General features: G+C 35.1%; 2 protein-coding genes across 3 annotated transcripts; one reads left to right on the forward strand and one right to left on the reverse strand.

Annotated features, from left to right (window-relative positions):
- Nucleotides 1-6,782: 6,782 nt before the first annotated feature.
- LOC123553048 (uncharacterized) lies at nucleotides 6,783-7,436 on the forward strand. Its single transcript, XM_045342801.2, has one exon. The coding sequence runs from the start codon at nucleotides 6,783-6,785 to the stop codon at nucleotides 7,434-7,436; it is 654 nt and encodes a 217-aa protein (XP_045198736.2).
- Nucleotides 7,437-32,804: 25,368 nt separating this feature from the next.
- Nucleotides 32,805-51,248, reverse strand: LOC123552360 (thymidine phosphorylase-like). 2 transcript variants are annotated; one of them, XM_045341972.2, is made up of 8 exons: nucleotides 50,851-51,248; nucleotides 39,959-40,161; nucleotides 38,981-39,209; nucleotides 38,445-38,563; nucleotides 38,015-38,177; nucleotides 37,499-37,726; nucleotides 36,784-36,924; nucleotides 32,805-36,525 (listed from the first exon to the last, which is right to left on the reverse strand). In XM_045341972.2, exons 1-8 carry the CDS (start codon nucleotides 51,008-51,010, stop codon nucleotides 36,383-36,385), a joined length of 1,386 nt encoding a protein of 461 aa, XP_045197907.1. In that variant the 5' UTR covers nucleotides 51,011-51,248; the 3' UTR covers nucleotides 32,805-36,382. The 2 variants fall into 2 exon arrangements, with proteins under 2 accessions (XP_045197907.1, XP_045197906.2); XM_045341971.2 differs by lacking the exon at nucleotides 50,851-51,248 and adding an exon at nucleotides 44,957-45,210.
- Between the last annotated feature and the right edge of the window lie 20,841 nt (nucleotides 51,249-72,089).

Genomic DNA, 72,089 nt, shown 5'->3' on the forward strand with positions numbered 1-72,089 from the left:
GTGAAAATGTCACAAAGCTGATGTAACGTCTTATTTCCTCGACGTTACAGTATTGTATGTAGCGTTTTTTTCTCTATAGCTTATGATTATGTATTCATTCATATACGTAGAATAGTTTCAGGAAACTGATCCCATGTATTTTGTCAAATATTGACATTGCTTTCTTTTCACTTAAATGCTATATTTTATAATAATACACTGCATAATACTGCATTATTTAACTTTTGCTTTAGGAAAGTTATTATGAATTCAACAGAAAGTGCCAGAATTTGTATGCATGACAAGACAGCAATTAAAGACATATATGTTTCTTAATTATCTTAATAAATACTGTCATTTACATTTTTGTTTCTATTACGATAACGTTTTTGCATAACCTTTAGGAACGTCATTTTTGACGTCAGATTTTGACGTTTCCGACGTTACCATTCGGTATACCAACATCGTGCGTAACGTCAGTCTACATCTTATAGGAGCACCATTCTTCCATGAGCCATATGTATACAATATTGATCCAGTTATTATTGTCTTTCAATTAAGAAATAATAAATATGCCCCTATATGTTATCAGTTAATAAAAATGGGCAGGAGTTCGGATGCGTAATAATTAAATCACGAGTGCGTAGCACGAGTGATTTAATATTCGCATCGAAGCGGCAAGAGAGATCACTGCGTTGGAGTTTGGCCAGAACATTGCGGCATATAAACACGTTGTCCTGAATTGGCGCGCTTTAACGTAACGTTAACGTCAACGTCACATCCTTGCAATGTTCTGTATGTAACGTCATTATTAAAAAGGTATCGAACCTAGAACAGCGTCGTTATTGCTATATTCCACTATATCTAAGATATTGGTGCCGTGACCAAAGAAAATCAACAGAAATGAAGCAGAAACTACTCCAGATACGAGAGGCACAGAAAGCCGTCGTTAATGCCCAGCTGAAAAAGATTGAAGATGTAAAAAGTAGCGATGTTGACATGGTGGAATTCGACACGATTCTTGAGGCAGTAGAGGCCAAGTTGAAGTCACTGGAAGGTACTTATGAAAAGATACTAGCGCAAACTGATGGCGAAGATTTACTAACTGAGATGACGGAGACCGATGATTACATGCTGAGCGTAAAAGTTCAGATCAGAAGTCTTCAAACTTTTAAGAACAACCGCAAATCTTCCACACCATCTATCCAAGCCGCAACTACCGCCAGTATTGATGTCCAGCCTACCAGGTCCAGTATCCAACCTACAGGGCCCAGTTTCCATCCTTCAGAGTTCCGTGTCCAGTCTGCGGAGCGTATCCGGTCTACAGAGTTGTATCCCACTGACCTCTGCCCTGGAGAACCATTCAGCAACGCAAGCGCCCAGTAACAGAGTATAGCCACAGACAGAGTACAGTATACATGCCAACCTGTAAGTAATGCTTCTCTAGATGATATAGTCCTAATACTTCTTTTGTTTGCAGATGATATGGCCATTATTGGTAAAACACCAGAAGAAACACAAGAACTTTTAGGTCTTCTTTATTTATACTGTAATAACAGGGGTCTTAAAGTAAACACGTCGAAAACGAAAATTATGGTATTTCGTAAAAGAGGTGGACTTTTAGCCACTGAGTATTGGACCTATAATGGCCAAGTAATCGAAGTAGTTAATGATTTTAATTATCTTGGTACTATATTTAATTACACGGGTAAATTTATATTAAATCAAGAACATTTGATCGGTAAAGCTTTAAAGGCCATGAATGTACTTTTGTATAAATGTAAGGAATTTGATCTCAGTCCCAAAACATTATGTCAGCTATTTGATGCTTTTGTATCATCTATATTGAATTATTCATGTGAAATTTGGGGCTATACTAAGTCCAAAGAAATTGAAAGAATACATCTAAAATTTTGCAAAAAGTTACTGAAAGTGAGACCAAATACATGTAATGCCAGTGTCTATGGTGAACTGGGAAGATATCCTTTATATGTACATAGATATGTAAGAATAATAAAGTATTGGTTGAAAATTGTTGATACTGATAATATAATATTAAAAACAGTGTATAATTTAGCATTAGATGATAGCAATAATGGTCTTAAAAACTGGGTTTCAAACGTCAAAAAGCTTTTGAACGATTATGGATTTTCATATATGTTTGATAATTCTAGCGGTATAAATAAGAATATGTTTTTGCGCGAATTTAAATGTCGCATCATTGACTCTGTTAAAAAAGAATGGTATGCTAATTTGGAAAACAGCTCTGTTTTGTATATGTATAAAAATGTTAAATGTTCTTTTGAATATGAACGTTATTTAGATATTCTGCCAAGATGTTTTAGATTTTATTTCTGTAGACTTAGGATGAGTGGTCTGCCCCTCAGAATACAGACTGGCAGATATAATAGAAATCGAATTCCTCGTGAGGAAAGACACTGCTTATGTTGTAATACTTTGGATATTGAGGATGAATACCACTTTGTTTGTATATGTAGATGTTACGCTGATATTAGAAAGAAATATTTAAAAGCTTTTTATTAGAGTCATCCATCAGTATATAAATTTATACAACTTTTAAATACAACTAATAAAGCAGAACTTATTCACCTATCCAGATATGTTAAAGAAGCTCTTACTATTAGAAATGCACTTTTAAATGTTGAAGCCTAAATTTTCATGTTCATTCTCCATCAGATTATCATTATATTTGTTTATTATATTTATTTTGTATCTATTGTTTGTAACTTGTCCTTTATTTCATGTTTATTTTCACGTTGACAGTATATATGTGAACTATGTGAATTAGACGATGTACTACGTACAAGTCTGAATAAAATATCTGTTCTGTTTTTCTGTTCTGTTCTGTTCTATTAATTCTACAAACTCGTCCATTTTCCATAGACTGCCGAAACTTACGCTCCCTTCTTTCAACGGGGATATTTTACGTAGGCAAACGTTCTGGGACTCATTCGAATCCACCATACATCTAAATTATAATCTAACTGATGTGCAAAAGTTCAGCTACTTGCAATCTCAGCTTGAATCTGAAGCAGCTAATACTATTGAAGGTTTTACGCTGACCAATGCCAATTATGCTCGAGCGATAGATTTACTGAAAGAAAGGTATGGTCGCCGACAAAAAAATACCCACGCCACTATGCAAGCCCTTCTTCAGCTTCCAGCCCCGACAAATAGTATCCATAGCTTGCGCAGTTTCTACGATAAGATGGAATCTTATATCCGTAGTCTAGAGTCCAATGGTCAGTATCAGGACACGTACGGCAACTTACTAGTTCCCATAATATTAGATAAGTTACCAGGAGAAGTACGACGTAACCTAGCCCGAGAGCACGGCGACGGTGACTGGCAGTTACTAGATCTACGCAAGGTAATATCCAGGGAAATAAACATATTAGATGCAGGCGGTCCTATAAGTCATCGGCAGGAAGTACACATGTATGGGTCAACAGCTTCGTTTTATACTGGTACAAAGACGAAACGAACTGCGCCAGTTTCTTCCAACCCCATGATTCCCCCTAAAAGATCACATAAAAACCCAGCCATCGCCCCATATGTTCCAGAGAAAACCATTCTTTAGACGCTACTATCCTATTTGATGAAGGATCACAACGATCGTACATAACACAGTCGTTAGCGCAAGAATTACAACTGCCAAGGGAGACAACCGAGACAATTTGTTTGTCTGCATTTGGAGGGAGGAGTGACGGAGTTCAGCACCTTGATACCACTACGGTCTACCTGAAAACAGATTCTAAGCAAAAGATCCCTATCAAAACTATTATTGTCCCGACCATAGCAAATCCCATTACTAATCACCTGAAAGATTCCACGGTTAATTTACCATACTTACGTGGTCTTAAGTTAGCCCATCTAGTGAGCAGTGACAGTTGTTTTAACATATCCGTACTCATCGGCGCTGATTTCTACTGGGATGTTGTTGAAGATGAGGTACGACGTGGAGATGGTCCCACGGCAGTAAAGTCCAAGATTGGCTACCTATTATCCGGACGCTTACCTGATTCGACCTCCAGAGATTCTACCCAGCATGCACTGAACGTTATCACTTCCTGTGCAGATGAAATCCACAGCCTAGAGAAATTCTGGAAGCTAGATAGCATGGTGATCGCCGATTGTACCGATGACGAGAAGATCACAGACTACCTTGAGAATTATCAGCAGAATGCCATTCAGTATAGTAATGGGAGGTACACTGCCCAGTTACCATGGAAACAAGACCATCCTCCACCTCCCACAAACTACCAGACTACCAAACGCAGAACCGAGAACACTATCAGGCGACTAAGTGCAGAGCCAGAGATACTGCAGACTATGGCGAGATCATCGCAGAACAGGAAAGAAGAGGCTTTATAGAGAAAGTTGACGAAGATTCCCAGACAACAAGAGTGCACTACATACCCCATCACCCAGTGAAAAAGGATTCCTCTACCACCCCCATCAGAATTGTGTATGATTGCAACTGCCGAAAATCCCGTGATGAGCCGTCCTTGAATGATTGCCTAGAATCAACCCCGCCCATCCTGAACGATTTGACTTCCCTTCTAACCCGATTCCGGTACAACAGATACGCAGTTACCACAGACATTGAAAAGGCATTTCTTCATGTGGGCCTGCACGAGAGTGACAGAGATGTTACGAGATTCCTATGGCTACAGAACACTAACGATCCCTGCAGTTCCTTGATTACCTATCGCTTTAAAGTTGTGCTATTCGGCGCTACATGTTCGCCATTCATGCTGAATGCGACCCTCCTCAAGCATCTACGTTTGAACCCGAGCCTCAAAGCAGCTACCATTATAGAGCGAGACCTCTACGTAGATAACGTAGTATCTAGCTTTACAAATGAATTAGACCTCTTGAACTACTTCTGGGAATCCAGAACACTTATGTCCAACGCCGGTATGAATCTACGTTCCTGGACCTCTAACAGCGACAATTTACGTCATACCGCAAGTACCGTCGGCGTACTCGATAGTGATGAGTTTACCAAGGTCCTAGGCTTACATTGGAATCCCACTAGTGACATGCTGTCATTTCCCCCAAGAGTTTTTCCCCAACTTGACAAAGTGACAAAGTGACAAAGACAGCAGTCTTGAAGTATACATCCAGAATTTATGATCCACTAGGCCTACTTAGCCCTGTAACCATCAGAACCAAGATTCTACTACAAGATCTATGGAAGAAGAGTTATGACTGGGATGTCCCGTTACCAGAAGATATACAGCACATATGGCATACCCTTAGCCTCGATTTGAATTCCGCACAAACCATGACCTTCCCCAGATTACTACCGCTAGTTCCGGCGTTGACAAGACCTCAGGGCAGTTACACGTGTTTGTAAACGCCAGTATGGCATCATATGGAGCCGCAGCGTACATCTGCAATAGTACCGACGCACGACTTGTCATGGCGAAGAATCGAGTGGCACCCCTAAAGAAACTCACACTACCACAACTAGAATTGATGGCTGCCTTGATTGGTGCAAGACTAGGTTCGCATCTACAGAAGTCGCTCATGGTCACAGACATTACATATTGGTCCGACAGCCAGATCGTCCTACACTGTTTGAAGTCATCGAAACCTACCAAGAGATTTATTACCAACCGAGTATCCGAGATATCTAACTTAACCCCAGGGTCGTCATGGAGATATTGCCCAACAGATAGTAACCCAGCGGATCTACTTACCCGAGGCATCACTGCAGATAAGTTCCTGAGTAGCAGTCTATGGAGTACCGGTCCCTCCTGGTTATGTGACACTAGTACGTGGCCTACTTGGGATTCTACACAGACATTAATGCAGACGATCAATGAAGAGCAGACGACAATTGTTGATAATTCTAACATACCCGCCAACCAGCAGACGACGTCTAGCCAAGACATTAGCATACTCCAGTTGATTGACATAACCAGATTCAGCAAATACAGCAAGCTCCTTCGTGTTACGGCCTACATACGACGATTCGTATAGAATTGTCGAACTACTCAACATATAATGTTAGGTGTTCTGTCTACACAAGAACTACAAGATGCTGAGCAAATGTTATTGCGAGATTGCCCGGAAACCGCTTATCCAGATGAAGTTACCTACCTGAAGTCCCTACGTCCCGCATACCTCGTCCAACGCTTGTGAATCAACTACAGTTGTTTCAAGACGGTAATGGCCTACTTCGATGTGGCGGGAGAATCCAGAATGCCCCTGTTGCTGAATCAACGAAGTTTCCTTACTTATTGCCTAAGAAACACCTATTTACCCGCCTAATTGTACAGCACGCCCATGAGAAATACCTGCATGCCGGAACGAACGCTACAGTAACCAACATTCGTCATAAGTAATGGATACCGACCATTAGACAGTGTGTAAACGCCATAACCCGTAAGTGCGTGACATGCAGACGAGTCATCGGGAGACCCTACAGTGCCCCTGATCCACCACCGTTGCCAAAGATACGAGTTGAAAATGCAGCTCCATTCACAGTCACAGGTGTTGACTTTACCGGAGCCATCCAAACTAAGAACAATACAGGAACCACATCAAAGGCATACATATGTCTCTTCACATGCGCAGCTACACGAGCCATACATTTAGAAGTTGTCACCGACCTATCGGAATCCACATTTATGCAAGCCTTTAGAAGGTTTGTCAGCAGAAAATCCCTTCCTTAAGTCATGGTATCAGACAACGCTACGACTTACCAGTCTGCTGCTACCAGTCTCGGAAAACTGTTCTAGTCTGCATCTATTAGAACATCACTGAGTAAAATGGGTACAGAATGGCGATTTATACCTAAGAGAGCTCCCTGGTACGGAGGATTCTGGGAAAGACTCATTGGCCTGACGAAGGTGACCCTTAAGAAGATTATTGGACGAGCGTATGTTACCCTGGAAACCCTTCAAACCATCACTACAGAGGCAGAGTGCATGATTAACAATCGACCGCTGACGCACGTTCCATCCAGTCCAGATTATCCTAGACCACTGACCCCAGCACACCTGTTGTATGGCCGCCAGACGACATCATTACCATATTCCAACGGCATTGATGCCACTAACTGTGATGTAACGTCAGATCACACATCACTTACCAAGCGAGCCCGGATGCAGCAGACGCTAATAGACCACTTTCGGCGCAGATGGATGTCCGAGTACCTGACGGCTCTTCGTGAACACCACCAGAAAACAGGATGTAACGCCCAAACGATAAAAGTGGATGACGTTGTACTAATCCATGACGACTCTCCGAGAATACGATGGAAACTTGGCCTGGTAGACGAGTTACTCACTGGTATGGACGGGTTAACACGAGCAGTCAAACTTAGAACTACTACAGGTGTGACGTCACAACCAATCGTGAAGCTATACCCACTAGAGGTAGGAAGTGTACCCACCACAGACGACATCACTGACGATGTGTGAACTATAAACTAATGAACTTTCATATGTGATAGCAATATTCATGAACTTTTAAGTATTAATTCTGATACACGCGATTTATTGTGATTAAGTAATTTTCTTTAATGTGTAAAGTATCATTTCGTGGCCCCGAGTATGTCGGGAATTGGCGCGCTTTAACGTAACGTAAACGTCAACGTCACATCCTTGCAATGTTTTGTATGTAACGTCATTATTAAAAAGGTATCGAACCTGGAACAGCGTCGTTATTGCTATATTCCACTATATCTAAGATACACGTAAACACTTGAGTCTGGAAGATTGGAACATGAATTATAATTTATTTACTGTCAAAGTAGAATCTAGTTGACATTTGTGGTGCCTACAACGCAGAAATTGTAAACTACGCACACAAGATATATTTGCACCGGTGTTGAAGTTGAAATTTACCGGGCTGAAACATTTTCTTACGGTAAAAATATAAACAAATAAATTCATCAGTAAGAAATTGCTTGTTTCAGAAAAGTTGATGTACTTACTATTACGACTACTTAGCACTGAAAAAGTCGAGTATTTAGTCGGCATATAACGGAAGCAGAGTAGAATCTCACAGTCATGTTACAACCGAAGGGTGGAATGGAACAGCTATATTTTATCATAGATTCATGTATAGGCGATTTCGCTATAGGTTTATATAGCAACTGCTGCATCTTGGGCTGCATTCAAATACAAATTGTCATTTTATATACTTTTAGAATATATCAGAAAATATAACTATTGGGTACAGTGTAACCACAAATACGGTAGCTGTCAGACACGGAATCATCTTGTTACATTTTGCGTCACGTACGGTTAAAACTCCATTGGATCAAGTTTGAGTTAGCCGACATTTTGAGGTAAGCAAGTTCGAGGTATCGGGTTTCAACTGTATTTATAACAGGGTAAAAGGAACTGAGCCGTGCCATGAGGAAAAAAAACAACATAGTAGGTTTGCGATCAGCATGGATCCAGACCAGCCTGCGCATCTGCGCAGTCTGGTCAGGATCCATGCTGTTCGCTGTTAAAGTCTGTTCCACCTATTACGTTTACCTCGTTTCTGAATTATCAGTATCGATAAAATCGTCCAAAAAACATATTTATATACCATACATCAATATCTCTAGACCTTTTTTTCATTTTTTCAATAAAGTGTATTTTAAAGATATAATCTTGGATTTTTCTTTTTTCCCCATAGGCCGTAATGCTATATGACGTTACGTCGACTTTCCAATATGGCGGCGTCCGTAGCGCAACAAACTAGGGGTCAACTCAAAATTAAAACGCCCGAGTTAATATTTGAAAATACTGTGTTTGTTATCGTATTATGCTAATTCTTGGGGAATTCATGTCAGGCCACCTCAACATGAATAAATAAATAAATAAATAAATAAGAAAATAGAAAGAAACAAACACAAAAATCAATGGCATTCTAAAAACAAATGTGCGTGCGAGCGTCTCGATATTTTAATAACACATGGGTATTCTTCTTATATTATGTTTTCTGTTGTTAGACCGGAAAATTATAATATAACTTGACTTCTGTGGATGTGACCTAGATAGATATTACCTCCCGGAAGTATTTTTATGGATTTAATTAATAAAAGTGGAAACTAAACTTCGCAGTCCGTCAGGATATTCCCTTTCAATCACGTCACGTTAATCTGAACGGACAGGACAAGGAAAAAAAATGTTTTAAACATAAAATGGTTAGATGTCTTCTACTCGAAATATTTGCGTTGAAATACGTTCATAGTTACAAAAACTATCTTGACCGTTTAGAAATACAAATATTGGGTTTTCCTAAATAATTTTGTTAACATTTCTGTATTTTTTAGTTATATTTAGGACCCAGATCTAATTTATAAAGAAATATCAGTTTATGTAAATGTTCCACTGAAAGGCCAAATTTTTAAATTGGACCAGTGACGGAAAACATACAGAAAAGTAATAAAGTAAACAAATTTTTTCTTTAAGACTCCATATTTATGTTGCATGTAAACTCCTTTAGTCACCACTGTGGATAAAAAATGTAGAACGGACAATGGCCTCTTTTTCAAAGGTAACAATTTAACGTTTTACTGACAGGGTGTAAAATTCCACTCGCCCGCTCGCATTGGTGAGTTAAAGTCTGAGTAGGACGAGTGGACCTCGCTGTATACTCGACCGATCGGGCGAGTGGTCTTTTACGTCCTTACTTTACCAAAATTCAGAAATTACAACTCCAAAACCTCAACAAACTTTGAGATGGTTCAGTCGCTACCTGGATTGACTGGAATTTACCCGCGAATCGTAAAGATATCAAAACGTCATTCCGGTAATTTTCCATTCCACAAGCACGTGCGACCTGTCGTATTAAATATCTAATTTACATCGACACGTACACAAAAACCGTGCGTAGTGCATTCATTTTTTAACATTTTCGCTTCAAGTTTTCAACACCTCTTGAGAAATAATACCATTTGAATTCTATAATGATTTTAATAAGATATCGACAGAAATGTAGGCAAAATTCTATAAAAACAGTCGAATTTTCATATAATCATTTGTAAAAATTCAAACAGCGCGATCTTAGTTACTTATTTCTTTCGAAAAGTAAATAAATGATGAATACTCTGGGCATAAAATTCAGACTTTTGACCAGAAAGAACAAAAAACAGAATAAAAAAATCTTAAATAATGAAAAAGCGGCAGCAATTACAATACATAGAGTAAAACGATTTTTGGCAAACAGATTTCTGTTAGTGCGGCAGAATAGGTTACGTGACCTCGTGAACGTAAATAGAAATGCGATTTTAAAATAAAGCAATGTGATGTCATTGCGGTTTTTATTAAGTTTTAAATGAATCTTTGTACATGTATTTTTTTACCAACAATTTAAAAGTTTTTTTTTTGTCAAACAATAATGTAAATTCCTTGAGGGCAAATAGGTCACAGAGGTAGGATATCCGCTATAGTAACTATCGTTTGAGACATTTACCTTTTATACGGGATATAGCACATTCGCTTTTGATAACAAATTAAAGAAGAAACTTTTTATTGATTTCTATTTCTCAGCAATTTTAAAGGTGGTTAATCAGATTTTGGTCAACTTTCAGATTTTTTAAAAACTTTACCAACTGATAATTTACACTTATTTGTGTTTATCAAGTTCTTAATACACATCAGATTTTCACTGGAAGAATTTTTAAACTATGATTTTCCTATCCTGGTTGCCCAACCAACATACATTGCCTAAGGAATGTTATGAATATAAGCACTACTGTATTAGAGTTGTAAAAGATTTGCATTGACAAAAACATATCTTGCCAAATTCATTAGAAATACAAGTTTATAAAATTATTATTACCTCCCTTTGTCTATCTTGGTTGCGCAACCCAGATAGATTTAAATAAATCAATTCCAAAGCTACACTTTGTTTCAAAACTTGCCTTTTGTTTCAGATAGTTGTAATATTCCAATATATATCAAATGCAAATGTAAAACTAGAAATTATATTGAAATTAAAAGAAATAATCCACGTTTTAAACGCTTTTGTATTAAAGGGAGATAATTACAAAATTTCTTAAGAAGTAATAAATCATACATTTCCAATAGGTATCTAACTTTATGTAATGGGTCTTTTCGTTCCTTAAATAAATCTCTAACAGAATATATAAATACTGAAAAATGTGAAAAATGTCAGAAAATGTTCCTCAAAATTAATGTGATTGACTACTTTTAAGAACCGATGCGGTACGATCAGACAGTGATGTGTCACATGGCGCGAAAAAACATGACGTAATGCCATGACAATCTCGAGCAAAAATACCACTCTGATCTCCACTTCAGATGTCAAGATACTCAGTTTCAGTTTCAGTTTATTGGCAAATCGGCAAATACATTTGCCTTTGGCCATCTAACAAATAGCAAAGTGAATATGGCCAAGACATATATAACATATATAACACAATCATAAATCATAAATGCGACAACTCAAAATATATACAAATGCATATTAAGAAACAGTCAAATCTCTTAGGGTATCAGAACGCTTAACAAAAGCTTCTTTCAGATATTTAGAAACTCTCAACAAAAGACCTTTCTTATGTGTAGACATTAAATTAACAAACTTTTGCATATTTGGCCAGGGCACTGGCCCAAGATACATACGACGCAAGTTGGAATACAATGTACAGCACATGAGAAAATGATACTCTGATTCGATATTATTTTGATTGCAACATTTACATAATCGATTTTCTCTACTGATATTATTATATCTACCAGATTCAATTTCAAGTGTATGAGAACTTAACCTAAAGCATGTAAATTGTTTACGTAATGTATCATTTTTTAAAACATCTAGATAAGTTTCATAACAAAATTCAGTTTTGTATTTCACATAATAGTCAAGTTTTGGCTTACTACTTACAGATACATGCCAGTTTTGTATGTACTGATCTCGTAGACGTCTTTTTAGACTATTAAAGTAATTAATATTTTCATCAAAATCAGTTAAAAGGTATGAATATCCTAAATTTTCTAACAAAGAGTTCATACAATATCCCCAACTTTTTCTATCCGTGTTGTTACATTGTTCAGTGTACATAGTGTTAATAGTTGTACCAGCATTCTTTTTTACTTTTAACCAGAATTTAATTGCTCTTTCCTTAGCTAAAACCGACAGTGGAAATCTACCAAGTTCACCGTAAACTGCTTCGTTTGGTGTTTGTTTTCGTACTCCTAATATTTGCTTACAGAATCTAATATGTAATTTATCTACTTCCTTATAATTGTATGCCCCCCAAACTTCTGCTCCGTATAATATAATTGGTACAACCATACAGTCAAATAGGTACAATTTTGTTTTAATATCTAAAGGAACTCTATCGAACAACGCCAAAAGATTATGATACGCTTTTAAAGCTTGGTCTGACAATGCTGTTACGGTACTAGCCATGTTACCAGTATATGTAAATTTTACTCCCAAATATGTAAAGCTATCAACTTGTTCAATTTTTTCACCGTTTATACATATATCAATATTGTTTACCTGCTTTCGTTTCTCGAATACACAAAGTTTAGTCTTACTGATATTTATTTTAAGTCCCCATTTAACAGAATATTGATACAAATTATCTAACTGTTCTTGTAAACTAGAAGGATCAGTAGTAAATAGAACAATATCGTCGGCATACAGGATTACATACATAGAAAGTAGCCGGAGGTCATTCTCATTTAATGTGTCAAAATTAATGTGTTTTACAATATCATTGATGAAAAGGATAAATAACAAGGGAGATAACGGTTCTCCCTGTTTTACACAAGAGTTACGTCAAAAAATTGTGACATAGACATATCTGCACCTATTTTTACACAAGATTTAACATTACTATAAACCGCTTTAATCATAGTTATCATTTTACAGCTAATTCCCGATCTTACTAATTTCACCCATAATGCGTCTCTAATCACAGTATCAAAGCTTTTTCGTAGTCAATAAATATACACCATAATTTAGACTTATTAGCTAATACTTTTTGAATAGTAGAATGTAGTAAGAAGATGGCATCAGATGTAGAACAACCATCCCGGAAACCAAACTGAGCGTCGCTAAATACATTTTCTGATTCACACCATTTATTTACCCTATTTCTTAACAGTAATGAAAATATTTTCGACATAACATTAACTAGAGTAATTCCTCTATAATTAGCAGGATTATGCGTATCTCCTTTTTTGTAAATGGGAACAATGGCACCTTTAGTCCATGCCTCCGGATATATACCTGTATCGTATATTTTATTAAAAATTGTACATAAGTAAGGACTTATAAATTGCTTTGCATCAATAAAAAAATCTGCCACGTTGTTATCTAAATCACAGCTTTTGTGTTTCTTTAAAGAAGAAATAGTTTTACAAATTTCATCAACTGTAAAAGGCAGATCCAACTGGTCGATATATAGTGTTTCATCCCGAGACTCAGTGAACGTATCTGCAACAAACTGATTATCTGCAGATGTAGACATGTTAGCAAAATGATTCTTAAAATCTTCAATGTCGACATCAGTATTTACATTCTTTCTTTTACTTTTGAATTTTTTAATATAACTCCAAAATTTTCTTGGCGAATGTCGACCCATATTAGATAATTTACATTTTTCTTTATCAAAATAAGCACTTCTAGCTTTACGCTTTGTTTTGGCAAAAACATTCCGGCTAGATAAAAAGGACAGTTTATTATTTTCAGATGGATTTAATTTGAAATTAGTCTTGTTTCGTAGGAAGTTGTTTTTTGCAGTACGACAATCTTCATTAAACCATGCACATTTCCTTTGGGTAGATTTATCAGTTGCGGAGAAAGTTTTGCCAAAACAGCGAAAAGAAATACTATGTATAGCATTTGACATATCATTTATACATGTATTAATATTATTTTCGCCAGTGTCAAGTTTTAAAATAATATCATCAAAAATATGCTTATCAGAATTCAATATATCGTGAAAAGTAGTCAAGTCAGATGAATTCCATATTATCTTATCAACTTTAGAAGATCGACAACTATGAACAATATTACTGACACACTTCTTTTAGCTCTTTGAGGGGGTGTAAATTGATCATGAAAACAAGGGCAATTACTTAGTTTATCAACTGAATAATTACCGATAATCTTTAACGTTTTTTTTCATCTCTTTCAACACGGGTGGATGGACGATGGTTATTGTGTCCAAATTTTTTTAGACACTTTTCAAAATAAATATTTTTCGGGAAATAATACTATTGTACATAATACTCCTTTTTATAAAAGTGACAGTATTAAAAGTGTCAATTATTAGGGCGAGTGGCTGTTCACTAAGGGCGAGTAGATATTACTGGCTATTAGTCCTGCAGGGCGAGTGATGTGAAAATTTTTTTTACACCCCTGAATTTAGTCTAAATTCTTATATAAATGCTCTCTCAAATGGGCTTTTTCTGTTAATTCTAGGAAAAAAAACTCTTGTTTTAATTAAAAGTGCGGGAAACGATGGGGGGGGGGGGGGGGGGGGGGGCAAAATACATGCTGTACACCGGGTGTCCTTCAGGTCCCGCTGCTCCTACGCCTATGTTACACTTTTTGCTTATCATTTTGATCATTCTATCATATTTTCTTCGATCGCGCGCCTCGTCACGTGCCAAATGTTACACGTGTGAGCACCGACCGAAAAGAAAAGAATTATCAATCTGTCTCCGTGGACCTTATTAACAAGACTTTGTGCCAGAGACAATAATTAATCTGTGCTCGTTAAATCCAGAAAAAAAATCTGAAGTTACGTAACACTTGCGACGATTGCGCTCTTACCTTTGTGGAATTTAAAAGCATACTCCAGACTGCAAATTCAACAGGAATATAGGATATATAAAAATAATGATTAGAAACAAAAAGAAAATATCAAACCTTTGTTAAAAAAACCCTGACTGGAGTAATGTAAGACTAAAGCAAAACTTTAACGGAAAGAAAACAAGTTTCAGCTTGCATTAGCGTCAATTATTCATGAATGATTTGAAAATAGTTTGTAGGCCTAAATGTTTAAATCTGTTTCTGGACATCGTACCTCTGATGGACAATAAAAGTTGATAAATGATAGTTCGGGGATATTTTTTATAATTGAAATCGGCGGTTATGAATAACAATATTTTACGTTCTATGACTGCTCTCTGGACTTTTTACCAGTTATTTAAGTCAAATGTAAATCTGGCATAATAAAGGTAATAATAATAATTTAATAAAAACAGAGAATGGGTTCACGATCCGATTTCGCTTTCACCATCGCCTTAAAATATCTTTATTTCCCCGACAAAAACCGTATTTTTTTCACAGTTATTCAGATCATATGCGATAGATACTTGACATGGATATAGTTAAGGTATGATCTTACACATTTAATACTAAACCTTTTCAAATCTTCAGTGATGTAGACAATATGTATAATATAAAATGGTCTGAGGATCACAAAGATGAATTTAGGCGTGGCCTAATAGGGAATTTATCAACATTTAATAGAATTGTATATGACACTGTTGTACATGACACTGTGGATGTAGACAATTTGATTTTGAATTTTTCAAAAGTTATTTGTGAAGTAGCAGATCCACTTTTTAAACGTTGTAATAATTCTAAACGAAATCAATTTTTCAATAACTCCTGGTTTGATGCCGACTGTACCACGGCTAAACGCAAATACAAACAGGCAATGTTTGTTTTTAATCAAAATAAATCACAGGAAGATAGAAATAGTTTATGTAATGCAAAAAAGGAATACAAATGTATTATTAAATTTAAGAAACGAGCACACAAAATCCAAAAATCTAAGGAGTTGGCCGAACTAAAGAAAAGTAAACCTAAGGACTTTTGGAAACACTTCAAAAAGAAAACTTCAGTGTCTGGTGCTGATATAAAAGTAAATGAATTTCATGAGTATTTTTCTAAAATGTTTGATGATATAAGGACAACTGTAGTCAATGAAGCAGAAGATTTTAATTCTAAAGATGATTGTAATGTAAATGACCCTATTTTTGATGAGTTAAACATTCCTATTACCTCTGTTGAAGTAAGAGATGCTGTAAAACGCCTAAACAGAAATAAGGCATCATGTCCTATTGATAATTTACTGAACGAATATTTTATTGTTTCTATTGACATATTAGTTGGCCATTTAACAGATATGTTTAATATAGTTCTAGATTTGGGACATTTTCCCGAATCATGGTCATATGGTTATATTGTACCGATATACAAAAAAGGAGATGTCAGAGCTCCAGACAATTACAGGGCATAACCCTACTAAGTAATTTTGGTAAATTATTTACTAGTATATTGACGCATAGAGTGGAGAGATGGTTTGATAGGTACAATATTTTGTCAGACGCCCAGTTTGGTTTCCGCAAAGGCTGTAGTACAGTAGATGCGACTTTTGTCTTACATAGTATAGTTGAACATGTTTTGTCACAAAAATTAAGGTTACCTTGTGCATTTATTGACCTGAAAAAGGCATTTGATTCAGTTTACCGTAATGGTCTGTGGTATAAACTTTTCAAATTAGCATTGATGGCAAACTGCTGAGGATTTTTAAAGCCATGTATCATGTTGTCAAATCTTGTGTAAGACATTGTAATAGTTTATCTGATTTTTTTAACATATCAGTGGGCTTACGTCAAGGTCAAAATAACTCTCCAGCTCTGTTTGCTCTATTTTTAGAAGATTTGGAACTGTATTTACAGAACGATATAAATTCTGGATTATCTTTATATGAAATTTGTGTTATTTTACTATTATTGCGGATGACATGGTAATATTGGGCCATTCCCAAGAAGATTTGCAAACTAGTCTTAATAGTTTTATATGAATACTGTCAATTATGAGGACTTGAAGTCAATACTACAAAGACCAAAATAGTTGTTTTTCGCAAAAGGGTAATATCTATCCCCATGAAACTTGGTTTTATAATAATGAACAAATTGAAGTTGTTGATGACTTCAATTATTTAGGTGTTGTTTTTAACTATACAGGTTCTTTTGTACTTAATAACCAGTACGTCTGTGGGAAAGCCTTAAAGGCTATGAATGTTTTGTCATATAATGTAAATAAGTACGAATTATCACCACATGTTGTATTGCAATTGTTTGACTCATTTGTTGGGTCTATTTTAAATTATGCTTGTCCTGTTTGGGGATTTACCAAAAGTAAGGATCTAGAAAGGATCCACTTAAAATTCTGTAAATCTACTTTGGGTGTTAAACTTAGTACCAGTAATGCGGCAGTTTATGGCGAATGGGAAGATACCCTTTATACATAAATAGATATGTTCAAATAATCAAGTACTGGTTTAAATTATTGCATACAAACAATATTTTACTAAATGTAGTGTATGACAATGCTTTAAATGAATGTAAGAAAGGTGTTAAAAATTGGGTTTCCAAAGTAAAATGTTTGCTTGAAGAATATGGTTTTTCAGATATATGGAATAACCCACTTGCTTATCAGTCAAATGTGTTTTTACTAACATTTAAAGAAAGGGCTATAGATTGTTTTAAGCAAAAGTGGTTTTCTGATATTGCAAACAACAATGTATTAAATACTTGTATATGTATATTAAACCTGTATTTGGTATGGAAAGTTATCTAGAAAAAATTGTTTGTAAAAAAACTAGGCAATATTTAACCCGTATTAGGGTATCTGCACATAGTTTGCGCATAGAAACTGGAAGATATGGTAGAGATAGATTGGAGAGAAATCAAAGAACCTGTCAACTCTGTAATGTCCACGATATTGAGGACGAGTTTCATTTTATTTTGAAATGTAACTTTATAATGAATATCGTAGCAAATGTATACAAAGGTACTACTATGAAAGACCAAATATGCATAAATTTGTCGAACTATTGCAGTGTACTAAAAAATCTGTTCAGTTAGGGTTATGTAGATATATCAGATTGGCAAGCGATAAAAAGGGAATACTATGTTACTTAGATAATAAGGCAACATGTTCATTATGTCTCCCACCACACAGTGGTGTGGGAGACATATTGATTTACTCCGGTCTGTGTGTGTGTGTCTGTCTGTCACAAAGATTGTCCGCACTTAAGTCAAACATTTCTCAATCGATCTTCACTAAACTTGAAAAAATATGTGTGACCATAAGACCTTGGCCATGTTCGATAATTAGCTAAACCGGTCCAGGCATATTGGAGTTACTTTGGAGTAACGGCCATTGATTTACCGAAAAGTCGGCCTTGTTGCTCTTGTCGGCAATTTAAGCCAAACATTTCTTATCCGATTTTCACCAAACTTGAACAAAATGTGTTTGACCATAAAGGGCCAAGTTGGAGTTACGGCCCTTGAATTACCGAAAAATCAGCTCTTTTGCTGTTGTCCGCACTCCAAGTTGAACATTTACAACACGATCTTCGCCAAATTTGTACAAATGTGTTTGACTGTAAGACCTCTGACAAGTTCAATAATGAGCCAAAGCGGAGTTTGGGCCCGTGAATTGTTGTGAGTGATATGTATATAAAGGCTTAACTTGCAATTTAGATGATTAGGCAGTTGGGGGAGGCATTCCCTTTCTTAAAAGCAGCTCTATTTGTAGTGTTGTTATGATTGTTTCATATATTTTGTATACGAAATTATTATCTGTGCTCATCCCACATTGCATAAAAGCATTGTCAATTATAACTGCATGGAAACATTAATACCAGCAGGACTAACAACTAGTTATTTTTTTGTCATAGTGAATTATACATAGTTCATTCTTCCAGATAGTTTATGTAACTATATCAATATTGAATAGTAACCACTGATGTTGTTATTGTAACGTTTTTTGTGTTCCTTCGCAACATCATCATCTTTATTTTAAGACCGTTACGATTCGCGGGTCTTTTTGCCCCGGGACGTCCCAGTTTACATTTTTAGGTTTGTCGCAACAATTGAAAGGGAAATAACTGCTACATCTTCATTTACAGTTAAGTGGTTCTGGGTTGTTCCCTTGAGTTATCATTGTTATATAGTTACCCAATTACAGTATCAAACAAGTGATTATTTTGATGCTGGGTGTCATGGTGGTTGCTGTGTTTTGGGGTTCTGGGGTGTCTTGGGGTAAAAAGACCTGCCCGTTACGGCTTGTTACGATCCGTTCTCCATTTAAAGTTTAAATTTTCAACAACTTTGCCACATGATCATATCTTATATGTCAATGTATATCATGTAATGAGGTACTGTATGTACAAATTACTGAATAAACTTCTGTTCTGTTCTTCTGTTCCTTTTCAAATCTTCAGTAAAATACGGAATAATTACCTGTCATAGGTGTGAATTTCCTGTTCACCAACATGTACATTAATCACACGAGGGCGGTATCGCTCACACGAGTAGGTACCCGAATAACCAGTGTGTAGCATAACACACGTCAAGATTTCTATCTTCTATCGGCTGATTGTACACCTATGTAAATTTTCCCTTGTGCGCCTCATATAAATCTGCATAGTGCCAGCAATACTACGTCATTTATCTCATACGTCATAAGTTTCTTTCAAAGAAAAAGAAGCATACACAACCGGGACTCGATAGGGTGAATATTGTGTTCATTGTGAAAGAAATTGGATATGTGGCGGACTGTAAATACTTCATTAAGGATGCTAAAATACAGGTTATCTTTGAACCATGCGTTTGGAAATGATGTTAAATTGAACAAGTCATCGTTTCACGGGCATGGTGCGATTGATGCCTGAATTTCATCGATGTGTAAAAGAGCTTGTTTGTTTACAACTGATTCATTGAGGATTGGATAGAGCTATTGAAGACTTGGAAGAATTTTGGAGTGTTTACAACTTTGATAGGTTAAAAGTGAGTCAATTTACATTTTTTCTAGATCTAAATAACATGTTTTTTTAAACACAAAAAAATTTCATTTCACTCATGCATTCACTTGTAGGGAATTGTGAACGAAATGAGTTTTGAGTCGCTCCCGATAAAATTCACGAGAATTTCCCCTCAATACTTCAAATTTAGAGAGCAAACTCCAATGGCGACAAGAAATTACAATGGGAGACTGCCGTTGAAAATATAAATTTGTCATTTATTTGGATATTTGGCAAAGCAGAAAAAAATCGTTAAATTTCTCGAGGGTGACTTTTTTTTAGTTTATCAAACCATGTTTACTTTGCCGGTAATTGTCGTAGTTTTGTCATATGACTCCAAAGTTGGGGTAAACCTTTGGAATGGAACAGACTTTAGTTTCTCTAATTCCATTAGGCTTTGAAAGCGAACAGCATGGATCCTGACCAGACTGCGCGGATGCGCAGGCTGGTCTGGATCCATTCTGGTCGCAAAGCCACTATGTTGGTTTTCTCACGGCACGGCTCAACTGGTTTTTGAAACCGTTGTTAAACTTATCTTTAAAAAATATCATCTCTTTAATTGTCATTATGTTACATGTATTTTACCTTTCTTTCGATATCTGAAATAAAAATTTATTAACCAAATATCTGACAATATTGTTTGATGAATGGTGGCTGAAAAACTCCCTTTAAGACGTGATACATTTTGCCCGCAGTAAGAAGAATTATATGGGTCATTCATTGATGTTGTCAAACTCATATCTGACTGATTAGAGCAGTAGTGAATTAAGATCTGGTAGTAGCTTTATAGTAGGTCAACAAGATAAAATAATTTTTCGACAAACTAATATAGTGAAACTTCCAAATGGAACCTAGCCAAATGACGTAGATATTAAATCGACCTTGATATTTAATATTCTTCCATATATGGTCATAGCACTGACCATAATTGAACTAACAACACAATTTATTGTTCTGCAGTTAGGTCATGTAGATAAGTTTCATATAAATATACAATTATAAACGGTTGCACATTAAATTCATCATTTTAGGAACCAGCATAACATCCTAAAATTTGTACTTTAGTTATACTGAAGTCATTGACAAATCTATCTTACTATGCATATGTTCAACTTATTGCTTTCTTTAAATGTATTGCGTGACATAATGTTTAGGACAATTCAGCTGCAGTTAACTATGTTGATTTTTTGTTGCGTTTTTGTCTATCGCATATTTCATGTAGATGATTTGAGCCGTGACATGAGAAAACCAACATAGTGGGTTTGCGACCAGCATGGATCCAGACCAGCCTGCGCATCCGCGCAGTCTGGTCAGGCTCCATGCTGTTCGCTTTTAAAGCGTATTGGAATTGGAGAAACTGTTAGCGAACAGCATGGATCCTGACCAGACTGCGCGGATGCGCAGGCTGGTCTGGATCCATGCTGGTCGCAAACTCACTATGTTGATTTTCTCATGGCACGGCTCATTTGGTATTTTTACCATTGAGCCTCGAATGCCTCCCAGATGTTCATTTTAAATTTCTGCTTGGCTCACATCTTCCTTACCTTTTGTATCAGTACAAGGGCGAGTTGAGACATAAATGGTATTTCGATTGGCAATCATTCGTTAAAAATCATATGATGTGAAGGAAAGTGTTATGTTTTCACATATTGTCTAATTTTGTTTTGGCAGTGGGATATTATTATACTCGTAAATTGGTGTAGTACACAATTTCTGTAGGCGCCATCTTTAGAAACAAAGGAAATGTGAAAATATTAATAAACGAAATAAATAACTGAATATTTATGATTTTAACAATTATTGTTTAAAAATTTCAAAACCCGTGTAGTCGTTACCTTAACACCACACGCTGCGACACCAGGTGCAAGCAGTAAGCTACCGCCACTTGTACTGTGTTTGTCAATAATAGAAGCCTTCCCACTTACCAGGCCATGAGGTAGACTTTTTAAGAAAACACGAAAGGCGTTTTCTAAATATTAAAACATCTCTCCTAAGTAATCCGTATTGATCGTAAATTGCAAAACCACCCCAGCGCCGCAGACCTCACAAGCTTTACCATTTACATTTATAATTGCTGAACTATTATGTTGAGATATACAGCAATGAACATATTTCAATTCTGAAATAACATAGGGTTTAGGATAGGTGGTATTCTCAAAATGATGTAATACATAGAAAGTCGTGGAAAAGAAAAAATGAACATTACCATTTATAGTTCTGACTACACTGGGTTCTGTGCTATTACGAGTGTAAAAGTTTGCTTTGACAGTCAAACTTTCATATAAAAATGAAGGTATTATCATTGATGCAATACTTTCCTTCAAATTCTAGCACTTTTGATGTCGATCCTGTCAACCCACATAGATAATAAGGTTTCACTTAGAAAGGGATCTACTTTCCAGATTTTATTTACCTTTCACCTCTATGACTTTTGTTATTATTTACCCTTTCATTCGCCACAATATTGTTTTATAGAAAAGGCCAACCCAATACAAGACAAATATTGTTATTTTTCAAAGCCCTATCTGTCATGGTAGTAAACTCCAGGCCAAAAATCATTTTCTCGGTTACCTTTTTTTATTTTTGTTTTCACCAGTTAATTTGAAATGTAGAAAATGAAAATACAATGCTTGAAACGGAAAGAAAATAAACAAAATTGGAAATTCACTTAATGTATTGCTTTGAAATGTTTAATGTCAATAAGTAACAAACAATATAGGATACTGAGGTCTATATGCAAGATGAATCAAAGTAAGATAAAAAAAAAATGTTATATGAACCGAAGCAGAGCTGTGGTTTATGTCGCATCTTCTGTTTTACTGGCAAGTCCGTATGTCCATACTGAGCGGCGTTTCATTTATTATATGTTATATTCTAACATGTTCTGATTTCTCGTTTAGTTAATAAAAACAAAGAAGGAAAACAATAGTGAGACAATCTGCAATAAACATCGATTGACGCGGACGTCAATTTAATGCACAGCGTCCGTTTCATTACTACTTCAAGTTGGATAAATGGAGTCCACAGTAAGTTTTATTACAATTTTTCAATGAAAATGATTGGATGAAAATTCAGAAAGCCTTCTCATGGTTTACCGTCTGATTTACCACGGCCCATCTTTCGGATGCTTGGATATTTCTCCACGTGGACTAACGCCCTTGAACGCCGTGGTTCATTTCCTTCGCGGCCGACCTCTAAACTGTGATAATTTAGACGATACAAGTTAGACGATAAACCACAGGAAGGCTTGATTATTTGACAATAATACCAAAAAGTGAGAGCTGTAATATTTGTAAATAGCAATGGTGTATTTTAAAAACATAATGTCTTGCAAAGAACAACGAACCGTACAACTCGCGCCTTGGGCAATTTAATTTGGCGTCGGTCATCCCTTTCTTATAAATGGACCGTATGACATCTGCCGTGGGAAATGTAGAAATGTGGTATAATTTTTAACTTGAACGTCCCTACTACTGGCCGCATTTTGTAAAACGTTCCAAACCATTAAATATCGACGTCGGCACTTTGGACACTATTTGTTACTGATATTTTTAAAAAATAGTAGCGTGTGTGAGGTAACTGCTTGAGAAACAAATGATCTACTTTAATGGTTAGGTCTAGATTAGCCTCTCAGGTGACCTCGCGTTCTAATAGCCAACAATATCATATCTAACACTCTGAGTGAGATATCTTTAACTTTTAAGCACGCGGTTTGTGTATCTTTTATAACCACCATTGAAGCGGACTTTTAAAATGCCAGTGTTGTAAATATTTATTTAGGCTAAGATACGGAGGATATGAACATAAATCATTATTCATTGAAATAACCTACAAATGTCTACAAAGGTCAAAAACAGAAGACAATATAACGACGTGATACAAAAAAGCGTCAATGTCTGACATGCGCAATGTGAGACGACCGTCACGATAATATATTATATCGTTTTTATCATGACTCATGTATGTTTCAAAGCTTAGTAGACGAAATTAATCTAGTTGCAACACTTGAACAAATATTTGCGATTTTGAACTTTAAAGATATGTAGAAGCTAATACATTACACTGTGCACTAGTACAATAGAAAAAGTGGAAACTCCACAGGTCGCTCAACACCACAAAAGCGAAAATGTTAAAATACCAGACGTTGGTTGTCATTGGCCCTCATATAATTTGAAATGACGAAAGGCTTTTGCTACATTCGCCGACAATGTCTTTTTCAGACAACCTGACTAAATTAAAACTTATCCAAGTCATGTTAATTTCATTCAAATGTTTGATATCATGTCGTTATGTCATTTGCTTTTATCTATCGCTACCCATCCATCCGGTCTGTCAATGTTCATATAGATCTACGCCCCTTCTGCACTTAAATGCTTGCTCACATGAATTGCCCCAAATATAAGACATATTAGGCAATTTGAATTGTTCCAAATATGAAACATATAAAAGTCATGAACCTAAGCATGTGACTCGATTAAGAATTTATATCACCCTTTATAAAATACCTAATCAGTTCCTTCAACATACTACTTTTCTGTACTTAACTGATAACTGAATTCCTTTCTCACAATTTGTCATTCATTCTGCACTCTCAAAGTCAGAACATGCCCTGGTTTTGAACAAGGATAATGTAATTCTAAGTGTTGGTTTATGAATAGATATTTTACAAATGCTACTAGACCAGATGACGTTCAAATACTGATCAATAACATTCTAAAAAATCGGTCAATGTTGATTATTCACGCATCCGTACATGGTGTACTAGTTTTGTTTTGTTTGTTGTGGCAAATCGCCAAGTTTTGTCATTTATTCCTTAAGGTTTAGGAGTAAATCACCAAAACACAGAAATATTTTATAAACGAATAACATCGTTACCAATATTTTACTTAACCATTACATGTTCTGCCGTACTGTCCCGTACTGAAAATATTCTGAACAAGTTGTCCCCCTTTGAAAATGAATGCCATTTGTAAAGAAATAAAAATAGACAATTGCTGAAAACTGTGTTCCACTTAATTATGTGAAATTTCAACACTCGCATGCGATTGCAAATGAATCAAAACTAACATGTGTAACAGTTCTTTGAAAATGGTGAATTTTTGAAGGCGTTTGATTGCCCGAAAGTGGGTCCCATTTAGGCAATCTTTTTTTCAGAATTCAATGTTTATATTAGTATACTGACACTTGTTTTGTTGTTTTTGTAATGATAGCGTGTATATTACTTATATTACTCTACAAAACAAGTGTCAGTATACTGATATAAGCATTGAATTCGGAAAAAGGAACTGTTTAAACAGACCCCACTTCCAGACAGTCAAGCGCTTTTGAAAACTCACCATTTTCAAGTAACTGTTACACATGTTTGTTTTGATGCATTTGTAATAGCGTGCGAGTGTTGAAATTTCACATAACTAGGTGGAACACAGTTTTCAGCGATTGTTTATTTTTATTTCTTTACAAATGGCATTCATTTTCAAAGGGGGACAACTTTTTCAGAATATTTTCAGTACGGGACAGTACGGCAGAGCATGTAATGGTCAGGTAAAATATTGGTAACGATGTTGTTCGTTTATGAAATATTTCTGTGTTTTGGTGATGTACTCCTAAACCTTAAAATCAACCTAAATAACAATGGGTTACTGGGTCAGCAAAAGAATCAATATAACCACGTGATCTTTTAATTTTAATGTACATTCCTGTCAAAACCTACATAAACATCTTCTAATGAAATTAGCTAAAATCAGTTCAATGAAGGAATTACAGTAATGCCGTATATTATAAAGGGTCAAATTATCAAATCATATTTCTTATTGATTGTCACACATGTTCACGGACTGCTTCACTTTAAAAAAAACCTGGTGCCTGTTTCACAAAACTGCGTACGAAGTTTTTTTCTCGTACGAACTTCGTACGCATTTCGTACGATGAAAAAGCTGTTTCACAAAAGTTCGCAAATTTGCGACATTTAGACACATACGGCAGTTTCTTGTATGAGAGATGCGGCAAAAATTTTCCAATGATAGAATTTGTTCAAACTTTGCATATGAACACAGGTTCGTGTTAGAAACAGTAAAATGCTAAAACAATAATTTGTCGCCGTTCTTGTTTAGGAGTTATCTGCCCTTAAAACTGGATTTTTCTTCAATTTTGCATTTTCAAATCTATTTCCACTGTTTGGGATATATTACTTATCTTATCACCAGTATCTATACACGTAAACGCATTTTGTTACTGACAAAATACGTTTGTTTTGAGCGAATGTTTTATTCAATATTACATAAAAACAAGTGTCGAGGAGGTGCAAAACAATATCTTACAACCATATCATCAAAGTTGATATTTTTCTTACTCATAATGTTTAGGCTTAGCACTTTGAGTGTATTGTACATAGTCACTGAATCAATCTATTTTCAGTTTCTAAAAAAAGGAAACATCCACATCGTACAATGTGCCCCCTTTCGAACGCTTCTTACACATACATATCGCCTATATCATACTTTTTAGCAGGTTCGTGAGTACTTCCATGTCGCATATGCTGTTACCTGATAGTTAAAGGTTGTCTGAGCTATATGAATTTAAGCTCTTTAATCTTTTCACAATTATGTAGGAACCTTTATGACAACGATGTGAAGCCGTGTTCTCAACCTCGTCTTCAGAACACATTGAAGAAAACAGTGATGTTTGTTAATATCTAGTTATGTTGGAACTGCTGTAATGACATATGGATATAGTCGGTTGTAAAATCTAATAAGTAACTGTTCTTTATTTGTTGTAGTCTTGTCGACTCAAAATAAATCTTATCTTATTGTTGCGCTCGATATTTCGGCTTAAGATTTAACATCGTGAAACGTGAAGCTGTTTTAATTCCTTTTTTTTCTTTAAAAAAGAGACAACAACTTGTTGAACAGATCATATTTTTAGTTCGTCTTATTTTGAAAGAAAACAACTTACGAGGTACTAATAAACTTTGATACTGTGGCAGTTGAGTCCAATTAGTCCAGTGGTGTTCAAAGATAATCCGTCATAAAATTATCTTTGGGCTATATTGCAAAGTAATTAGTAGATACAGGGCCACTATCTCGAAAACTTATTCGTATCGTAAGTTAAGGTATGATTTACGATAAACCTAAGGTTAGACTAAGGTAGCGTTATTCAGCTATCTCCAAACATCACTTAACACCCTCGTAAAGCGCTTGTAACTTAAGATATTGTTAGTTAGTTACAATATCGTAAGTTATGGGTAATCCAATTAATGACGTCATTCTCGACCAACTGTACGTGTATATAGAAATGCCTATTAGCTTTACGCTCCACTTAAACTCTAAATTTTTGGTCACATATACAAAGTTTTGTAAGGAATGTACGGTATTTTTCTAAGATAATCAAAGAACAAATTTAAGTATAATTCTAGTCAAAGAACCTTCCTACTAAACAACTTTTTAACTGTATCGATTTTGCCTTAAAATTCCCAACATCTGTATGGACACTGTTGGATTTTGCAATAAACAAGGTCAAACTTTTGATGAGAAAGTAGTTTCACGCCTTTTTCTGTGATAAGATTAGTCAGTTAACTGTATTAGTATCCCTAGGTTCCTTACAAGTCTTAAGCTGTTCTCCACAAATGCCTGACAACTCCCCCTGATAAGTCAGAGGTGGAGAATGAATGACCTTAGATATATTGTCTTTAGCCAATCATCACGGAGAACATGAACGCCTCGCCCGGTATTCGAACCTTTGAGATCTTGTGCATTCTACATATGCTAGCTGAGCGGGGATGTGCGTGTATCAAACTGTATGGACGTTTCAGTCTGTTTTTAATCATGTTACTTTCTCAGGTGGCGACTCTTATTGTGAAATATTTACCGTCAAAAAATAAGTTCCTGTAGGTCGGGCAGAAGTGGTTCTTTGTAACTATACTTATATAGTCTTGCACAATGCAATTGCTTTCGTAGTTGGTCAGTCGAGAAAACAGTAATGCAAACAAAATCAGTTTCGCCAGTTATTACAGTTCACGGGCTAAATGTCTAAGATTCCAGTAATTCTATGATAGGAAATTTCAACTATATTTGTGATATAAAGGCAACGTGTTTCGTACTGCTCTAAAGCTTTATAATGTTTTTATAATGTTTTTCCAACATCATTTGATGGATAGCATCCCTTAGTAAATATATACAGCAGTAACTGTGGTAAAAGCCAAGTTTTCATTAATTAATTGTACTAGGCGCTTCACAAGGTGAAAGTGTGCATTTTCGACTCTCTCAGGGTCATAATTCTGGAAATAGGTGGAGGAGCCAGACGAAAAAGTAGGAGGTGCGCCATTTCATATCATGATAAAGACTCCTGCAAGGTTTCATCAATTTATATTAAACTCTTTTTTGAGCGAGGCGGGTCACAAGGTGAACATGTGCATTTTTGACTATTTCAGGGGTCATAACTCTGGAAATAGGGGGCAGAACCAAACGAAAAATAGGAGGTAAGCAAGTTCATATCATGATAAAGACTCTAGCAAGGTTTCATCAATTCATATCAAATATTTTTTGAGCTAGGTGCGTCGCAAAATTCCGACGGACAGACACACGGACGGACGGACGGACAAACACGGACAAGACCAAATCTATATGCCCCTCCAACTCTGTTGTGGGGGCACAAAAACCTCTGCGTTTTCATCCATAACAACAGACTAAAAGCACTAAATTTATCCATCTAGATCTATATGAAATAAATTCATGAAGTTCGTTGACACGATCGGACGGAATGACAACTTCAATAAATATATTTCCGCCAGTTTCAGCGTGATACAATAAGAAATAAATGGATTCATCTTCAGATATGTCGAAAAAAGTATGTTTTTATACGCTACGATAACGCTAAGGGGTGGACTTTTCAGCCTCAACTTACGAGGACATGTACGAAGTGTCGTAAATAACGAGGCTTCCGAGATAGAGGAAATATATGGGCGGCGGTTACCGCCAAAATTAGTAAATATACAATCCATCCATAAACAAGTCAGTCAGTGCAGTGCATTTCAATGCCGTCTAGTCTAAGACTCCATCCCGTCCAATATATTTATACTCATTGCATTGTTTTTTGAAACCATTTAATACAAAACTTCATTCCATCCATTTAAACATGGAACGATGAATTGAAAACCTTGTTGCGATGCACCGTAATATGAAATCATCCAACAAAACATGATACCATGCAGCTCAATGTGAAGCCGTTTAACACAACGTGAGTACGTGCAGTGTAAGATGAAATGATTCATTACAACTTGATGCTGTCTAATGCATATTGACACCGCTTTATGTAATTGAGAGCGGTGTATTAAAACTTGATGCCATGCAGTCCAATGTGAAGACGTTTAACGCAACATGAGTTCGTGCAGTGTAAAGTGAAACGATTCATTAAAGTTTGGCGCCGTCTAATGCATACTGAAACCATGTTGTATGATTTGGAGCGGCGTATCAAAATTTGATGCCATGCAGCAAAATGTGAAACCGTTTAATGAAACACGAGTTTGACCTGTTATAAATATAAATTATGAATCAGTTTTATATAAAAAAAAACATCTTGAAATTTGTCCTAAAACTAACTTGGTGGTACTATTCTAACATTTAATTTTAAGCAGTTTCTGCGATTTATCTGAATATTAAAAGGGACCTTACTTTCGTGATATTTCGTCTTATGTTAAGTTTTTTTTTTCTTGCTGTTGTTGTTGTTTTGGTTGGACAGGGTCTTTTTCCGCTTTTAAACAATATTTCATTTAAGTTGGAAAGTCAGTTTCCTGGATTTCATACGACCTGTTAGGGGATCCGAGCGAACGTAGCAGATACTTGTGGATATAAAGTTAATACTAGTATGAAATCAAGGAAACTGACTGTCCAACTTAAATGAAGAACTGTTTAAAAACGGCTTAAGATTTTCCGCCGCCACTCCCCTCCCTCTCTTCTCCTCTGACCTGCTCGATAACCTCAATTAGGGTGAGCGCAGATGTACGGATCTTGCAGTTGCGAGTCCGATGCCCGGGCTTGGCTATGTTCTCCGTTACGATTTGATAAAAGACATTGTGTCTCACAGCATTCGTCCTCATATTCATCAAAGACTTATAATATACATTATAGGTCTTTGGATACATGTAGGGAAGTTGGCAGTTGCCTGCTGAGAACAGGTATGTACTGGTACAGAATCCAAGAACACCGGTTAGGTTAACTGCCTGTCGTTACATAAATGAAATACTGCTGAAAAACGGCGTTAAACCAAAAACAATCAAACAACTCACCCCACCCCCCACCATCCCGACCCCGAGAAAAAAAAACAACAAACAAACAAAAGTTATGAAGTACATGTAAGTTTGATATACTGTCTAAAAGCATAAACATGTAAACATAAATTTCATAGGATTAAAAAAATTAACTCAATTTTGTCATTATTTTTTTCTTTTACTGATTCTGTTTCACGAAGCATACTTCTGACGAAGCTTTAACTGATAAGAAAGATGTTTCACGAAATAAGGTCCCTTTAAATATTAAGATAAATCGCAGAAAATGTTTAAAATCAAATGTTAGATTTTTACCACAAGGTCGGTTTTAGGATAAATTTCAATATATTTTATGTGAAAACAAGGAAGAATATCCAACATGAAAAGCCACGTTCCAAAAACACAGCCTCCCCAAAGGCACACACGAACAACGCTCACACACCACACATACAAACAAAATAAACACACAAGGACAAAACAAACAAATACAGGAACACAGTGGGGCACTACGGACAGTTGTAAAACCACCACTGGGGAGTTTAAACCGGTTTATGGTGCACCTAACCTCAGTCTTAGCCCCATGTTCCAAAGTCAAAAGACAGTGTAAATAAAAGTTATACCTAGCTGCCAGGTGAAACCCTAACATACGTTAAGGCAACAGAAAGCACGTAATGTAAAACTGTTCCAGAATCAATATTTATGAAAGATCAAACCTATGAACTGATAGTCTTATTAACCTTTTACAATGCATGTACTGGTGTTTCGTTAAACGATTTCAAAATTGGCTGCATGGCATCAAATTTTGATACGCCGCTCCAAATCACACAACATGGTTTCAGTATGCATTAGACGGCGCCAAACTTTAATGAATCGTTTCACTTTACACTGCACGAACTCATGTTGCGTTTAACGTCTTCACATTGGACTGCATGGCATCAAGCTTTTATACACCGCTCTTAAATCACTCAAAGCGGTGTCAATATGCATTAGACAGCGTCAGGTTGTAATAAATCATTTCATCTTACAATGCACGTACTCACGTTGTGTTAAACGGCTTCACATTGAGCTGCATGGTTTCATGTTTTATTGGATGATTTCATATTACGGTGCATCGCAACAAGTCTTTCACTGCATCGTTCCATGTTTAAATGGATGGAATGAAGTTTTGTATTAAATGGTTTCAAAATACAATGCTATGAGTGTAAATATATTGGACGGGGTGGAGTTTTGAACTAGACGACATTGAAATGTATTGTACTGACTGACTTGTTTATGAATGGATTGTATATTTACTAATTTTGGCGGTAACCGCCGCCCATAGAAATATCTGCTACGAATACCTTACGAACACTTTACGAACATCATAGGACTTCAGGTACCTTGAGATAGTGGCCCTGTATTGGAAAATAAACAGTGTCGATTGTATTGAGGTCAACTGTCACATTATCAAAGTTTACTAATATTATCGTCACTTGAGTGCGGGATGCTCTTTTTTATTATTATTTCTTTTCTGTTTTAAGTTAAACAATACGGAGAATGATTAATTATTTACTCTGAAATAGGAACTTCGGTTCTATTTATAAACATTACTTTAACAGCTATCGTGAAAGGATAACGAACTTTCAGTTTCTTTCATTTATTCTACATCTGTTGTAAAGTATGTCTGATGTTTTATGCTTACTTTAGTCTTTATTACAGATTCCATCATTATACAGGAAATCATTTTCCACATTTGGAGAAATGGGCTTTCTGTAAATAAAGTTCTAACGAAATAATTTTACCAGTATTCGCACTGACTTCTTACGGAAGATTTTTGAAACGGGCGTACGCAAAATCGTACGAATTTCGTACGAAAAAGTTTTGTGAAACAAGCCCCTGGTGTTAAACTAAGTAGTCGCTGGTTGTTTTCCTGACTCTGGTCTACAATAAGGCATAGATCTACCTGACTGTATACATAATTTATTCTCGAAGATCACTTGTGGAATTTTTTTTGTAGTGTACGTATGACGCCACATTGTTATGACGACACGAATGAAGGTCAGTACGTGTGTTAGCGTCGCTAACGAGTCAATAAAAGATTTTAACATTTATCATGTGACTTGTGCTTCGAATAGAAATTCCGACAAATACAGGTTTGATAATAATACCTTTTGTTTATCTCAAACTGACATGTGAGCTTAGAGAGAAAAAAGGATTTTCAAAAGAAAATCAATGTCCCATTGAAGATGAACAATATTACAAACGCCTTCTTCCCAACGTAGATCTACATTTTAAATCCAGTGTCGTATGTTTCTTCATTTTAAACTAATACGTTGTGTTTATTTTGCGATCAGATAAACGTTCGATCCATGTGGACGCATTGTTTGAGAGAGCTAAGGTGCTTTCCAATGGAGGTGAAGATCCCGGGTTCGATTCCTGGTTACTCCCAATGCGGCGGTTTGTCCTTGGGCAAGGAACTTTGTCGCGATTGCCTAAGTTGACCCAACTGTAAATGGATATCAGCAAAGTGCTTGGGCTAAGGTAAAATTGGATTTTTACTGTTCTTAGGAAAGGATCGCTCAAAAGCTTTCAGAGCGTACGTTCAACGCGATAAATAAGATTTACCCTTACCCTTTTCAACCTTTATCATAGGACAGACCTATTATGCAATGTGTAAGTGTGGTAGGGAAGGATAGGATCATGCTTTTTCATTCGCCATATTCTAATAATAAAAACAAAGACGCATTTTCAAATATATATTTTAATACAATTTATTTTATTGAAAACAACTTTGCAGACCATAAAAAGAGACATTGTCTTCCTTTTGAAGTCTAGCATTATACAAATAATTTTGACAAACATATACACATATATCAAGTTTTTAAAATAATCTGTTCCTTGTTATTCCATTACAAAAATAAGTTTTATTCGAAGGAACAATATCAGATTGATTAATCGATATTTTTATTTTGCATATTCAATATGCAACATTGTATCACTAAGATATTTATCACTCAGTCTTTAGAATGGAATATTTGCAAGTCTACACGATATAACTCGTGAACGACATGCATTTTGAAATTTAATAGCAAAATGAGCAACGCCATGACAAAAGCTAAAATCGTGTTACTCACGAATGAATTGAAAAATCTCATCTCCGGTATTCCATGCTATAAAGGAGACCAGTCCCAAAATAAGTAGCAAACAGTCTTTGAATTGACTTATGAAGATGTTCCTAATTTATTTATTTTTGTCTGGTAATATTTGCCCAAAACAATAATATATTACGTGTTTCGTGGTGAATTATGAAAATAAAACAGTCAAATTTCACAGTGCGTGGGCAAGATGGGCAAAATGTGGATAGAATCTTGAAAAGACAAAATAAAAAGAAAATATGTCTGTTCTAGATATAAGATCAATATATCTTTCATTCGTAAACACCGGATTTTAAAGATTTACACGTGGCAACGTATGAAAAAAAATCTCAATTGTCTTTTATCATGACGTTGTTTCTATTTACACTGTACAACTATATAAAACATGACATAAAATGTAAAGACATGGCAAACAGTTTGTATGAAAATTCCTGTAGATATGTTAAAGTTTGACAAATGATACATTTGACCTAATCAAGCAATTGCTTACGCAATAAGGAAGCCCATATTACAGCCTCAAAACAATTTCAACAGAACACTTCATTAAGAACGGAAATCACAGCAAGTGAAAACAGTTATTTTATTAGCAACTTGAAAATTGTCGAAATTGGCAAGTGTTTATCTTTAGAAAGAAAAGTCAGTTTAGTTATTATACTATTATCGTTGGTCTGTGTACTATGCATTGCTAGAAAGATATATATTGCCTCTCATCACAGATGAATGGCTGTAAGGGTTATAAATACTCTTGTTTCGTATCATTGCCTGAGCCTCACTTTTTCTTCTTACTAGGCACCTTTATTTAATTCCTATTTTGATAATTTCATTTTTGGATTCATCTGTAATGTTTTTGTTCCTAGATAAAAATATAAGGCACACCAACATTATGGAATAACAAATGCATTTTCATTATCTTCACGAGTCCATTATATGTTATTTGCATGTATACATTATTTTGAACAATCATTGTATTTACAAATCAAATACCTAAATTTGTACAATTAAATATAGGTCACTAAAGCTGCCATAAGAAAAATCAATCTGAAAGAATAAGATAAACAAACAATAACAATATATACATAAATATTAAACTTAACAACATTTTACAGGAATCTCTTGTAAATTAGTATAATACATTTTATTCATAAAGCAATGCTAATCAGAAATCACAGTATTAATTTATTTTCTAGTTCATATGATGATAAAATGTATCTCGTTGCAATTTTCATATTAATAGAAAATATTCTATAATTCTATCTTTAAACAATAGTACCAGAATGTCACAATATACGCCCGTCATAGCAAATTTCTTTACACTAGCACCTGTATTTCAAATGGAATTTTAATTTTGTGGTTGTGTAATAATTATTGTAATTCTTTTGTTTTTCTTAGTCCGCAAAAAAACAACAAAAAACAACTCCTTACCAGGTAGAGATACCTTAAAATACACCTAAAATTTGAAAGTAACATATATGTTGTACCACAAAAAAGTGGTCTTAGTTTTTCCCTACGGTCAGTTATAAAAAAGTTACAATATAAGTTATTTATAGTTACAACTAATGGAAGTTAATCTTAAAAAAAGTCCACACAAAAATCCTTACCAGGTAGAGATAGGTCAAAATACACCTCGAAATTGGATGTAACATGTTGTACTATAGAAAAGTGGTCTCGATTTTTTTCCTACAACCACTCCGTCTCATGATGGTACAATGTGCCAAGTTACATCAAAATCCCTCCATGCATGAAGAAGAAATGCTCCGGACAAAGTCATTCTTGTATCTGACCTTTGGCCTCTAAGTGTGACCTTGACTTTAGACCTAGGGACCTGGTTCTTGCGCGTGACACTCCACCTTATGGTGTTGAACATTTGTGCCATGTTACATCAAAATCCCTCCATGCATGAAGAAAAAATGCTCCGGACAAAGTTTTCATTCTTGTATCGTTTGACCTCTAAGTGTGACCTTGACCTTAGATCTAGGGACCTGGTTCTTGCGCATGACATTCCGTCTCATGATGGTGAAAGATTGTGCGAAGTTACATCAAAATCCCTCCATGCATGAAGAAGATATGCTCCGGACAAAGTCTGTGGACGCCGCCCGCCAGGGGCGTCCCCATAGCACGTCCAGTTTTTCAAACGTACGTATAAAAATGAACCACGAAACAAGAACACAATTACCGGTATATAAAAGCATAATGTATACATAGTTCAAATGTGTTGTTCAATAAATAAAATTCTATAAAGGTGCGTTTCAATAACTGTGTACCTATGCAACTTTGCCATCTCATATATTACGTGAAACATATACGCACTGACACTAACAGAACATCTGATTAAAAGTATTTTTTCATCTTCTGTGACCGATGTTTTCCTTTTTGGGGGCAATCGTCATAATACTAATAAAACCTGTAAATGTGTAGGCACATAAAGAATAAAAATCATTTGGAGCTTTGTTATAACTTCTTCGTTGTTTTCTGAAAACATTGAATTTACAATATGTTTGAAAAGGTGTTATGAAAACCCCAACTATGTATGGTGCATTATAAATGTAACAACATCTTAGATCTTTTGAAAACATCTGACCACAGTCGATTAAAAATGCAGCAATTTTTTTTGTGAAAATACCATATGATACTTCAGTACCTATGATACCAGACAAGAGGACTAGGTATTGATGCATGTTTTCTGTAAAGTCTATAGGCGTTTATCTATGTCATATGAAACACAAGTTTGCAAAGAAACGTTTTAAGTTATATATAAAATTACTGTGATAACTATCTGTACTTTGTACAGTGTTTTACTAAAATTAACGAAAATATTTTATATTGTATGAGTCTCTTTAGACGTTAATTCATTGTTTCAACCACTGGAATTTCAATTTTGGTATATTTTCATTGAAATCCATTAGGATGGTGGCAAAATCTCATCTCTTATGATAATTGCAGACGTATAAAATGTTTGAAACGCACCTATACATATACAAACTTTTGAAACGCAGTTTAAAAGCCATGCAACTACTGACTTTTTGTACATGGTTAGACGTACACAAAACCGGAGCGATTGAAACGACTCTTTTGAGATTCCCAATTGAAAAAAATCAAAGCAACTTCTGCATAAGCAATGAAACACACAAAGGTTCAGCTGCAAATGAAAGGATCAGCGCAGTATGTTTATCACGTGATCACATCAACAACCCTTGTTCCTTTATGGGCGGTTTTAACTGGTTCTGGTCTGACATTGAGCGCATCTTCAAGCATGGAGACGAACATATCTGGTAACTTCTCTTCATTATGGTATACTGTCATCCATGTGGTGTCTATAATAAAATCAATAGGTTTCATTTTATTGATAGAAATAAATTGAAAGTAGTGAAAGAAAAGTGTATTTATTTCATAGAGATATAAGCCGGAGATAAAAGGCATGCAGTTAGGTTAAAGTTATCGTTGAAAGTCGTTTTGAATCTAATGATGACAGAAATCGGTGATTTTAACATCTATAGCCATATTCTGATTTTACAGAAGTAGCATTCTGATAACAAAATGGAAATAGGACAAATATTAAAAAAAATAGCTACCCTTTTCAACGTGTTTTCCAACATGTGTGGACAGATGTAAACCAACACCAAAACTTATAGCCTCGCCAGCCTTTGTTCTTCCGGCGCCTAATTTTCCTGTTACCACTGCACACTTCATGGCGTCAATATCATGGACATAACCTATTATTTAAGATGAATGTATTAGCCAATAAATACATATACGACAACTATAGATGTTCAAAACAAAATCAAGATTTATTCAAATATAACCAAATGTTAAATTTTGTAAAAAATAAATAATAATATGATATATATATTGGGCCTTTGTATTAGTGCCATGGTATAATAATTGCATAACAGGTAGTTTAAAATACTGGAAAATGCATTGTTTTTCTTAATGTTCATGAAGAAACTAGAAAGAAGCACATTGTTAGAAGGTTATATAAGGCAAATCAAATTTTACCAAATTTTAAAATTAAATGTTATTTATGTTGTCATGGCAACGGAAATTCCAAAGCACCCTTGCACCATAAAACTATTCTTAACGTCACATCTCAAAATACCTTCGACCGGTGACTTACATAAAGGCATTGTAAAATTTCAGATTTGAAAAGAAAAAGAATGTTCTTCATGAATATATTGTTATCTCAATTTTGATTTTTTTTTACTCATACAGGTTTTATCATGGAACAGGCCCATATTATATATATTGAACCTAATACAAAACAAAAGCCTTGATTATTTACAATCTTACCTGACATTTCAGATTTGATTTGTGTTGAATGTTTTGCCCTTGGCAATATTTCAAAAACGTCAACCCCCTTTTCACATAATCTGTCTGCCAGATCTGCTTTCACACCTTGTGCCTTCATCATGGCGGCAAATTTTGCAATGGCTGTACCATTATGTAGTGTTCCGTTAATAATATTATAAGCTTCTTGTAGGCCCGATGCGTGACCGGCTTTAAACAGTAATTGGCCACCTATAAAACATATGTTACTATGAATTTTTGTTTATTATTGTAGTAACATTTTAAATTAAACTAAAAATACCCGACAATGTTTTACAATCTGTTTTATCAAGAACACCTTTCGCTGAGCCCCTATGGCAACATCCTTTGACCGGGAGGGAGACTACCATTGCTACCTCTAACTTCATTACAGAAACACAGACCTATTTATCTTTTATTAGCAAATAAACACAACTATGATTAAGTTATTACTACTTTCTGCTGTGTTCTTTTGTTAAGTGTAACTATTGTTTGACATACCTAAACGTATCACCAGATCTGTCAAATCTTGTGGTCCGTCTCCATGGAGACAATGTATAGATTCGGCTACTTCTAAAGCATTACCGACCATGTGGCCAAGTGGCGAGTCCATGTCTGTTAGCAAAGCCACAGTTTTTACACCCGATCCATTTCCTGCTTTCACCTAGAATACAAATACAACACCTGTATTAAAATAGTATTTGATATTCAAGCAGAGATTAATACGATAAACTAGTGACTAATGTGGCTATAGTTTAGAACGAATGAATAAATAGCACGTTTACTGTTTGGGACCCTTTACCTTTATTGATATTGTGGTTTTATCATAGTAAATCTTTTCAAATTTGATTTAAGATAAAAAGCAAACAAAAACACAAAAATGAAATTCTTTCATTTTAAATCTAGATTTATTTACTGAAATCCATATTACCATTCTAGTGGCAAGTTCTCGAGCGCTTTGTTCATCTTTTAGGAATGCGCCTTTCCCAATTTTTACATCAAGAACTAAAGCATCTAGAGATTCAGCAACTTTCTTTGAGATGATTGATGCTGTAATCAGAAGTAGGTTGTTGGAATATTATTTGAATACAAATAATCTTGATGGAAAAAACTGGGTGCAGATTAACACCCACCAGAAAAAGCACAAAGAAATAAACCGTGGGTAACAACAAAAAACCTTTACAAAGAACTTTCACATTATTTCTTCTAATATAAATAAAAAACATAAAGAATTCTATATCTTTATTAGTGAAGTGTAGTTAAAAGGAATACGAAATATTAAATAATACCGCAACTATGCTTATATATGGCTTATAGAAATAAGACAATATTGCAAAATGTAATATTATAATGAAATTTACTGATATCAAAAATATTCATTACATAATTTAAAAAAATAGCCAATTGAAAGTTTTACAGTTCAAATACACCTAGTTCAATTCTATCCTAGAACAATTTTCAGCTTACATGTGATAAGGCCGATGTTTTCTGTTGTGGAGGTGACGTCACGAGTCGCGTAGAGAATTTTGTCTGCTGGAACAAGGTTGCTGGTTTGACCTACGATACAACATCCTACGTTCTTCATTACTTGCAACATAGCTTCATGCGATAATGATACATTAAAACCAGGGATCGACTCAAGTTTGTCTAGAGTGCCACCAGTGTGGCCAAGGCCTCTTCCCGATACCATTGGTACCTAAAACAAGTTTAAATTGTATATAAATGATTTTGATTAAATGCATTTTATAACAAAACAATCTGCATTCAACAATGCAAAACTGAGTAGATATTGAATACGCAAGAAAGGATATGCATGATTTTCAGTATACCCTCAAGTACAGTGGATGTCAGACATCATATAATCATTTATCACAGGATAAGGGGAACTACGTTTTGTATACGCTTTTAAACTAACATTTTTTTTCCATTTCTATAATAATTTTCTCTATGAGTAAACGTATTGTAGATTTATTTAATGTTTGAAATAAAGACAGTAACTATAAGACTGTTGGCGGGAAAACATCGTTTAAGGTGTGTAAATTATTTTCGCATTAAGTCAAATAACTACGTAGCCTGTTCATTGATGTTGTCAAACTCATATCTAACTTATTAGGTCAGTAGTGGAGTGGTGTAGATTACGAGGTAGGCCACCAAGATGTAAACAAATTGTTGATAAACTTCTGTAAGGACCGGTTTTGGTAAATATTTGCTAACACTTAATCATTTTGTTCAAAATCACCTGATGTCTAGATAGAAGTAAGGCAATGTAATGTTTAAAGTTGTTGTGACGGTAGTATATAAATCATTGCACTTCAAGTTTTACTTGAGCACCATTCGTTACAAAATTGAAGGGAAATTAAAACGTTGAAAAACTGAAATAAATAACTCAATGTCTAAATGTTCAAATGGCAATGCACGTGTAATAGGTTTACTGACAGCTTTTACCTTAACACCACACGCCGCCAAGGCAGGTGCAAGCACTAAGCTCACTTTATCACCAACACCACCTGTGCTGTGTTTGTCAACAACAGAACCCTTCCACTCATCAGGCCACCTGAGAACATCCCCAGAATGTGTCATAGCTCTAGTAAGGTTAGTGGTTTCCTCGTTGTCAAGACTTCGGATGAACATTGCCATAAGCATAGCACCTGCAAATACATAAGGCCATTGTCAGTTTTATTTCTTTTCCTCTATTATGAGAAATAACTGACACAATTCGCAAAATGTGTCCTTTTAAAGGACGTTTGGACGTTTCAAGATAAACCATTAGAACGATTTTCTAGATAGATATAAAACATCTCCCATATGAAATTAAGAGTGATCGTAAGTAAGTGTGTTCTGTAAAACCGCCATAAGGACCACAAAAATTTAGTCAACTGCTTTTTTGTCTCAGACTTATGTCGAGATATGCAGCATACTGAAATGACAGATGGTATAGGTCATGTAGGATGCCCAAAATACAATACATAGAAAGTCATAGAAAAGCAGCTTTCATCAGTCTCATTTTGCGTCAAGACTACATTGAGGTATTATTCGGCTGTTTAAAAGTCTGTTTCGACTTTCGAATTTTCGTATGAAAATTATTGCGTTATCAAGAAATGATAAATTAAAGTATTGACCTTCATCTTTGCTGTCAATGCAATCAGTCCACAGCGGTTAAAAGGTCACAGATATACGTTTCATCTCTAGACGATTTTACTTACAACCTTATACTAACCCACTTTCATCATCAAAATATTGTATTACAGATAAGGTCACCCCGAAACAAGACATTACACTGTTATCTGTTAAAGCCTAATCTGTCATTGCCATGTTATAGTAAATCTTAAAGAATGTTAGGTCAACACAATCATTACTTTCTCGGGCACAGTCTTCTCACCAATTAATGGTAAATACTGTTTGAATGCACGGAAAGCAAACAGAACTGGAACTTCTCTAAACTTATAACTTTTGGAATGTATAAGTTCAACAATACTAAGAAGATCAACAAAAAACACGATAGTAATAAAAACATAATAGTTTATTTTATGGATATTTCGGCGCTAGTTTTTTTCACAGTTTTAAATAAAATTATAACTCGAATATTCTGACTTCTTACTGCCTTTTGTAAACTACTTTCGCTATTGAATATCGATGTCGGCGCTTTGAACACTATTTTCCCGACGTTGAATAAAAATCGAAATGGGTATTGATACGAGTGAGACGATTTTTGAGAAACAAATAATATATCTTATTTCTACTGGCCTGAATGGTAAATTTATTTATTTTCCAAATGAAATTTTGCTTCTAATCTGCAACAGCTCTGAATGGCAATATCGATAATATAGCCTTTTTAGCAAAGCAAAAGTCTTAAGAGTACATATTTTTCGTAACTGGAATTATCATTATAGATTTAAGTCTCTGATATGGCTACCAACATTTTTTATTTATTCAATGTACAAAGATCAAGAACTGTAAAACAAAAATTAACAACGTAATATAAACAAGCACCATGGTTTTGACGAGTACAATAGTTAAACACTAGAAGAGATGTTATACAAAATTACTCTAGAGTGTAAATGTTACATGTTCGATATAGATATCTACTGTTTTTGTATTTTGATAAGCTGGGCAAACGAAAACAATATTTTAACATGTACTTTCGTCAACAAACGTATGCAGGCGCCAATGCACTACACTGCCAACTAGTACAATCGTTGCTTTGGTATAATTGTATCTGTTAATATAGGCAGTGCAATCCTTTGAGATATCACACTCACTCAGTTTGAAAACCTCTCACATAAGTCGCCAAGAGTGACTCTGGTTGAACGTATATGACTAAATTCAAACTCGATTAAAATGAATTAATGGTTAACCCTCATGTTGATAAATCGTCTGCTTCCCCATCATTACCTAACCCTTCGGCCTATCATTTTTCATATATTTATTGACGTACGGTGGATATACGCCATCTGTACTTTAATGGATACACTACTTGTTCAGTATGAAGGACGTCTGTAAAATTGTTCCAAATAAAAGACACACAAGAGTTATGAACCTAAACCGGAGATTTGATAACGAATTTCATAAATGGTAATTTATAGCCCTCATGAAAGACCTTATCAGTACATTAAGCTACTTCTTGTCCATACAAAACTGATAACTGAATTCCTCTCTAGAAGGTGGTCGTTCAGTCTGAACTTTCGTAGTCATAACATGCTCAGGTTTTGACGGCGAATTTAGTTCAAGGATAGTCTTACCTTTAGAATGAATATTTTGCGCATGCCCGTGCGCAATAATACTGTTCAAATACTTTAGAAAGTCGGTTAATGTTTACTTTTCACGCATGCGCACTTTAAAATATGATGCAACACACTCAGATTTGTTTGTATTTTGTTGGTAAGTTGCCATTTCTTTTCATTTGACAGCAAGAAATATACAAGGCTACCACTTGTACAATCTATACTAAAGCTGGTAACCCAGATAACAATGGGTCACTGTGTCAATGCAAAATTTTAATATAAGCACGTGATTTTTAATCTTTACGGTCTTAGACATTCCCGGCTAGTCCAAGGGTAGTTACGTACATCACGCACATCTACTGCATGAATCTCGCTTACACCAATTTTACAGCGCTTCTAGTTCATGAAAGTGGTTATCGAGTGATTTAGACCATCTTCAATGTAAAATCCCTGCCCACCGTACATTATAACTAACAAAGAATGTTTCTTAAGTTTTAAAAGTGCACCAGATTCCGATTACCTCCGAACAGTGAGGTTACCTATATAGATATAGTTAATTGTAATCACGACAGTGCCGACGAAATGACAAATTTCGTAGTTTGAAAGTAGTTATTCAACGTCTGTTTTAAGCATGTGTAGACAGAAATATCACTTTCAACTTACAAGTTCAATAACTTGTTGGCTTGTTTCACAGTCGATTCTTAGTAACGTTCAAATGACCGTGTTTACAACATACTTAGACATGATAACGTTTACAAACAGGATTTCAGTAAAACTATAACTCCAGTAACAGGGTTCACAATTCATTATTTCGTTAAAATGACATTTCTTTTCATTTTTAGATAACATCGCAGATTTTAATTGAGACTTGTATCCTCGTGGTATGTTTTTATTTGATTTATGGTTAAATGAGCCGTGCCATGAGGAAACCAACATAGTGGGTTTGCGACCAGCATGGATCCAGACCAGCCTCCATGCTGTTCGCTTTTAAAACCTATTGGAATTGGAGAAACTGTTAGCGAACAGCATGGATCCTGACCAGACTGCGCGGATGCGCAGGCTGGTCTGGATCCATGCTGGTCGCAAACCCACTATGTTGGTTTTCTCATGGCACGGCTCAAATATGTTGACCACAAGACTTACTTTGAGTCAGAAGGCTGCAAAAAATAAGTAAATAAAAAATAAAAAGCTCAGACGTATCCGAGGTTCTTTATAACGCCTTTGTTTTGCATGGGTGGCCACGTTAAAATTGATCTACAGTGCATATCACGTCATTGGCGGTTGCCAATTCAATATTTTGCGTTACCATATAACATTAACATTACTTAACACGAGCTATATGTATTTTGACCTACAAAGAAAAAGACGTAGAAATCAACAAAGTCAATGTCAAAAGAATTTCCATGAAAACAAGGTTTGTAAAAACAATAAATACTTAAAACGGAAAAAATTGTCTTTGTTCGATATTATCGCTTTGAGTGTAAACTGATAGTATGCAGAAAACCGCATTGAGCAGAGGGTATTTGAGTGTAAACTGGGTGTATGCAGAAAATCGCATTGTGCAGATGCATAATGTAGGGCGAACTGAAAGTGAGAAACATTCCTTTACGATCTAGTGTACGGTGGGCTAGGTTGTTTCATAGAAGATTGTCTTACTAACTCAAATAACGACATACATGAACTTGAAGCGATGTAAAAATAAGCGAAATTTTATTCAGAAGGTTTGCGTGACGAATGTACCTTCCCTTGAGTGCACATGAACCTATATTCTTCACGAAACATCCAAGGTATCACCAACGTTTGTTTAAATCATAAAACATAATAATAAACAGTTAAATTATACAATAGCAAATGATAATTTGAAAACTATTTTATAATGAAAAAACTCTTCTTACTCCAAGGGAATAGGTCTCGTGTTGTGAATGAATGAATGTGTAAATAATACTACAACAAAAAAGTTCTTAAAAGAATGTCAAACGTTATACTATTCCTATTACTTTTGTAGAATATGGTATGCGGGCTGAAGGTTGAATTGAAATATTTGGCTCTCGGGGGTAACCAAAACATTAGTATCTTCTAACCAAATTATTAATCTATACATTTGAGCCGTGCCATGGGAAAACCAACATAGTGGCGTTGCCACCAGCATGGATCCAGACCAGCCTGCGCATCCGCGCAGTCTGGTCAGGATCCATGCTGTTCGCTTTTAAAGCCTACTGCAATTAGAGAAACCGTTAGCGAAGAGCATGGATCCTGACCAGGCTGCGCGAATGCGCAGGCTGGTCTGGACCCATGCTGGTCGCAAAGCCACTATGTTGGTTTTCTCATGGCACGGCTCATTTATCTGTATCATGAAAACAGTACTTTTGAAAAACTTGACTAGCATATTGTGATCGCTATCTTATTTACTGTTGAATTAGCAATAATTAGAAAAAGGACAACTGAGATCAATTAAACAAAAATAATAAAAGAAACAAAAACTTTAAGAATGGGTCTGAAAGTCTGAATGATACATTTAGAACTGAACTCGCTTCTTAAATGAACTTACCGAAGTCTCGAAATAAGTAAAATTCACAAACCATCATATACTATGCAATGTCAATAAATAATCTACATGTACACATATACATCAATAATTAAAAAACAAAAAGTAGAAGCTATGTATCAAAAATGATTAATTTTTATTTATCAGGAAAACTTGAAATATTGACGAAATATTTACCTAACTGTCCCTCCTGAACATGTCCTTTCACAACTTGTCTGATGAAATATTCTATCTCATTTCTTGTAAGCTTCCCCCCATCTCTCTTCTTCATTATTAAACTAGGCATACAGAAACCATTAGATATAACACGTTCTCCTGATATGCCATTTTGATCATATTTTTCAGTTGGCCGCATTATTATCTGTCTTTCTTTTCCCCTTAAATGTGAACAAACTCTATCAGTTGCGAAGTATGCAATGGTATTATTACAGTACCGTCAATGTATTTATATGGTGTCAGTGCGAATCGTTCATGAATTCGTCACTTATGCAAACGATTTCAGGTTCATAGAAGCACGTTGACATACTGACATAGATTGTGGACACTTTCCTATCAAACATATCAGCCAATAGAACAACGAAAAGTACACTTTAAATGCGTAGTAGATCAGAGGTACATGAGCACGCACCACTTAGTTGTTATCTATCAGTTTTAATACCTTAACCTGATACCCTTTGTGTACCCGGTTCAAACTGAATGAGAAATCATTTTGATATCGATGTTTAAAAAGCTAATTTATTCAAATAAGCTCACAAGAAGAATAAATCACATTTGTCTTAGTTGGGAAATTTACTGATTTTCATTTATTTTCTGCATAACTAAAACAACAAGAGATCACAGAGTGATCTTTGCGCCCACCAATGTGCCATTTTTGAGTGTTCCAAATTTCAAGACTTATTGACTAGCTCAAGGTCAAATTTCATTTCCGTACACAACACAAATCTATGCATGTGATCCAAATTTGAAGCCTGTACCTTCAAAAATGTGAAAGTAGGTCACTAGGTCAATGTCAAGGTCAAAGTTTGTTTCGGTATACAAAACTATGCATGTGGTCCTAAATTTGAAGCCTGTAGCTACAGAAATGTGAAAGTAGGTCACTAGGTCAATCTTAAGGCCAAAGTTCATTTCGGTACATAAAACTATGCAAGTGGTCCAAATTTGAAGGCTGTAGTTTGAGAAATGTAAAAGTAGGTCACTAGGTCAAAATCCAGGTCAAATTTTACTTCGGAATACAAAACTATGCATGTGGTCAAAATTTGAAGCCTGTACCTTCAAAAATGTGAAAGTAGGTCACTAGGTCAATGTAAAGGTCAAAGTTTGTTTCAGTACACAAAACTATGCATGTGGTCCAAATTTGAAGGCTGCAGCTTGAGAAATGTAAAAGTAAGTCACTAGGTCAAAATCAAGGTCAAATTTGATTTCGGAATACAAAACTATGCATGTGGTCCAAATTTGAAGCCTGTACCTTAAAAATGTGAAAGTAGGTCACTAGGTCAATGTAAAGGTCAAAGGTCATTTCAGTACACAAAACTATGCAAGTGGTCCAAATTTGAAGGCTGTAGCTTGAGAAATGTAAAAGTAGGTCACTAGGTCAAAATCAAGGTCAAATTTTATTTCAGAATACAAAACTATGCAAGTGGTCCAGATTCGAAGCCTGTACCTTCAAAAATGTGAAAGTAGGTCACTAGGTCAATGTCAAGGTCAAAGTTTTTTTCGGTACACAAAACTATGCATGTAGTCCAAATTTGAAGGCTGTAGCTTGAGAAATGTGAAAGTAGGTCACTAGGTCACAATCAATGTCAAATTTCATTTTGAAACACGAAACTATGCATATGGTCCAAATTTGATGCCTGTACCTTTAAAAATGTGAAAGTAGGTCACTAGGTCAAAATAAAGGTCAAAGTTTTTTCCAGTGCACAAAATTATGCATGTGGTCCAAATTTGAAGGCTGTAGCTACAGAAATGTGAAAGTAGGTCACTAGGTCAAAATCAAGGTCAAGTCATGTCAAGGTTCATCTTGCCACTCAAAAAGATCATGTGGTCCAAGTTTGAATGTTGTAGTTACTGACAAGAACATTTTAAAAGCTTTTCCCTATATAAGTCTATATGAACCATGTGACCCATATTTAACCCTAGGAGGATAATTTGAACAAACTTGGTAGAGAACCACTAGATGATGCTACATTACAAGTATCAAAGCCCTAGGCTTTGTGGTTTGGACAAGAAGATTTTCAATGTTTTTCCCTATATAAGTCTATGTAAACCATATGACCCCCAGGGCGGGGCCATATTTGACCCTAGGGGTATAATTTGAACAATCTTAGTTGAAGACCACTAGATGATGTCACATACAAAATATCAAAGCCCTAGGCCCTGTGGTTTTGGACAAGAGGTTTGGACAAGAGGTTATTCAAAGTTTTTCCCTATAAAAGTCTATATAAACCATGTGACCCCCAGGGCGGGGCCATATTTGACCCCAGAGAAATAATTTGAATCATCTTGGTAGAGGACCACTAGATGATGCTTCATACCAAATATCAAAGCCATAGGCTCTGTGGTTTTGGACAAGAAGGTTTTCAAAGTTTTTCCCTATATAAATCTATATAAATTATAAAAATAAACAAAGGGCCATAATTCATTCATAAATTGTTGTACCAGTCTGATTTTCAGGGGGACACAACTAGGGTACCAATACATCATTTTGACAAAGTTTGGTCAAAATCCCCCCAGTAGTTTCTGAGAAGATGCGATAACGAGAAATTGTTAACGGACGGACGGACGGACGGAATGACGGACGGACGGACCACGGACGCAGAGTGATTTTAATAGCCCACCATCTGATGATGGTGGGCTAAAAATATATTATCGGTATCTCACAACACGGGACAAGAGTTATCGTTATTTGCGAACAGAGCTTTAATGTGAAAAAATACACCTTGCAAAAGAATGTTTGGCATTTAGAATGACTTGGAAATCAATTTCACAAATTCAACATTTATTAATATTTCTTAATTTTTGAATGTATAAACTATTACACTTATAAAGGTTCAGTGTATCAAACGAATGTTGCTTATAGGCCTAACTATAGTAAAGGAACCAGCGTGGGAGCCATCTGGTCTAGTCGCGTAATGGCGGACAGGTTTTTGAACACTAATTTTTCACTTGGCATGGCAACAGAGGTCTAAATTAAAGCTAGTTTCTGGTTAAATGTCATTGGGGATGTATTTTTGACCTTTTGGTAAGACAAATAGGAGAGGAGGTTGTATTTGGTGAAGTGAAACTCAATTTTAGGTCACAGCAGTGTGATTTTGATGTGATTTTACTGTAAGCAAATGTGACAAGAGAAATCTCTCTTAGAAGATACATGACCACTACTTTTCTCTTCATTTTCTATCAGTTTTATCATAACTCTTTAAAATGAGGCAAGGATTTGTTCTCTGAAATGGGTCTAGCTATGTTTGGTACCTCTTTAAAAAATGTAAGTTTTATATAGAATATATAGGGAAAACTATTTACATGTTTGTGACCTTGTATGTCGCTTAACTACCCTTGAATATTTTCCTAAGAAATGCATGATAGCAGAGGGGGTTAATAGACAGTATTGTATTCCAGCACATGTTTGATAAGAGAGCTATCCGCAATTGCTATTGATTTGTGCACAAAACACTTAATAACCCACCGTTAAACAATCATTCAAGGGTTTTCATGCAGTCGCATTTTGTTAATCATTGTCAAAACAATGAATATCATCACTTGTGTTAAATGAGCGGCACCATGAGATAACCAACTTAGGGCATTTGCGCAGTCTGGGCAGGATCCATGTTGTTCGCTTTCAAAGCATATTGCAATTAGAGAAACCGTTAGCGAACAGCATGGATCCTGACCAGTCTGCGCGGACGCACTATGTTGGTTTTCTCATGATGCGGCTCAAATAATGCTGGACAATTTACATTCGCAAGTTGCTTTGCTAAAGAAAATAGTAGCGAAAATAAAGTCATTGCGAATATAAACTGAACGTTAACATATATGCTTGTGGAGAACACTTTGATTCTTCCATTTGTTTTACAACTTGGCATCAAAACTTTATATGGATGACAAATTTTTATATTTATCTAGATGAACAGTTATTACTTTCCTTTTGTATAATTTATTATACGGCATTTATATAGCACTCTTTTCATGCACATGTAAAAATTCAAAAGTGCTTTGCAGAGTACATTGCAAAAATACAATTACAAATTCAACACAAACAAAGTTTTTTTTACAAAAAAAAAAAAAAAAAAATAATAAATTAAAACAAAACAAGACAAACATATATACATATTTAAGATAATATCTGTAAAATACTATTCTACCCTGTTACATGAAAAGAAAAATGTATTGATCAGTTGCGAAATGTTGTACTAAGAAGTGAATTTTAGCAGGCTTTTGAAGGTTGCCAGCGTGTCAGCTTCCGTAATATTGACGGGAAGGGAGTTCCGAAGCTTGGGAGCAGTGAATGAAATGCTCCAATTGCCATACTTCATGGTTTTAGTATTTGGCACAACCAGTGACAGCGTAACTTAGGTTTTGCAAGACTTCAACTATAACTTTTCTATATTTTTCGAAGTTGTAAGTCCCCGAATCTCACAACCATATGTTATGATAGATGACAAAACACATCAAATATTTGTAAAACTGCCTTTTGTTTTGTGTCATATCATTTTAATTGAAAAGTGTGTTTTCATTGCCTTTTAACCTTTTCAATACATATTTGATATTAAAGGATCTGTAGCAAAATGGAAATTGTATTTACAGTTCATCATTGATTTTTGAATTTCACAAATGACTTGTACGTTGGCTTCGGATTATCGGTCAATTCGGAGTTTTTACCCTTAACCTATTGAGTAGGTACCATTGTAATTTGTATAGATTTATCCGCTAACAAATAATTCCTTTTGTAATAATGGGTATCCTAGTATTAATTTTTATATGGCCTTTATACCTAGAATAAACGTCTGTTTATAAAGCAATTATACATAGATAAAACAATTGTTTATTGGGCAATTATTTTTCACTTAGAATATAGGCAAATGTAAATAATTTAATTTTGGTAGACAATTTATACAAATATATAGTATCAACTCTTTTGTAAATGCTAAAAGGCACCAAGTGTCTCAATAAGAAAACTGTGAAAGCAATGAGCATGTATATTATTTTATACAATATTCGATGCTTTCGTTTTTTTTGCCTTGTTTGAAATGTTGTATTGATTGCTCATGTTTACCTTATTTATTCATGTTATGTGAAATGAGTAAAATAATATCATTCTGGTGTTGCTATATAAAAACATTTCATTGAAAATAAACATTATGATTCGGTACTCGGTAGTCCTTAATCTTATTGTCAATTTCTAACTGTAATAAAAATAAGGTAATTCTAGTTTCACACCTTTTTCTTCAATAAAATCTCTAAAGAGATCATTTGGAAGCCTAGAATGCAACCAAGCAAAATAATGGGAGACTCGGTTTGAATGAGTCTGTTCATGAGAGGTAATGTAAGGTGCAACACCCCGCACGCCCCCTAGCAGCGGATTAAGTGGAATTCTATTTCAGTAAAAATGAGTGTATTCCATGATACCAAATGACCAGAAAATATAACAAAAGATAATAGATAAGGGTACAGAGCACCACAAACACAGCCTAAGAGCCACACATTTGAAAAGTAGGCCCACAACAAAAAGAAGCTGTAACGGAAAAAATATTATTGACGGGTTGCTTAAAAAATCCAAAAAGTACATTTCATTTTTATGCAAAATATAGAAAAAGAGGGGAGTGGGTGGGGGTGGGGGTGAAGGGGAAAGTGGAACAAGAATGAATATTCAAAAGGAAATGCTACGTTCCTGAATCACAGTTACCCTACAACGTAAACCACACACTGCAAAACATGTATAATTACCACCATTGAAACACAAGATAACATATTAACTTTGTCCTGGGTCTAAGTCTGACTTACAGACACAGAATAGCGACAAGTATTCGTCCCGTTTCAAGTATAGCATATCACAGTACATGTATTTCTCTACTACCAACCTATTTGAGCCTCCTGTATTGTTCCCTCGACCACACCTCGGACAAAATATTCAATTTCCTCTTCTCGTAACGAAAGACCGTCACGTTTTTTGCCGATTAAATCCGAAATCGACACATTATTGTTCCCACAGCTATCCTGCCGTTGATAATTCTGACTCATTTTTCATAAACTTCTTTAATATTGTACTAAAGTGACTTTTCTTCCAACTGTCTATTTCAAAACATCCGTTTTCATATCATTTAATAGTACAAAGTAATTAACGACGAATTCTACATGCGTAAATTATCCAGTTTTTAAAGATACTATATTATGCTAAATCATGACTTGAAATGCTGATACATATTAAGTTTGGCCAGTTATATGCTGTCACTTTTTATAGGAAAAATATGACGGCCATTTATCGGTCACTGAAGTGAATTTCTATTTCTGTCCCATTTTCCGGCCTAGGAATTCAATTCAGGAAGCTCTTGATTGGCAGATAAATGTTTGCTTTAATGCGTTATCAGTTCCCGCTCTTTTCTTTAGTAGAAATAATTTCCTTATCAGTGATTGAAATTTTTTCAACGAGACAAAAATCGATACATTTCGGCAATAAATCCGTAATAAGACTTTCTGTCACCGGTTATTGCAGGAAGGAAGAAGTAGATCCATCCCATTTATTTTCAAGGTTAGCTAGGTAACATAAGGTGAGAGGAAGCAGTAAGTGCCAGCATACATGTAGTATAATAGGGTTATTACAATAGTAGCTTGATCTGGGATGCTATATTCCGCTATATCGGATGCCGTGTGATCCACCATGGCTAAATCGGTCGAATACATCATCCTACTTTAGATATAGCTACTGTTATAATGACCCTTTTATTGTATACCACGACTTTTTTGTTTGTTAATTGTTTTGTTATCGAAATGTTCAACGTTTTAGCAGTATATCGATGTTAAAATAGTACTGAGTCTAGTTTTTGTGTGTGCTATTTATAGTACTTTTTCAGGTCATACATATTAAATGAAAGTAATCCGGCAACATGCAATTCAAAAGGAACAATACGGATTCTTTTCTGCCTGTTCGTATTTACTTGTAATATACAAGCCGTAATTTTTTTGTACAGAATTTATATAGGTATATTATAAAAGTCCCTTTCAGTAAATTTCAATTCCTTTTGAAAATTCCGGTGAAAAATTCTACTCTATATATTTACTTGACATACCGTCAATACATCTAAATTGTGATAAACGATCACCGCCAATTTAAATAATTTTATTATATCAATTTCAGTTCCAAAACTTATTGTAGTTTATGCAGCATTTAATTTTGGAATAATACTATTGTTAGTTATTGGCTAACACAAATTTAAAAGCCGGTGAATCTTTCGTAGTGAAAATGCCGTAACAGACAAAATCATTTACTAGGGTGCGCAATGAATAACAATTTGGGGACCTGCCAAGATTTTTGATAATATAAACAGTGTCTATAGAAGAGTGATAACAACTATTTGTTCAGCAAATTTTACAGAAATCCAGATCCGCTCGTATCTCAATTTATTATAGAACTATCGATTGTATATAGAAATAACTGACGTCATATTTGTGCAAAAAGTTAAAGCGATTACCAACAGTAGCGGCGTTTTCATGACATGTGGCGATAACTGGCCGATATAAAAGTTGTTTATTTATTTGAAATTGTTGATTTTGGATCGAGCAAAAGCCAATTAATAATTTGGATGTATAAATTATGCTAAATGGTCATTAGCAAACATTTATCAAGTCACAGTACAAACAAGTGAATGACGTATTGCCAAGCAGTACAAAGTCCCCTACTGGAAGGCACCTTATTTACAAAAACCTACAGTTGTTAATTATATACAATATGAGTCCATACAAAACATTTTACGAGGTAGAGATAGGTCAAAATAAACCTAAAAATTTGGATGTAACATGCATGTCGTACCACAGAAAAGTGGTAAGTTATTTATAGTAACAACAAAGGCAAGTTAATCCTAAAAGAATCTATATAATAGAAGTCCGCACAAAACTCTTTACCAGGTAGAGATAGGTCAAATTACACATAAAAATTGAATGTAACATGCACGTTGTACCACAGGAAAGTGGTCTCGATTTTCTCTACGGCCAGTAATAAAAAAGTTAAATATAAGCTTTTCATAGTAACAAAGGGAAGTAATTCTAAAAACAAGGGTGTCTCATGGTGGTTGCCATTTGTGCCAAGCTACATCAAAAGTCCTCCATGCATGAAGAAGAAATGCTCCAGACAAAGTCATTCTTGAATTTTACATTTGACCTCTAGGGGGCCTTGACCTAAGACCTAGGGACCTGGTTCTTGCGCAAGACGATTCGTCTCATGATGGTGAACAGTTGTGTTCCCTCCATGCATGAAAAAGAAATGCTCCGGAGAATTCATTCTTGTATCTGACCTTTGGCCTCTAAGCGTGACCTTAACCTTAGACCTAGGGACCTGGTTCTTGCGCATTACACACCGACTCATGGTGGTGACCTTTAAGCTAGGGTTCTGGGTGTTGCGCATGACACGTCGTCTCATCATGGGGAACATTTAAGTCAAGTAATAGTATAATCCCTTGATAAATGACAGAGTTCAGGACCGGACAGGAAAAAAATATTGATCTTTGACCTCCAATTGTGACCTAGACCTTTGAGCTAGGGGTCCGAGTTTTGCGCACGACACGTCGTCCCGTCATGGGGAACATTTGTGCCAAGTAATATTAAAGTCCCTTCATGGATGATAGAGTTATGGACAGGACACTAAAAAAGCCCTGTTGACCTTTGACCTCCAATTGTGACATTGATCTTTGAGCCAGAGGTCCGGATTTTGCGCATGGCACGTCATCTCATCATGGGGAACATTTGTAATATTAAAATCCCATTCCTATAGCCCCCGAAACTGGCTTTCAACCGGTAGGGGATTAATAAAATGACTTAAAAATCTTTAATTCTTTAAAGAAGCGTTTTGTTTTCGTCCTCGTATTATTTTTATTGCCTGGAAATGCATTAAAACAAAATATACTTATGTCTGTTTTCGAAGATCACGAAAACGCGAAAAGGCCATGACACTGAAATATTAATGAAAGGAAACAGAGTGAAATCATGAGTTTAATCTTGTTTTATTCGATCTTTCACTATAACGATTTTTCACATGGTTATGCAATCTTCTTTTTTAGAATATTTATTTGGCCGGAATAGATCAATGCAGCAATCTACATGGGTACACTGAATAAGTTATAATGGCAACAAATAGTCTGGCAAAAAGTAGAAGGAAAAAGTTATTTAAACTGAGATAACAACGCATTTTGTCAAGAGTTTTGCTAAATGTTCATATCGGCGTCAGCAAAAATAATTCCGACGTCATGTGACCAAATTACAAGTAAGTGACGCCATTAGTTGTTTAACCGTATTTGTTTCATGTACACAAGTGGTCAAACGCATAATTTCAAATGGCGCCGTGGCGCATCGAAGTCATCAGATTGTGTGTAGAATACGGAATAGCTCTCCCCTATACTATTGAAAAAGACGAAGCATCAGATTGCTTTCAGGACACTAACCTATAAATAGCATCGCAAATAATCTACGGAACATTCAAAAATCGCACCCCAAGGACGACTGAAATGCTGCGATGCTATTTATATGCAACAGACATCGTAAATGCCGGCAGTTGTCACACGTGAGAAGTACCTGAAATTACAGGATGCTGCAACTGTACATTGTATAGCGACTATATAGTAACGATTTATAGATATCTTGTGCTAATTCAGCTATAGTTTAAACATATTTTATTTCAAACATATGTGCATACTACAATTTACAATATTGTTATCATACATGCTGAAAAAGGATTAGATTCGAAAGCTAAGCTTATAAAGGTCTTCTCCTAATTCAGCTATAGGTTCCTCGGCCACCGAAATGTAGAGGAGTAATTTGAGAAAAAATGTACATTACGCTACATGAGGTTGAAAATAATGACGTGACGACGTTCGCGGGTCGCCGTTTCATGCTTCGGTTTTAACTTCGTTTAGAATCATACTATCAATTGTTTATTTCCTATTGATGTTTTCAAAATGCAAATTCAAAGGTTGAAGAATAGTTTAACGTTCAACACAGTCTCTTGCAAATGCTAACTTACACTGTAAAAACTGGTGTTCTGAAATTAAACACTTTTTAAAACACATTTCTGTTACACTTTTAAAACATGTTACCAGCTTAAACATGTTAGGTGTTTTGGTGTAAAACACTAGTGTTTCCATAGGAAAACGCTAGTGTTACCCTATTAAACACCAATAAAACGCGTCACACATTTTATTTCAAAACACGTAACACGTTTTATTTCAAAACACTTCTTTGCGGCACTTTTAAAACACCATACACCTTCCGAAAACACCTCATGTGTTTTAATTCAAAACATGGAACGTTTTCATTCAGATTCAAATTATTTAAACGTATTGACGACTAACCCTGAAAAGTTAGATCTACATTGTCTCCAATGTAAACAGTGCTTGGAATAATTTTAAATCAATTTTTGTCTCTACTTTAGATACCATTGCTCCTCTAAAATCTGTTCGCATAAAACAAAGAACTGAAGAATGGGTTGACTCTGAAGTTCTAGAATGTATTAAGGCTAGGGATAAGGCTTTTTATAATTTCAAGAATGTCAAATCTGAAGAAAACTTTAATCTTTTCAAGTCCTCGAGAAACAAGGCTAATACTGTTATTATGAATGCAAAAAAGAACTTCTTTAAATCTTCTCTTGAAAACAATAAAAATGACTCTAAGTCTTTATGGAAAAGCCTAAAAGATCTAGGTTTACCAAGTAAGAATAATCAGTGCTCAAGTAATATTGGTCTGACCATTGATGGTAACATTTGTTTTGATAAACTTAAGGTGGCAGAAAAATTTAACTCATTTTACACCTCTGTTGCAGATAAACTTGTGAGCAAATTACCAAACTGTGTTAATAATTTTGGTATGAATTTTGTTTTTAATTTTTATTCTTCTAAAGGTGTAAAGCCTGATAGTTTTTCATTTTCAGTTGTTTCTGAAAATAAGGTTTTGAAATACCTAAACAATCTTTGTCCAAATAAGGCGACAGGTTTAGACGGGATTCCCTCACGTTTTGTTAAAGACTCGGCCTCTATTATTGCTGGTCCACTTTCACATGTTATAAACTTGTCAATTATACAAGGTACTGTCCCTGATGAACTTAAGTCTGCTCGTGTAGTGCCTTTGTACAAAAAGAATGATAAGACGGATGTTGGGAATTATCGTCCAGTTTCTATCCTTAGTATTGTATCTAAGATCTTTGAGCGAGTCATTTATGATCAGTTAGAACAGTACCTTGTGCAAAATAGTCTTTTGTATGAATATCAGTCAGGTTTTAGACATGGGTTTTCAACTGATACATGCCTTATTCACCTCACAGATTATATTCGTTTTCAGATGGATAAAGGTCATCTTGTGGGTATGGTTCTTTTAGATCTACAAAAGGCATTTGATACCGTCAACCACTCAATTCTTTTAATGAAACTAAGAGCATTGGGTCTCACAGAGTCCTCTATCAGATGGTTTTCTTCGTATTTGTCTGATAGACGCCAATTGGTTGAAATATCATGTACTTTGTCTTCTTCTGCCAATATAACATGTGGTGTGCCCCAGGGATCTATATTAGGGCCTCTGCTTTTTCTTATTTATGTGAATGACATGTCAGCTGTTGTAAAAAACAAGCTGCTTCTCTATGCTGATGACTCAGCAATTCTTGTGTCTGCCAAAAACAAGTGTGATATTGAAAATCTCTTAAGTCAGGATCTGAATATTGTCAGTCAATGGCTTGTATGTAATAAACTATCTCTTCACCTTGGTAAGACAGAATCTATTTTATTTGGGTCAGTACAAAGGTTAAAAAAACATGGTAATCTTGATATAAATTGCAATGGTCAAACTATTGAATCCAAATCTTCAGTTAAATATCTTGGTGCAACCATTGATCAAAGTTTGTCATTTGAGTCAGTGGCTAGGTCTGTTATTAAGAAATCCAATGCTCGGTTAAAATTCCTCTACCGTAAAAGTGAATTCCTCACTTTGCACACAAAAAAGCTCTTAGTTACATCACTTGTACAATGTCATTTCGACTATGCCTCTTCTACTTGGTTTAATAGTTTAACACAGGAATTAAAACACAAGTTACAGGTCACACAAAATAAACTTATACGTTTTGTGTTGAATTTAAATCCCATGTCACACATTGGAATTGAGCATTTTTCACGTCTTAACTGGTTACCAGTTTCAAGTAGAGTTAATCAAATAACTCTCTGTCATGTTTATAAAATAAATTCTAATATTGCTCCTTCATATTTAAGTGAACACTTTACCCCTATCAATACTGTTCATGATTATCCCACAAGGTTCAGAGCAAAGGCAAATGCCTCCCTTGATGGTACAGGTTTTTCAATGTCAGATAGTAAGAGATATGCTCTCCCAGTGGTCAAAGGTTTTGGGAAAAAAAACATTTGCTTATAATGGTTGTTGTTTATGGAACAGTCTGCCACAAAATGTTAGGGATGCCACAGCCATGTATTCATTTAAACGTAAGGTTAAGGAACATTTTTTAAGCTTAATATGACTTTTAGTTAGATTGCATTATAGATAGATTTTTGCATTGTGTTTTTTTACTAGTCAATCATTTTTTATACTAGTCAATCATTTTTAAGTATAGGATTTTTATACAAACTTATCTTCGGGTATTTTTCTGTGATTATTTTTTTACTGTGATAAATTATTCTTCCTATGTCATACAATACTATATCTTAAGGACCACAATGGAAATAAGAGTTTATTTTAACTCTTTTTTGTGTAATCCTTAACATATAATGTTGATTGGCATGGCTATATTAATTCATACATGTTTGTTTATTGTTTGATTGTATGTTTTAATTATAAGTCGCCATGTAAATTGTACATTTTATGTTGAAATAAATCTATCTATCTATCTATCTCCGAACACGACACAACAATGGATATACCGTTAAATATGAAGCACATTATAGAAGAAACTATACATGCGATGAGATTTTCCAAAATATAATGAGCACTGCACTCGTCGTTCATGAACCGCCAAAAATGTGAATCTCTGAATCAAAATCAACCGCTTACCTACAGTAAATTATCGCATAGATACTTAAACTTTATATTATATTTATGAAATATTTTATATAGGAAAAATAGTTTATAGCATTATTCACCACTTTCTTGTAACTAAACTTTCTATGACGTCAAAACATTTTAGAGATTATTTGGTGTACCCGATTTGCACACTACACTCACACCAGTAAAACAGTTGGCGTTTAAGTGTTTTGCACTTCCTCGAAAATCAGCTTGAAAATTTGTTTTTTTCTGATTGTTTTGGTGTTTTGTTTCGTTTATGACAGTTTCAATCTGCTGCCTATCATACTACGACATTTCAATAACACCAATGATTTATGAAAAGAAAACGAACCGTTTTCAATTAAAACACTACCGTTTTACGTTCAGCGACTAAACAGATGTAAAACACATAGTGTTTTGAGTAGAACAGATGTGTTTAGATTAAAAACGGAGATGTTATGTTTTCGAACACCGACAAAACGTGTTACACGTTCCCATTTTTTACAGTGTAGCTTTGTAAAAAAGTTTGTATGGGGTCCGTTGTCGATTTAATATCGTGAAAATAGGTACTTAAACATGTTTTTAACATTTAGAAAGTTCGTTCAAATGTAATTTTAAAATGAGCATTTTACCAGAAATATTTATCGACGCATGGCAGACGGTTGCTCCGCTTTACATGTATAATCAGCACGAAAATAGTATATCGGATCCTATATCTGATAAGAAATTATTATTTCTTACACTAATTAATTTATGGTGAATCATGAAATAAATTCTACTAATTTAGACATCAATCTCTAAATCTCATTCATGCGAGATTACGAGTTGAGAAAAGAATCTATTCTATCCGCATAAAGCTGAGCAAATGGTATCATTTTTCACATTCTTGATAAACGACTGGCGATCAGAGTCATGATATTTCGCACCGGAGGCGGACGCTCCAGACAAGATGACTTCACTGAAAGTGGAATCGTGTGCAATTATAGCTCAGTGGAAGAGCGTTCGTCTCTGGATCGCGAGTTTCGGAGTTTGAGCCCCACCGGAGAGACAGAGAGACAGACAGACAGACAGACAAAGTAACAGAGAGGTCACAGTTAGGCAGAGTAGCTAGTCCAGTGAAGAGACTTTATTTCTGAAAGACATATCTTCAGATGACGATAAAGTATTGCAGCTGGTCCGACGCAGAATTTATTCTTGAGACAGTGTCTTTTTATTACAATTAAGCACAGGTGCAGATCCGATGCAAATAACTCATTTCTTGGCGGAACCTTTTAATCAAGTGCAGTAACAAACTCTTAATAAAGTAATAAATACTAGAAAAGATGTTATAAAACCCTCACCAGTTGCAGCGTTCAGATTTACGGAGTACGGAGATTTAGTAAAAGTCCTATCTGTTTTTCCGAATGTCCTGGATGTAGAAATTATAGTTTCGTGTTCACATTCTGAACAGTTAATTTAACCAATGAACAAGGTCAACAAGTTTTTTTTTCAATAATATCCTTAGATATGTCATGTCGTTAACATGATTTACACCCTTTATCAAATATCTCACCAAGATATTTCATAACTACAATTCTCTTTTTCGGAACATGTCCGTAATCACTGAATGTTTCAATTTATTACATGTTCTAAAAAATCTGACTTTTACTTTAACTCTTTCTTAGCGAATCTCCTTTAATGTCTCTCAATACCTTCCGATTTACCGTTGATACATGCAACTTCGCATACTATTTAGATTATTTTGTTAAATAAAACACGATTTAGCGTGAAATTTCTTAATGGGGTAGGGGTAAAATATCGTCAAATATTGAAAAATAAAAGTCGGTGACCCCTAAGTATTTATATTTCTGCTAGACGTACACATACTGTGAAACAACATACCAAAGTTATACGTTTTTTTATCGAGCCGATTTTTTATAAACTGAATTTTAAGGCAAAATTTATAGCAAAACCTGATGTGAGTTTTTCCGTTCTGACGTCACAATATCGTCTTTGACGTTTTAAGCATCAATCTTATTTCGCTGAATTTTGTACCATTGAGTAGCATTTTCTAAATGCAAAGTGACAATTATTTTGTATTTTTTATTTTTATGACATTCAGAGCGCGGGAAAGGAAAAATGCCGAGAGCATTCGGAACTGGGAGTTGCACGAAAAGTGACGTCAGAGGCCATGTTTGTGACACAATAGCAAAATTCTAGAACAATATGGCGACAAAGTAAAATCGGAACCTAATCGCATATATCCTGAATTTTGTATAGTATAAATTTCAGGACGAAATTCGGAAAAAAAATTTGGGGCGCATTCCACCTTAAGAGTGTATTCCTAAATGCCCTGTTATCTGACTGTGAAAACTTCGTGAATTGATGCCCATAAATGTCATTTTTATTCACAATGTCTACGATTTATTAGGACACCATTGTACATGCATTGTTTGGTAATGCTTGTTTGCTTACTTTGTTGTGATTTAAATCACATTTTAATAGTTAAAGTCATATGATGACTTTTCAGTTTTAAATGATGATACCCTTCGGTACCTCAGCAGACTCATCGACTTTCCGCAAGTGATTTAGAAGGCATCCTCACTTGTATCATGTGACGGATGTACTAAGTGAACACAGGTGCTTTTATTGCTCTTAAAACAGTGTTTCCCACGTAAGTTCGCAGCGAAATGTCAATCCGTTGCATGACTATAAGTCACTGAGTGTGCAGTTGGTTTTGTTTATCCTAATTATATGTGGCCTCATGGTGTACTCTATAATCCAACATTTTAAATTCTTCTACAGCGTGCTGGTATTCAATGTGGTTAAGAATTTGTGAAAACACCATCTGTTACACCGCCGCTGTAAGTCAATGTTGTAATTCAAGTTATAAAACTTGTGTCATCTGTATAAACATTTTCATTTGTAGGAAATGTTAAAACATTTGCCTTATTTTTTTCTGAAATCGACAGATCTCTTTACCGTTCCCTGATACTGTTCTTGCTTGCAACTAGTTGAGATAGACAGCGCGTTGTCACACGGGTCCACGTTTTTGCCTGGACGAGTATCTGGTTAAGAAACCAGCACAAGTACCATATTCATTATTTTTCGTCTAGACTTTTTTGAGTGGTGAAACATCTTAAGTTAGTAAAAATATTAATGTTAAATACAATTGATTCGTTTCCTTAGGAAACTAAGAGATACGGGATCCAGATGTCAAAGGTGACAATTATCTTTTGAATATTACCGTGTCGGCATGGCTTTGACGTTTTTCGGTCTAACTTTATATTTGTTGCCGACCAATATCTACCTCTAAAACAAAAAGTTATTGGCTTGAATACGTTAAAATCACGGAGCGGTGTGCTTATATCTTTATGGTGATAGTTTATTGTAATTAAAAAGTAAATTGTTTTGTCCTATAGAAACGGTTTTACATTAAATGTTGTTAAAACAACAACAAAAAAACCCCCAAAAATATATTGTCACAAAATTTACCAAAAGCAATAGTATCTTTATTTACATAGTGTATTTTATAGTTATATAGTTTGTCAGATTTAACTTATTTAAGCTAAATGTTATTATTGACGTAAAATACTTTAATACAAGGAGATCATACAGGCAAAGCCTGAAGCCCGACAACAATGTATGAATGTGCACATGATTAAAACAAAGTCTTAAATGTCTTAGCGATCCCCTGCAAATAGCGACTCTACGTCTTATGTGATAAAAATGTTCCTTCTTATTGAACTTTGTATATATTTGATTATAAGTTACGTCTCCATGTATTACGCGAGTATCGACCGTGAAATATTGCTCAAAAAACCAGTTTTCGCTTTGAAATGAGACTGTTTAGAGCGAGTTTCCTCTGTTTAATAGTAACTTTCGGTATTTGTCGTTCTTGGTGGTTGGTACTACTATCTTTCCGTACATGTATTACCTACTTATCTGACTCTACCATAGTATGATAATACATGTATTACCTACTTATCTGATTCTACCATAGTATGATAATACATGTATTACCTACTATATTTGAAAGTTTCTCTGTTTAAAGGCACTTGCTACAGTTTTTCCGGACGGGTCGATATTTACCCCAACACCGTGCCAATTTGGTTTCGATGTAGCTCACTGCAGTGTTGGTACGGTCTTCTGCGCATGCCCGCAAGTGATTATCTAATGTCGCGTACGGCAAAAATTCGCAAATTATTGTATGTTCGCATGCATTTAACGTACAAAATGTATAATATACTGACTAAAGGTTAGGGTAAGTATCACCATGGTTAAAATATATACATTTAAAGTACTTTTAGTTCAAACTGCTTCAATCCGACATATACTGGAGTCTGTTATCTATACCAACGCTCCAACTCTGCATTGAGTCACAGCTGTTTCTAATCCCGTACCGTACCTGTACCGTACATTCGTAAACTATAGGTTTTGTTAAAAAAAAAAAAAAGCGGAAACGTTCATCGTTCTAAGCCTTCAAAATGCTTCAGAAACACCTTAAAATCCGATTATTAAGAAATCTGCCGTTTGATAATTTGATATATACCTTTCTAAGTCATTTGCTCAAACACTGAAAGAGTATTTCGTGCCAACCTGCGTTGTATAAATGCCCGCCACGTCCTACCTCGTTGTAATTTGATTTAAGCGAAATCTGATATGGTGACCTATCAATTTTCTTTTTGTTTTAGATTAGGTAGACATAACCAAAGGTATTTGCAGAGTTTGATTAAATTCTATTATGTGAAACTAGATAAAATAGCAGAAGTACCAACTTAAAACTGACAAAAATAGCCCTTGGGTCTGCTGAACAAGTATTCCTTTCTTTACAAAACCATGTTCTTTTGATTTCTCTGAGCATGTTTCAAATAGATATATTGTTTTCCGTTATAACAATGCTTAGATAATCAAATTTATGCTGATTATTGTACTTTACTGAAATATATTTTAGGATTACAGAAATTTGGAAAAATGTTTAAAAAAGCACCATATCTAGGGGCATATTAAATTGAAACAAAGCTGGTGACCTAGTATTTTTATTTCATTTTTCAATACATCATAACATGATCTTTTAATACAAAACATTTCATCAAAATCTATTATTGAGAAAAAAATAACGAAACTGTAGCGAGCGTCCTTAATGTTCAGTGCTCTTAAAACTGACAGTATGGTAATATCTGATTAAATTCTGGCCGGGGACATTTCAGAAGAAAAAAATCAGCAAACTAGAAAATGCTTTTGTAAAAAAGCGCATGTCTCCCCCAATGCAAAGTCCTATAGGCAAGAAGTTAATAGGGGTCAGGAGCGAAAGTCAAAGAGACACTGATGGTTGGCTGCAATAGGGATCATCTACTTGGCATGTCCAGTCATCCCGCTAAATTTCAACACTCTTGGCCTAATGGTTCTCAAGTCACTGTTCAGGCTCCTGTGACCTTGACCTTTGATCAAGTGACCTCAAAATAAGTTGGGGTCATCTACTCTGCATGTCCAATCATCCTATTACGTTTCAACGTTGTAGGTCAAGTGGTTCTCAAGTTATTTCCAAAAAATGATTTTACATGAACAGGCCACTGTGACCTTGACCTTTAATAGACTGACCCCAAAATCAATAGGGGTCATCTACTCTGCATGCTCAATCATCCTATGAAGTTTCAACATTCTGGGTCAAGAGGTTCTCAAGTTATTGATCGGAACTGGTTATCAATGTTCAGGCCTCTGTGACCTTGACCTTTAACAGAGTGACCCCAAAAACAATAGGGGTCATTTACTCTGCATGAACAATCATCCTATGAAGTTTCAACATTCTGGATCCAGAGGTTCTAAAGTTATTGATTGGAAATGTTTTTCGATGTTCAGGCCCCTGTGGCCTTGACCTTTAACAGAGTCACCCTAAAATCGTTAGTGGTCATCTACTCTGCATGACCAATCATCCTATGAAGTTTCATCATTCTGGGTCAAGTGGTTCTCAAGTTACTGACCGGAAATGGTTTTCAATGTTCAGGCCCCTGTGACCTTGACCTTTCACAGAGTGCCCCAAAATTGTTAGGGGTCATCTACTCTGCATGAGCAATTATCCTATGAAGTTTCAACATTCTGGGTCAAGTGGTTCTCAAGTTACTGACCGGAAATGGTTTTCAATGTTCAGGCCCCTGTGACCTTGACCTTTAATGGAGTGACCCCAAAATCGATACGGGTCATCTACTTTGCATGTACAATCATCCTATGAAGTTTCAACATTCTGGGTCAAGTGGTTCTCTAGTTATTGATCGGAAATGGTTTTCAATGTTCAGGCCCCTGTGACCTTGACCTTTGACGGAGTAATCCCAAAATCAATAGGGGTCATTTACTCTTCATGACCAATCAACCTATGAAGTTTCAACATTCTGGATCAAGTGGTTCTCTAGTTATTGATCGGAAATGGTTTTCAATGTTCAGGCCCCTGTGACCTTGACCTTTGACGGAGTGACCCAAAAATCAATAGGAGTCATCTACTCTTCATGGTTAATCATCCTATGAAGTTTCAACATTCTGGGTCAAGTGGTTCTCTAGTGATTGATCGGAAATGGTTTTCAATGTTCAGGCCCCTGTGACCTTGACCTTTGACGGAGTGACCCTAAAAACAATAGGGGTCGTCTACTACAGCAGCCCTACAACTCTATGAAGTTTGAAGATTCTAGGTCAAATGGTTCTCCAGTTATTGCTCGGAAATGAAGTGTGACGTACGGACGGACGGACGGACGGACAGGGCAAAAACAATATGTCTCCTGGGGGAGGCATAATTATGTACTTTTTTTACATGAAATTTTCACTAGAAATGAAAAGCAGCTTGTTTTCGTACTACATAGAGCTTCTGCATATTATACAGCTATAATGACGCAGTTCAAATTTTATGTGTGTTACTTTTACAAAAGCAGAGAACAAAAACAAAAACAAAGTATATGATATATTATATATTATAAGCAAGTGACAGGGGGGTCAGATTTCAAAAAGGAACTTAGGATTTTAAAAGATTAAAGTCCCTGCTAAATTTATTTTTTAAAAGCTGCAGTTTTCCTAAAATTTCAGACTGTTTTTATTGTAAATATGTCAATGTCTGAAAATTGTGCATCTGATTAAGCGTAAAATAGTGGTATTGCTTTAGGCAATTACAGACAATATTCAGTATTTTAAGCAGTGTGTCTAAAACTTTGGAAAATGTTTTAGTTGAAAATAATATATAGCATGGATTGCAGTATGGGTTTAGAAATTCTTATTTGGTTTAAACAATATTTTATGCAACAAATATCATTGATTACAATATACGATATCAAAGAAAGGGATCGCGTTGTAAGCTAATAAACGTTTTTTAGAAACTTTCCCTGCGAAACTCTTACCCGAAATTCTTATTTTACTGACAGATGCCTAGCGCACATCACGGGTCATAACAGAAATAAAAGTGTTAAACGTTTACCAACATCTTTTAATACTGTTGATCTTGATATTTCATTTCCTTATCTAAAGAAAATTGGCGTGAAATACTAATTGGCATATATTTAACAGACAGAAAATCAACTGCTGATTATGTATTGTTAGACTATGCCTGTTACGTATAGGATTCCTCATGGCAGCATCCTTGGTCTTCTTTTACTTTTATGCTATGTAAATTACGTAAATATTACAGTCATAAGATATGAATGTAAAATAGCTTTACATGTTCATTACATCGCAATTCTTGCAGCAAAAAACATTCAAGTGTTATTTCACCCCAAATCAGACATGAGTCCTGTTCGTCTTGGCAGTCGACAATAAGATGCTTGAAAAACCGAGTGGTCTTTGTGGACCAAAGCTCAAATCACAGATTAAAATTTTTTTAAATTCTTTGTGATTGACATATTGAATCCATACAGTTTTTAGCAGGCCTATAATAGGTTTAAATGACAGGTGAAACTATTGCAAGTAAGACAATTTATGTATAGATAGGATAGAATCTTTCATAATGATTTTAAAACTAGGAATATGTGTGTTCTGCACTTATGTATTTCATTTAGACTATTCAAGTTCTTCTAGGGACAAAATTTTAAAGACATATTTGAGAAACAAGCTCCAAATTGTGTCACAATAAATTGTGAGAGATAATAGTGGTATGGAACCCAGCGAAAGTGTCATCAACTGTAGTCTTGCACATGTCTTTACCAGAAAAATTAATTGCGTCTTAATCACGTTAAAAAGTTTGAATAATGTAAAAGAAAATTTAGTATTTGTTAAAGATACATGCAGTCTTATTCTGCTCGACCAAATAAATATTTACAGATAACGTAACCTTCTATTGCATACAAAAGACATTAATAGAATCTGTAAAAAGATCCTTTGGAAGCATAAACTGTACCCAAGCAGAATGATGGCAGACTCGGTTCATGAGAGGTAATGAAATGTGCAACACCTATCAACGTCCATTAGCACCGGCTTAAGCGGAACTCTATTACACATATATAGAATGGACTGCATGAAAAGAGTACTAATTTCAAAAGTTATGTAAACTTTAGACAAACTTATGCTAGGAACACATAGTTTAGCTGAATATCTATGAAACGTTTTCGATGCTATTATTTTAAAGAACATTTCCGAGAGTCGTTACTGCCCAACCTTTGGTGCAGTTGCCGATCTTCTTTGTTTGGGATGAATAAGATGAATATTAGCAGACGATATTGGACAATTCTAGTTGATTAAACGAAAATGTTTTAGCAGGTTAAAACTTAAAAAAAGCCGGTTTATATGTAATGGAAAGGTAAATGCAACGAAAAACAGAAATGCAGTATATCCTTAGGACGGCCAGCACATATTTATGCAATCTCGCTAGGCATATGTATGTTTTTGACAACATAGAAAATGACGTCACTCGACCTTCAGCTATTTCCGGAAGTAAATAAAATAATAAAATGAAAGTAGAAATGCTAAACTTGAAAACGAAAGCCGCATTTTGATTTGTAGATAGTCAGGGGTCACGCGCAGGGGTCACCCCGTCTGAATGTATGTGCGTGGACTTCTTCTTCTTCTTTTTTTTTTTTTTTGCTATTGGGGAGCCAATTTTCAGCACTTTATTACGAATTGAAATTACCTGGGCTTTAGTACAGCATGTCAGCTTTTAATCTATGAAAAAATCTTTGAGCTCTGGATAAACAGAAAGCCCACAGGGGTCCGTAACGGACCAAGGTTACATTGCTAATTTTGGAACTTCATCATCAAATCGCTCAAAATGTCATTTTTGATGTTGTCTGAGAGTGTCAGTATATGCCTCAGATGTAAGATATAACCGTATTTGAGAGCTGCAGACCTAGACATTTCAGAAATATTTTCAAAATAAGCTTCGTGTAATAAATCTTGTTTCTACGGAAGCGTGAAAGGCCCATCAGACGCTAATACGTTTTAGTACGTTAAGGCTGTGGAAAGGATATGGCTGTTACTGTTTACTATTTGCAAGAAGTTTACATGTTCTAGTTAAAGTTTATACTTTAAAGTTTAATATATGTTAAATATGTATAAGAAAAATCATACTTAACAACAAAAACTATCAGAAATACGCAAAAGAAAATTATTTGTTTAAATATTTTATGTAGAAATGGGTTATATTTAGTAAATATCAGCCTACATCCAAATATTTTAATAAATAAATCAGAAAATAGAATGGATACCCCTATTTTTATGCTTTCGTTCTGATGTGTATGATGTAAGCCACCTAAAATGACCAAACCTAAAACTTCATCATTTACAATCGCCTTCATAACAAGGTTGTTAGTCTATAAAACCTTAAACAAAATCATTTCACCAGGTTATGAGCAATTGAAAACTGAAACTTTCTTTACTACACTTTACATACCTATACATACCTTCAAAGCTTACAGGATTTGAACACACAAAATATCCTCACTATATCCTATATGGTGAAATTAACAAATGACCATAACACTGATCAAAATGGCCACAGCCCATCCTTTGTGGTCATATTTAGATATAGTTGTGTATCTGAGCACTTTTGAATCCATTCTTTCAGAAAGTTTATGAGGAGTTGAACACACCACATTTCTTCATTTTGGCCAATTTGTGAAATTAAGAAAGGGCCATAAATAAAAAACATAAACAAATAAAAATTCATTATTTATGGTCATCTTTACACCGTCCCGTGTCTTTGGAACATGGTGGGGGGGGGGGGGGGGGGTAAAAGTGAGGTTGGGTGCGCACCATAAACCGGTTTAAGCTCCCCAGTGGTGTTTTTGCCACTGACCGTTCCAATGCGGTGCCCCACTGTGTTCCTTTATTTGATCGTTTTGTCCTCGTGTGTTTGCTTTGTATGCGAGTGTGTGTGTGTGTGTGTGTGTGTGTGTGTGTGTGTGTGTGTTTGTAGTGTGCACGTCTGCGTGCTGTGGGTTTCGTTTTGGGGAGGCTGCGTTTTTGGAACGTGGCATTCCCTGTTTGATATTTTCTTTGTTTTTTTTTCACGTCAATGCCTTTCATTTGCATATCCCTTCAATGGTGTTTGAAGGTAAATATAGTCACAGCAGACGTTTCTTCCTTGAAAGTCATCTGCTCATCAAGCTTGTTCATCTGTGAAAGATTGAAGGTAATCAGGCTGCTTGTGTTGGAGCTGTTGAACACACAAAATTACGGGACGTACGTACGAACGTTATATGCCCGCAACATGAATGTGGCGACATAAAAATACATTTTCTGTTACAGTTTTAGTTTATTACACGAGGAATTTTCGGAAATTGATATTAACATATGCACATTCTAGAAAAAAATAAGATTATTTGTATCAGTTATGTAATATCATGTATACAGAAGTAACGAATTAAGAAAAATTACCAGTACATTGAAATTGTCATGATATTTGATTAACAGTTTTGTCTATTTTTAGTTCTCTTATTTGTTTCTAACTGGTCATTCCTTTATCCTGTACATTGAAAACGAGCATAGTGACATAACCTAATGTTCGCTAAATTTGACACTGTAAGTACTGAAGTAGACAAGTTAAAATTAAAAAATAATATCTGTCCGTAGAAAAAAGTTCTAGAAAATGTCTAAGTTCAATTCATAATATTCAATGTATTTGTAAATGGCAAATATATTGTAGAAATATTTTATGTGTAACTTCAATTTCCAAAAGTTGTTAAAGTGTATGTTTATTTGATAACTTAATAGTACTTGGTTTGCATGCATAAATAAATTCTTAGACGTATATTACTAAGGATCCACTGGAAATAAGGCTTTGGGCTTTAATGGTGGTCCAAATTTACAGTACACTTATATGTCCATTCGTATACAAAAAATACAACCTAGCTACTTCTTTGGATTTTGAACTGCATGGCCATTTACACCAAACCAATTCTTCAATTGTGCAACACATCTAAGTTTCAAGGCAAAACAAACCATCTATTTTAGTAAGGAAAGCTTTAAACCTTCTGAGCTCGTAAACTGACTAAATGGCTATAAATCACATGAACAAAACCCTCATAAAAAGAACCTCTTGCGGCTTACACAGTAACCGAAGAGCTAGAGGCTGTTCGACATACCAAAGCTCATGAAAGCATGTCATAATATTTCAAATTAAATATCTAAGTAAATCAAATGTATATACAAAGGTAGTTTCAGAGTAATCTAACTGCAAAGGATATGTAAAATATCAAACAGTGCTCTTTAGATAAACTAAAACATGAACAGTTATGTTACAAAACAATCAATTTTCTACGCATTGGAATGTCAAACTGTGTAAGAAACCCTCAATACTCGGTCTCCCATATGCAAATTTCGCCATATTCTACAGTGTAAACAGCATCATTCGCAAAGCAGTTTAATAACATTAGGTACGGTTATACAATACATACTTCAAGTAGGCACCACATATTTTATAAAGTAAACAACATTAAAATTTACAATCTAAAAAGAACTAAAGGATCATTTCATGAAAAAGTGTAACTTTAGCCAACAAAATGATCCTGGATTAAAAAAAATGGAAACATGAAAAACAGCTCCGCTATATTTTTATTTTAGATTTAGGTGATTATTTACTCTTTTCTACTCCTGCAAAGTAAACATTTTACCTCTAGGCTTGTTAAACAAACACACGATTAAAGAAATAAAACCCACATAATCCTTTGTAAATATGTTGATGAAGCTACTGATGGGAAGAGAAAAGTATCTGATGCCTAAGTAAAATGCGTTTAACTATGCGATAAATGTTTAGTAATAAGACAAAATAAAATTAAACAATTTCAGGACTGTTAGATGTATGACTGTGTTATTCTGTATCGCAGGTAAACCTATTGGTCAGAGACCACAAATTAAAACAGAAGTATAGGGAACATAGTGGGAAAAAGATAAGCGTATAGCTAGAAATAAGGTAATGTTTGTCCGTTCTGATTGTTCAGTCATGTAAACAAACCTATTAAGTGTTTTTTTTCAAAACTGGAACTTTTTACTTCACTTACAGAATCTTAGTATATATTTTGACAAAATTTGCTACATTGTATGTGTATTTAAAAAAAGTTTTATGAAACGAATTTATCCCGCCATGCCAACGATGTAAACAGGGGATCATCTCATTCATACGGAAATTACTTAAATAAAGTATCATTATTTATATGATTTTCGACCGATATTTTGGTGAAACTAAGCAAGTTTTTGGACAGAATCTGATTAGATATACATGTTTCGATTTATTGAAGGTCATACACGTCATAATGTTATAATGAAAAAACAATTAGTGTTCTATAACTTACAATAAATTACTTTCGTATTGCTTTAAAATAACACGGATATGATTAAGATTGACAAACGGTGTTCACTTAACAATTTACATTCTGTAAACAGATTGTCTCCCTTGAGGAATTAAGGTACACGTTGATAAAATCTGGAAAGTAGATCCCTCGGAAGCACCGAGATCAAGGCAAACAGTGAAAATTGCAGACTCGGTTTGATTGAGTCTGTTCATGAGCAGTAATAGAAAATGCAACACTGCCCACGCCCCCTAGCACCGGCTTAAGCAGTATTCAATCTTCAAATCTAAATGAGTTGAAATCAATGATCCCGATGTTGATAATTAGTTTTGTCAGTAAAATATTTGAAATTTATAAATGTACTAAACTGGCATGTTGATCTCCAGAAATGTGTAGTTAGCTGTCATTTGAACTGAAAATTATCATAGGGAATGCAGCTTACTGCATCAAAGTGCTATAGCAAAATCCAGCTAAATAGGATAGCCATTTCTGCTAAATACAATCTCACTTTGACTTGCTTCAAGAAGCAAGCATAATGGCAAAACTGGCAGAAAACTTCTACCACATTTCGTTTCTGTTTCATTTTTCCGTTGTCGTTGCAATTGACTTTAAAACTGTTAATTTAATTTGAAAACACGTCACTTACTAAGCCGTAATTACTTGTAACAATGGAAAACACTACATGGCTTGCAAGCTAAAAGTAATATATTTATGAATTTCAAGTATTTTACTGACAGAATTAATTATCAACATTGTTTTTCATGTTTAGAAATCGATTTTCAAGAAAGAACTCTACTACATTGTAGATTATAGTTCAACCAATAAAACAAAAGACAAATATTAGTGGAACCTACCTTCGGATTTCCATAGTTTTAGGTAATTTGCGCTATCTACCGAACTATCTGATTTTACTAAACTGTTGAATTGTAAAAATTCACTGAAATATCAAAATAATCCTGACTGGACTGTATACATGAAGAAATTAGTCATCCATATAAACCCTTAGATCAGAAACATGAAGCTAATGAGTTGCTAATGACAAACTCAGAACCTAACAAAAACGAAAAAGAGAAGTTGTAACGGACTTTAAAAACTTGCCTAGGGACATTAACGATGTCGATATACAACAGGAAATGAAGAAATTAAAAAATAGCATTTAAGTGGTTAAATTTTTATTTTATAAATAGTTATTTATAGAAAATGGTATTGATCTTTCAATTTTAATGATTTAAATGATTTTAAATGATTCATTTATGCAAGGTTATAGTTCTTATTTGGGACCAGGTCAACTCGCCCCTTACTAAATTCTACATCCGGTGAACTTAAGCACGTTTTGGTCATTTTGTCGA

Source organism: Mercenaria mercenaria, chromosome 4 (genome assembly GCF_021730395.1).
Source record: "Mercenaria mercenaria strain notata chromosome 4, MADL_Memer_1, whole genome shotgun sequence".
NCBI classification, from domain to species: Eukaryota; Metazoa; Mollusca; class Bivalvia; order Venerida; family Veneridae; genus Mercenaria; species Mercenaria mercenaria.

Excerpts from the sequence above, each read along its gene's own strand:
- LOC123552360 (XM_045341971.2), bottom strand. The coding sequence starts at position 45,134 with ATGCGGCCAACTGAAAAATATGATCAAAATGGCATATCAGGAGAACGT. Across the intron at positions 39,210-39,958 it reads TGGCGGCGTGTGGTGTTAAG|GTACCAATGGTATCGGGAAG; the intron begins GTAAAAGCTGTC and ends AACTTGTTTTAG. Across the intron at positions 36,925-37,498 it reads AATCAAATCTGAAATGTCAG|GTTATGTCCATGATATTGAC; the intron begins GTAAGATTGTAA and ends CTTAAATAATAG.
- LOC123553048 (XM_045342801.2), top strand. The coding sequence starts at position 6,783 with ATGGGTACAGAATGGCGATTTATACCTAAGAGAGCTCCCTGGTACGGA.